This window comes from Mauremys mutica, chromosome 5 (assembly GCF_020497125.1).
Source record: "Mauremys mutica isolate MM-2020 ecotype Southern chromosome 5, ASM2049712v1, whole genome shotgun sequence".
NCBI lineage: Eukaryota > Metazoa > Chordata > Testudines > Geoemydidae > Mauremys > Mauremys mutica.
In genome coordinates, this window is record NC_059076.1 from 131,043,784 (window position 1) to 131,115,872 (window position 72,089).

The following is a 72,089-nucleotide window of genomic DNA, read 5'->3' on the forward strand; positions in this document are numbered from 1 at the left end:
AATCAGAATCATAAGAAGAAATTTTGAAATTTCTTGTGGAACACAATTCTGAATTGTTTTGAAATGATATGTCGCGTTGACCTTGTTGGAACATTTTGTTTTGATAAAATGGAAACATGTTTTGACTTTATTGACTTGACTCTATAATATAATATAAATAAAGGTTTCAGCTATTCTGTCATGTCATTGTTATTCTGATTGGTTTGGTAATTGGTATTTGATCTGCTCAACTGGTATTCTAGTTGGTCATTTGTAAATGTTGTTCTAAGTGGTAACTGGCTTTTGCTTTGGTAACTGGTTTGATAATGGATACTTTCCTTTAGTAATTGGTATAACATATGAACTATAAAAATAAAACAATAAAATAACATAAAATAAATAAATGACATGAAAATAAAATGAAAATCTCACTATAAAATAAAAAAATAAAAACAACATAAAAGTAAGGTCATATAAAATACATCTTAAAAAACAGGAAGCTGGGGAGCTGGCCAACTGGCAAGTCATCTGGTCAGCCTGTCCACTTGGTATGCTACAAGGGGAGCTGCCCCCACCCACTCAGGCAACCAAGGGAGCTGGGAACCCGGCCATCCTGGTTTTGTGCCAGTTTACTGGCAGGCGGGCAGTGAGAAGGAAGGATGGCAGGAAACCAGGCAGGCTGGCCAGATTGTTTGGTTTCCATCAAAAGTTTCAACAGAATTGTTACGTTCCTGCAGAAGATTTCATTTCTGTCAAATCTGCATTTTCGGACAGGAAACTGTTTAATGGGAAACGTTTTCAGCCAGCTGTACTTGTCAGCATAGTAGGTGGATGCCCCACAATCTAGAGGTGTTACTCAACTATGTGATCACTTCTTCGTGGTGCATATAACAAGCTTTGAAAATAATAATGATAAAAGGTTTAGAAAACCTGACCTATGAAGAAAGGTTAAAAAAACTTGGGCATGTTTAGTCTTGAGAAAAGAAGATTGAGGGTGAACCTGATAACAGTCTTCAAATAAGTTAAGAGCTGTTATAAAGAGGATGGTGGTAGGACAAGAAGTAATCAACTTACTCTGCAGTAAGGGAGATTTAAGTTAGATATTAGGAAAAACTTTCTAACTATATCAGTAGTTAAACTCTGGAATAGGCTTCCAAGGGAGATTGTGGAATCACTGGCATTGGAGGGTTTTAAAAAGAGATTAGATAAAAACCTGTCAGGGATGGTTTAGGTTTACTTGGTCCTGCCTCAGATCAGGGGGCTGGACTACATGACCTCTCAAGGTCCCTTCCAGCACTACATTTCTATGATTCTACCTTTAAGTAATGAACATGCAGGCCCGAAGCCCTTTGGGCACCCTGACCAAAATAAACAAAAATGTTATTTACAATAAGTAAGTAATAAGCCCAATTAGATTTCAAAACTGGAACCAGAGCACCTGAATCCCTTCTCATTTATGTTGGGGTGTCAATTCAGAGTGACTAAACTGGGTCTGATTCTGCTCCCTATGAACAGGGCCCATTGACTTCAAAGTCCAAAAAGCTCAGCATAAAATGCAAAACTACACAATGCATAAAGGCAGCAGAAACAAGTAAGCAGCAATCAAAAAGCTGCAGTGCTTTAAAATGTGAATCTATTCGGAAAGAACGTTGTGTGAAAATGACCTGGTGGGATTGATTCCATGTTTATTGTCTCCCAGAACCAATTTGCTCAGTTTACAAATAGAAAGATTTTTTTGTAAACCACCGGCCATTCAAACTGAAACTTGAGCAGAAAGTGACTTGTAGTGTTGGCCCAGAATCATTCTACAGAGCCAAAAAAGGAAGTTGAGTAAAAAGGTACCATTTCTACATGTTCACTTTTCTAGCCATAACAACATTTTAACTGCTATTGTAAGAAGAATCTGAAAATAAAGACTGGGTTTTGCATTGCTTCAAGGAGCTATTCTGGAAAACCAAAAGCCAAAATCAGGAAAGGGTGAAAAGGAGACTTACATGTCATTCATCACTTTGTCCTGGGCTAGAGAAAGGTGTTGAGGACTGTCTCAGCACTGGTGACATCAAGTGCATGTTCACAAAATAAATAAAAAGGAAACTGAGACTTCAAAACAAAACAGTGTGTCATGCTGTCTTCTTTATTTTGGTCATAATAATACTGTCTTCCTCTATAGCATCTTCCATCAGAAGATCTCACAGCACTTTACAAACATAATTTTAGCTTCACAACACTTTTTACTATCCATATTTTATAGATAGAGCTATTATTTAGGAGTCTACATATGGATTTAGGTGCCTAGTTTTAAACTGCAGCTTTTGAACTAAATTACTAGCCGCAAGGAGACACAGAGGTTAGTGGCAGAATCAGGAATGGAATTCAAGAGCTGCTGACTCCCAGCCATGCTGTCATTCCAAGCAATCACACTGCTCCTCATGGATTTTATATCACCCTATGTTATTTTTATTACTTGTGTCACAGTAGTACCTGGCTGCCTTGACCAAGACTGGAAATGAGGGATACATTTTTAATGGTGAGAGTAATTGACGATTGGAACAATTTACCAAGGGCTGTGGTGGATTCTCCATCACTGGCAATTTTAAAATCAGAATTGGATGTTTTTCTAAAATCTCTGCTCTAGGAATTATTTTGGGGAGGTTCTATGGCCTGTGTTATACAGGAGGTCAGACAAATGGTCACAATGGTCCATTCTGGCCTTGAAATACAAGACAGATCATGTAGTCTTTCTGCTGTATTTTGTGAGGGCGCATTTGCTTTATTGTGTACCTAGAAGTGTCCTGATCCCATACCAGTTTCTGAGGTAAAGAATCCTGTGGCACCTTATAGACTAACAGACATTTTGGAGCATGAGCTTTCATGGGTGAATGCCCACTTTCATCGTCACCCACGAAAGCTCATGCTCCAAAACGTCTGTTAGTCTATAAGGTGCCACAGGATTCTTTACTGCTTTTACAGATCCAGACTAACACGGCTAACCCTCTGATACTTGACAGTTTCTGAGGGTGTTGATAATTGCTATATTATTCCTACCCAGACAGAACAAGTTCTTTCCTGTCAGTTTACCAAAGCAGTAAATTTAAGTGGCATGAGTCACAGTGTTCTCTGGTGTGAGCCAGTCTATTGTCTTAAAAACGTGGAATTTTTTCCACCTCCACACATAGAGATCCAATTATATATTTTCTAGCTGGGGATAGCCAGGCCTTAATATTTTCTGATGTAATGATGATTAAAAACCTCCATGAGGAGCCTGAAATGAACTTTCACATCTAGAAACAATGGTCAGGTTTTGAATGGCTAAAGGCCAATTTCAGCTTCTCGGGCTGGGAGTCGAAACTAAACTTTGACCGTGTCTCTTTCCCCAGCAATACTCCAAAATGGAACACTTCTTATTTTTTCATACTACTCTCTTCATGCATGGACGTCCTTTTAATTTTGAAGCCCTGCAAGGTATTCACCGATGACATTCTTTTTGAGACCAAATACCTTAATCTAGGATAAAAGGCACCATTATATAATCTAGAAGTGGACTTGTTCTCTAGATCTGGATACAGCCAAAGTTAGAATTCAGGGATTGGATTCTTATCCAACCCCTAACAATGGGGTAGATTTGAATTTGGCTCCAACACATGAACCAATATGAGGGAAATCTCTTGAGAACAGCTTTTTGTTTATTCTCCCTTTTTGTTTTCTTTATTCTCCTAATTTCATTCTTTCCCCTTCTCCACTCTATTTTCTGTCTTCAGTTTCTCCTTTTGAATGGCTTTCTCATGGCTGAGCAGTTTGTACAGAAATGGCTAACAGGCAAGATCAGTTACATATGCTGATAATAATACAATGGCTTCTCAACTAAAACTGCATAATCATTCCATGAGTCTCAGTAAAAGCCACATATTGAGGAAAATTAGGTTATCAAATGGACCCAGGCATAACTCTCATGGCAGTCAACAGGGCCACCCAGAGGATTCAGGGGGCCTGGGGCAAAGCAATTTTGGGGGCCCCTTCCATAAAAAAAATTTGCAATACTATAGAATACTATATTCTCGTGGGTGCCCCTCTGGGGCCCGGGGCAAATTGCCCCACTTGCCCCCCATCTTCCTCCCTGGGCAGCCCTGGCAGTACTTCCAAAACTAATGTGAGACGGTGGGGTCATGTAACCTCAGGGCAAAATGTAATTTCATCAGAAATTGAGCATCTGAAGGCTTAATTTAGCATTTAAGACTTCATTCTGACAGGGGCGGCTCCAGACCCCAGCACGCCAAGCGCGTGCTTGGGGCAGCATGCCGCGGGGCGCTCTGTCTGTAGCCAGGAGGGCGGCAGGTGGCTCCGGTGGACCTCCCGCAGGTGTGCCTGCGGAGGTTCCGCTGGTCCCGTGGCTCCGGTGGACCTCCCGCAGGTGTCCACCGGAGCCGCGGGACCAGCGACCGGCAGAGTGCCTCCCGCGGCATGCCGCCGTGCTCGGGGCGGCAAAATGTCTAGAGTCGCCCCTGATTCTGATCTTAGTAACACTGGCATTAAGTGAATGGATTAATCTGAGATGTGCTGGTGTAAAATCCATGTTTATTTTTACCTTAAAAAGGGTGCTTACACTCTCTCTCTCTCTCTCTCTTAATTTGCAATGAGGCAGCAGTTGTCAGACCCCTGTGACTGATCATTGTTCTTGCCAGTTTATCAGGTCCACAGTCATCTTGCCATCTGCCTGCCTAAATTATTCTGTCAAACTGGTAAACTTGGAAAATCAGCTGCGGGTAGGTGCAAATTCCTCCAAGTTGTAGTTCAACTGTAATTTTTCAACACAAGAATGTAGTCATCACTGGTGTAAACTTCATCTATATAGTCTGTGGATAGGATTTTCAAAACTGCCTGTGTAATATAGGCATACAAGTCCCATGGAAAACCAATGGGATTTGCACTGCTAAATCATTTAGGTGCCTTTGAAAATCTCATCCTCATACCTAGAAAGATTCTGAACCAGATCCTCATCTGGTATTAATCGGTGTAGATCCATTGACTTCCATTGAACTAAAGTATAATTCCAGTTATCCTAATTCCCTTTATCCGAAAATCCTATTTATATGAATTCAAAGCGTGCCCTCTACATACTCTGATGTTAATCACCCACTATTAACTTCCCAATTAGTCTCTTTCTGCCTGTTAGCCTTAATCTGTGGCTTTGTATTTGTATTGCAGTTTTGACACGTTACCTTAAATTACTGAGACCTAATACCATTTTCAGCTGATTTTTTACTCTTTAATAAAGTAGAAAGCATTAAGCAAACATCAGCCCTACTCTTTTTGTTCCCTGTATTTCTATATCAGGGACACTGCAGCTGAAAATAGCACTTCCATGTATCTGAAAGCCCAGTTGTCCAAAAGTTTTGAATGTCTCTCAGGCCATTTGTATAAATGGACATGCACTGTATGTTGATTTACTCCAGCTGAGAATCTGGGAGGTATGTCAGCAAGTGATGGATGAATGAACATTCAAAGGTTTAGAGTTTTTGAGGAGAACCTAGAAGTTTAGAAGCTCATCCAGACATTACCAAAATGGCTTTAGTGTGCAAAAACTGGGTTGCAAATCTCACAAGAGCAGCCTTTCTTGTGGTTATTTAAGCATTTCCTCTTTCAATACTGGCCACAAGAAGTGCAGGGGAGCATGAAACTTGGGAGAAAAACCTCAACCTTTAAGAATCCTCCCCAAAAATTAAGTTTGAATTTTGGTTGAAGATTCAGGTGATTACTTAATTTATCTAAACATGTTCGCTCACCCCTAAAGTCAGCCAAATCAATAAACATCACGGCATATGAGGAATAGGATTAGAAATTATTTTTCAATTCATTTTGAAATCATTTCATCTCCAACCATTTTGACAATGATTATGCAGTTTGTGTGTTGTGACTGTTGCTCATTATGCTGATCATAATCCTCTCACTGTTGCATCCGTCTGTTGTGTCTCGTTTTATATTTACTTTGTTCTTTGGGGCAGAAACTGTTTTTTGTTGTTGTATGTTTGTATAGTGCCTAGCACACTGGACCCTGGTTCCTCACTGGGGCCATTATACACTACTGCAACACAAATAAATAAATACATAATATTTGCTAGCTAAATGTTGTCAGTAATCAGTATGCCTTTTAATAGGGAACACTGGGTTCTATTGTTTGGCCACTATGTTTTAAATTATTTTTGTTAAGTTCAACCAGGGAAATTGGGAGTTCTGCAGGACAGTTTTCATCATCTTTCCTTTGTTTAGGTTGGTTATTATTGGTTTTTATTTTCATAAAATGATGGATGGCAAAGTCTGGCACAGTATAGGGAAACTCTTAATTAGAAATCAGTCCAAACTAAGGACTCGAGCCAGCAAGATGCCGAGCACTCTGATGTCCAGATCTGATCTTGGGTTGCCAACTCTGACTGAAGCTTTTCCGGAAAATTATTTTCCCCAACGTGATGCAATGTCATTTTCTTAAAATAGCCTATTAAAATCTCCCGAATTGCTTTCAGTAGTCCCCGGGAGATGGATGCCAGTTCCGTGAGACTCCAGGCTAATCCCAGTGGGTTGGCAACCCTAATCTGATCCAGTCAAGCATTTAAACTTGACTTCAATGGGTCTACTCAGGTGCTTACGTTTTGGCAAGTGTTTAAGAGCTTTGCTGGATCAGGGCCAGGCTGTGCCACACCTTGAGTCCTAAATGGGGCCTATAAAACTGCAAGGGTTGGCAACCCTGTTTTTCTGCTGCCTTAAAACAGGGGTGGTAGCAAACCCTGGAAGCTTATAGCCCGGTTTACACCAAGGCTCCATGCTTTGCCACGAGGGGATGGGCTGAACTGATGGTGAAAGGAGCCTTACACCTGATTTGCTCTGAGTCTGAGATGAAAATCCCCCCTCTCTTTTGGCCCTTCCCCCTCACCTCTACCCCTCCCCCTAAGCCCTCAGCCTTCTCTTCCCCCCTCCCCTCCCTCTACCACTGAACTACAACCCCCACAACCCCCTGCGCGGTGGGGGTCCTGCCTCAGCCCGCGAGGACCCCTCCCGGCCGGCTGCGGCGCCGCCGCGCAGGGCCGGATGTGGGATTGGTGGCCGGGCCAGCGCCGGGCCCCATATCCCCGTGGCAGGGCGGGGCTGTCCCGGCCAAGGCGGCTGTAGGGGGTGGGGGTTTGGCCTCCGGCGTTCTCGTTGGCCGCCTGCGCGCGCGCGCCGCTCGGGCCCCGTGTCATTGGCGAAGGAGACGATGTCTCACTGCAGCGGCGCTTCCCGCCTCCTGGGCCGCCTCCTGCTCCGTGAGTATCGGGCCGGGCCGGGGCCTGGCGGCAGCCCCGCGCCCCGCGCTGACAGGGGCCCTCGGCGCCTCGCGGGCGCTAGGCCTGGCCGGGAGCCGGGGCTGGGGGGAGGCCTCGTGGCTCCCCTCCCCCGGCTGGGCCGGATCCTGGGCCGGGGGGCGCCCCTGCCCCACCCCCCCCGGGCGTGGCTTGGTGTCTCCGGGCTGGGCTAGCGCCCGCCCCCCGCTTTGTGCATCGAGGGGGGGGGGGCTGCCAGCAGCTCCTGCTTTTTTGTTGGGACCCTCCCGGGTCTCCCCAGCGCCGGGGATCCTCCGTGGGTAGCTGTCGCCTGGGGTAACGGGGGGGGGAGCGATTAGTCCCGCCTTGACGGGCGGGGGCGGGGGCTGCCAACGGGACGTCCCGGTTCGGAGCCATTCCTGGCTCTCGCACCGGGGTCTTCAGCCCGTGGTCTCCAAGCGCGTTGCAGGTGAAGTTGGGATCGTTCTCTCCCTCTGAGGGGGGCGGGGGGGGGAATTGCACCCAGAGCTGGGAAGTGACTTTCCGTAGGCGGGTGGCAGAGCCAGGAAAAGAGCCCAGTTCTCCTGCGTCCCAGTCCAGTGCTCTAGTCCATTATCTTGCTTTTCAGTATCCTATTAGAGCTGCACGGTGGGGGAGGTAACATCGTGTATTGGACCAACTGCTGTTGGTGAAAGAGGCAAGCTCTTGCGCTACGCTGAGCTCCTTGTCAGGTCCGGAAAGGTATTTAAAGTGCCATGTCAGCGCCTTGTCAGGCAGTCTCCCGTGAGTGGCAACCCTCCGGGGGGGGGGGGGCACTTTAGATGGGACAGGTCAGCTTGTCTTTTAGCAGAACTTTGTAGCTGTTCAAAAAAAAGTTGGGTGCGATTGTTGTGTATACTTTTCCTTCTCCCGCTTAACACCTGTTGCTGACAGCCTGTGTTTTTTAGAGAGAGAGAGAGAGAAATCTGTGAGAGTTATAAAGTTCACTAAACGTGTAATGGAGAAAACTTCCTTTTTAGGACATAATTGTTTTACAGTACTGTAAATGGTGAGCAGAGTGTGAACACGCAGGTCCAATTGTTGGGGGGCTGGGTGGAGATGTGCCAGCCAGCAAAATCAGAGGTGGTCATCTGTTACTCTTTCTTAAAATACTAAAGTCCTTAAAATTAAAGTCCCTTCCTCTGTTAGCTGAGAGTCCTGTATGTCATAAGGCCAGCACTGAATGAACAGGGGAGTTTCTAGAAAGGATAAGAACAAATGGTATTTCTTTAAAGTCTAAGTTCACAGTCCATTTTGGTCAATTTCACGGTCATAAGATTTAAAAAATCATAAATATCATGATTCCAGCTATTTCAATCTGAAATTTCACGGTGTTGTGATTGTAGGGGTCCTGATCCAAAAAGGAGTTGTGAGCGGGTCACAAGGTTAATTTAGGGAACGTTGCAGTACTGCTACCCTTACTTCTGTGCTGCTGCTGCTGCTGATGGTGCTGCCTTTAGAGTTAGGCATCTGGAGAGTGGCGACTGCTGCTGGCCGGGATCCCAGCTTTGAAGGCAGAGGCACTGCCAGCAGCAGTGCAGAAGTAAGGATGGCCTGGCATGGTATTGCCACCCTTATTTCTGCACTGCTGCTGGTGGGGCACTGCCTTCCGAGCTGGGTGCCTGGCTAACTGCCACTGCTCTCCGGCTGCCCAGCTCTGAAGGCAGCGCAGAAGTAAGGACCCCTTAAAATAACCTTACAACACCCCTCCCCCTCCGCACCCCGCAACTCCTCTTTGGGTCAGGACCCCCAATTTGAGAAACACTGATCTCCCCTGTGAAATTTGTATAGTATAGGGTAAAAGCACACACAAGACCAGATGTCTCGGGGAGACCAGATTTCACGGTCCATGATGTGTTTTTCATGGCTACGAATTTGGTATGGTAGGACCCTACTAATACCCCCAAAATTATGAAGTTTATTTAAACTTAAAAATCACAATTCTGCCTGAAAACTTTTTGTGGTTCTAATAGTTACAAGTAACACCTAAGATCACTATAACTGAAAGAGATTTGTGAAAACATTCTCTTTGTCTTTACAGTTTGTTTACTTTGTAGTTGGCACTGCTGTGTGTAACAAGTTTCATTGTATCCCTGTGTAATAAGTTAGACACAGATCCTGCAGTGAGCGCTGAATGGACAGATTGAAGTAACTGCAGATCTGCGCAGGGATCTGCTCTTTTGGAGACCATTGAAGAATTGGTCCCTTAGTTGTCAGGCTTCTATCCTACAACTGATAGCATATGGACAGACTGGAGAGGCCCCCTGAATTCTTTGGAACTCCATGCAGGTGCAGGATTCTGCCTGTGTGCTTTAAATTACAGGATTGGAGCCTAAGTCAGTTTCCACTCTTGCTGAAACAAACATCCCTTTGTGCTCCCTTTACAAAACTTGGACAGGGCATCAGGAAGAGACACTCACATAAGGGTTTTTTTTTTGCTTTTTAAGGGATTTTTGGGAAGATATTTAGTATGTACTGGTTAACAGCTACTCTGTTAGGAAAAACATTTTTAAAAATAATATTTTAAAAAACAAACTGCCAGTTGACAAATTCAAACGCCTAAAGTTCCAAATGGGAAGGTTTGGTGAAACTTTTGTCCAGGAGTCCAAGCCTCTGTATCTGTGTAGCAAACACCATATGTTATTTTGCTCATCATCCAACAACATACTCCATCATACAACTCTACTTAATAACACTTATTCTATAACATCTGTCATACAATTTCACGTTAACCTAGTCCCTTTTCCACAGGGATTTTGAGGCTGAACATATTTTTTTGTATAAAAACCACAGTTAATAAATCTATTCTGCACAGTGATGATTTTGATCGTAAGTTGCTGATTTTGACTGTAAGATGGATACAAACTTATTCTTGTTTGTACTTGATGATCTTGCAACATGCCCTTGATTGTCTTTATTGTAAAGAATCAGCATTTAAATCCTGGTGTTGTGAAATAATTTGTGTAAAATGCTAATGCATGGCAAACTAACTCAAAGGTTAGAAATTATGCACCACTTATATGGAATGTTGAGGCATTAAAGACTGTTCACATATGTATGTAGATAAGCACACACTGTGTTGTAAGTGAAGATATTGCATGATTGAATTGAAATGAATCAGGATTCTAGTGGGGGGAGGAAATCATATGGGAATATTCGGTGTTTTTAAAAAAAACTCAATCTTTAAAAAAAAAAATGGCTAGACATTCCTGGAATAGCTGGGAGTGGATGGGAGATTGATATAATGTATAGCAAAATATGAGAAACATATAAGGTTGCTGTTTCAGCTCCAAAGTTACCTTGAATAACATAGTTGTATCATTATGATATATAGATAAATATATTGAGGCTTTCGTATCTATAGGACAACTGTAAGAGTGGCCATTATTGGGTTTCCTTTTTTTCTTGGCATGAAGGGGAATGATTACGCAAGATGGCTATCTGATATAGGGCTGACCAGCTCAGCCTGTCATAGCTAAAGTACCTACTATTGAGGTGCTTCACTGCAATATCTCAGGGTGGCTGTGGTGGTGGTGGTTTCCCCCTCCCACCCAAATTTGGAGCAGCTTCTCTTTTGGCTGCCATAGTTGGTCCATTTCGATGCAACTGAATCAGCCATATGGTTCATCTGTATGTTGCTGATGACCATCTAATGCTGGACTCCTTGATATAGGAGAAGATGGGGAGGTTGATAGGGACTGAGGTTTTGCTAGTCATTAGTGCAGATTACCAATGAATCCAATACTAATGGGCGAGACCTGCACGGATACAAAATTTTGATCCACATCCATCCATGATTTGCAAACATGGTCTGCAGTTATCCATGGATATAAAGCAGATTTGCAGGGCTCTATTCATTAGGTGTGGTAAGTATAAACACTCTCATAACATTCAAGTTATTCCTTCAAGACTGGCTTATCTAAACTCCTAGACTCTTGTTAAGTTTATCATTGTGAATTTCCATGTCTGTAGGATATTTTTAGTTAAAACTTGAGTTATCTTTACTTCTAATTTCAGTTGAAGATTATGTTCCAAATATAGAGTGAAAGCTGTATAAAGCAGCTCCTCAAAGGATTGACAATTTATTGCTTAATTGAGAGAGCCTTCTAATAAAGGTGTGAGGAGAGGCAAACACTCAAGACAGTTATCCAGTAAATGCTCCTCTTGGACAGGCAGGTCTTGAAAAATGTACCCAGCAAATACTAGCTTGGGAACTAAGCCCAACTACTAAACAAGATGGAAAAATAGCTCTATTGATAGGCTCTTCCGTTGTTGCATTCTGGAATTTGAAGGAATGAAAGTTGAGTACTGTCTGGGCAGAGGGGGGTTGCTAGCTGTGTTAGGCAGTCCTCCTAGGAGAAGAGACTCGGGTTTCATAGACTCATAGATTTTAAGGTCAGAAGGTACCATTATGATCATCTTAGTCTGACCTCCTGCACAATGCAGGGCACAGAATCTCACCCACCTGTCCACATTGGTATCAACCACACTGTTTTACAGATCAGAAAAAAAATCATCAATGTATCTTAGTAGGATGTAAATTTTAAAGCTTAAGCATTGAAGTTGGACTGGTGAAGTGTGGGGTAGGGGCCACTTTTATTTTTATATAGAGTAGTGTATTCCAAACAGTAGGAATTTCCCCCCATAATTACCAGCTTTGCTATATATTACAAAACTTCCAGACAATAACCAAGTCTGCAGTTTATTTTTAGAATTTCAGTGATACTGTTCTGGTAAACATGAACTACACCGTAACATAAGGAAGTATCTTGGAGACCGCCATATTACATTGTTTTGTTTCCCCCGCCCCCTAAAGTCAAATGAAGGAATCAGTTAAAGTACAGCTGTATAAATAAATATACCTATCTGCACTCTGTAATGCATGTAGAGATCCAAGCCAACACACATTTGTACCTCCGCCCCCACCCCAAAAATCTGTATTTCAACACTAACAGAAATTAGCGGTCATGCTCAGGAGGCACCCAAACCCCTTTCCTTAGACCATTTAAAAAAAAAAAAAAAAAAAAAAAAAACCCCAACAACAACCCTGCAGTATGACTATTCCATTTCCTGCAGGACATTAGATTGTATTAGATACACTTACAGTATAAAAACCACAGGGGTATTAGCTGGGATTAAGCCTCTAGAGAAGACTATTAACTAATATCTGTAAAGAGCAAATGGCAAACAGTTGATCGATCAGCTGATTTGTAGAAGCTGTGCCAGTCACATGTGCCCTTTGGATTTTTGTCTTCAGGTAGTTTATCACTATAATGGTAGGTTGTCTGGAAGCGATCTGCAACCACTTTGCGTGACTGCTGTGGAAAGGGCCCGAGAGTACAAGAGTTAGTAGTCCCAGGACAAAAATCTGGAAAAATGTGGTTTGAGATGCTGAAGCAGGACATCAAGAATATATACGCTCCTTCTGAGGTCCAGAAGGAGGTGAGAGGCAGACTAGTTGAAAGTCTCTGCGTAAAGATAAAAGGGAAGAAAATAGGATGACCTTATGGTAGGGGTTTATTATAGACCACCAAATCAGGAAGAGGGAGTGGATCAGGTGTTTCTAGAACAAATAACAGAAATATCCAAAACACAAGACCTGGTAGTAATGGGGGACTTTAATTACCAAGACATCTGTGGAAAAGTAATATGGCAAAACACACTGGACATTTTAAGTTCTTTGAATGTATTGGACAACTATTTGTTCAGAAAGTGGAGGAAGTAGCCAGGGGAATAGCCATTTTAGACTCGATTCTGACCAACAGGGAGGAATTGGGTGCAAATCTGAAGGTGGAGGACAATGAAATGATAAATTTCATGATTCTAAGGAGAGGAAGGAGGTGAGAGCTGTAGAATGGACTTCAAAAAGGCAGACTTTAAGAAACTCCAAGAACTGGTAGGTCAGATCCAATGGGAAGAAAATCTAAGGAAAAAAGTAGTTCTGGAGAGCTAGCAGTTTCTCAAAGGAGATGATATTAAAGGCACGACTGCAAACTATCCTGATGGAAAGGAAAGATAAGGATAATATGAGGCCAGTATGGCTCCATCAGGAGTTCTTTAATGACCGGAAAATCAAAAAGGAATCCTACAAAAAGTGGGAACATGGATGAATTGCTGAGGAGTAGAAGAGAATAGCACAAGCGTATAGGGACAAAAATCAGAAAGGCTAAGGCACAAAATGAGTTATACCTAGCAAGGAACCTAAAGAATCTCTTCTTATTGCCTCAAAATACATTAGGAGTAAGAGAAGGATGAAAAACTGTAGGTCCTCACCCTAGCAGGGAAAGAGCTAATAACTTTTTACTTCAAGAAGGCTGAGGTCTTTAATGTTTGTTTTGCTTCAGTCTTGACTAAAAATGATGATTAGGTACTTAGTACAATTAATATTAAACAAGGGGAAGGGAACACAAGCCAAAATAGCGAAAGGACAGGCTAAATAATATTTAGATAAGTGATGTAGTCAAGTTGGCAGGGCCTAATTAAAGTCATCCTAGGGTACTTAAGGGACTAGCTGAAGGAATCTCAGAACTGTTAGCAGTTACCTTGGAGAACTCATGGAGGACAAGTGAAGATCCCTGAGGATCGGAGAAGGACAACTCTAGCACCTATCTTTAAAAGGAGGAACAAAGAGGGCCTGGGGAATTATAGATGGGTCAGCTTGACTGATACCTGGAAAGATACTGGAACAAATTATTAAATCAGCTTGTAAGTACTTGGAGGGTAATAGGATTGTAAAGAATATCCAACACAGATCTGAACAAATAATGCCAAGCCAACTTAATTTTCTTTTTTTGACAGAGTTACTGGCTTACTCAAGGGGGACAAGCTATAGACGTGATGTATCTTGATATTAGTAAGGCTTTTGGCACAGCCCCACGTAACATTCTCATAAGCAAACTAGAGAAATGTGGTCTAGATGAAATTACTAAAGGGGGTGCACAACTAGTTGAAACTCTGTACTCAGTAGTTATCAATGATTTCTGTCAAACTGGGAGGGCATATCTAGTGGGGTCCTGCAGGGGTCAGTCCTGGGTCCAATGCTAGTTGTTAATTTCGTGAATTACTTGGATAATGGAGTGGAGAGTGTGCATATAAAATTTGCAGATGACACCAAACCTGCAAGCGGCTGCAAATACACCTCTACCTCGATATAATGCTGTCCTCAAGAGCCAAAAAATCTTACCGCGTTATAGGTGAAACTATATTATATTGAACTTGCTTTGATCCACCGGAGTGCACAGTCCCCTCTCCCCCCCGCACTGCTTTACCGTGTTATATCCAAATTCATGTGATATCGGGTTGCCTTATATCTGTAGAAGTGTACTATGTTAGCAAATTAGAGAATTAATCTGAAATCAACAAGATGAAATTCAATGAAGTGCAAAGTGCTTCATTTAGGAAGGCCAAATCAAATGCACAAATACAAAATGGGGAATAACTGGCTAGGCAATAGTACTGCTGAAAAAGATCTTGATTATAGTGGATCACAAATTGAGTATGAGTCAACAATGTGATGCAGTTGCAAAAAAGGCTAATATTCTGGGGTGTATTCACAGGAGTGTTGTATGTAAGATGTGGGAGGTAATTATCCTGCTCTACTCAAAACTGGTGAAGCCTCAGCTGGAATGCTGTGTCCGATTCTGGACACCGTGCATAGGAAAGATGTGGATAAATTGGAGAGAGTCCAGAGGTGAGCAAAAAAAAAAAAAGATAAATGGTTTAGAAAACCTGACCTAGGGAAACCTGACCTTACCTTAAGGAAATCTTAAAAAGAAACTAGTAGTGTTAAATCTTGACAAAACTGAGGGATATCTAATAACATGTGATGACTGTTGAGTGCTGTTATTGGGAGGACTTTGATCAATTGTTTTCTTTGTGCAGTGAAGGTAGGACAAGAAATGATGGGCTTAGTCTGGAGCAAGGGAGATTTAGGTTAGATATTAGTAAAAAGCTTCAAACTATAAGGATAGTTAACCACTGGACAGAACAAGTTGGACAAATATCTGTCAGGGGATGGTCTGCTTTTATGTGGTCTTGCCACAGCCAGGGTGGTTGGACTAGATGACCTCTCGAGGTCCTTTCCAGCTCTACATTTCTATGAGTCTGTGACATGAGGAAGGTTGATGTCAGCCTGGAAGGTGCACTTGACAAGAATGCTTGGAGACGAACAAGAGCTGCTGATCCTGATTGACGAAACAAGCCAAAGGTGAAGAGGAAAACTGGGGTACCGTATGGGCTTGCAACAACAACTTGCTATTCAATAAACTATTAAAAAAAATCTTTATACTTTCTTTCTCTTCATATTGTCACTCCACATTTTTTTTTCTTCACATAAGAGGTCATGGTGTATCTTTTCCAAAGTTGTCGTCTTCATGTTTCCTCTTATCTTAGAGTGGATTGATTTTTAAATCACAAAGCGGAAAGCCTCACCTTTTGAAGTCTCAGTTTTAATCTACTTTTCCATTTGTACCTCCGCTCTTTTCTAAGGAAAGATGCATTATCATTGGTTGATATAATCATTAAAGCATGTTGATTTGCAACTACCTAGAGCCTCTCTACATTAAATCTGATACATCTTTTTGCTACCCAGGAGGGTACGCTATAACTATATAAATTTAAACAATTGCAGAAACTCTCCTTGAAAGGAACGGGGTTGAGCGCTCCAGAGGGACTCTCAGAGGACTTGGTGGTTGATGTGTGCCTATCGTTAATCTACACAGAGTGAGTCAGGCCTGGAAGGCTCAGCAGCTCTACTCATGTTGCCAGAGGCTGGTGGTTTCAGGGAGCTGATCCATGGCAGGCACATACAAGACTTCCTCACGCTAAGGGCAGGTTGTGGTGATAGGATGCCTCACAACTCTGGGTACCCCAGAAAAGTGTTACGGGGGCATCTAGCACTACTGTAATACAAACAAGTAATCAGTTACGATTAGGATTCTTGATACTCTTTGCCAGTATAGATAAGGTCTTAAACAATAAACACGAGGCCGCCTCATGCCATTTTTACAGTCACTTTTTGTACCTGGTTAGGATAAGTAGACCTAAGAACATAAGTATGGACCTACTGTGTCAGAACAAAGGTCCATCTTGCCCAGTAGCCTGTCTTCCGACAGTGGCCAGTGCCAGGTGCCCCAGAGGGAATGAACAGACAGGTAATCATTAAGTGATCCGTCCCCTGTCGCTCATTCCCAGCTTCTGGCAAACGGAGGCTAGGGACACCATCCCTGCCCATCCTGGCTAATAGCCATTGATGGACCTATTCTCCATGAATGTATCTAGTTTGTTTTTGAACCCTGTTATGGTCTTGGCCTTCACAACATCCTCTGGCAAAGAGTTCCACAGGGTGACTGTGCATTATGTGAAGAAATACTATCTTTTATTTGTTTAAAACCTGCTGCCTGTTAATTTCATTTGGTGACCCCCTAGTTCTTGTGTTATGAGAAGTAGTAAACAACATTTCCTTATCTACTTTCTCTACACCAGTCATGATTTTATAGACCTCAATCATATCTTCCCATAGCAGTCTCTTTTCCAATCTGAAAAGTCCCAGTCTTATTAATCTCTCCTCGTCCAGATGTTCCATACCCCTAATCATTTGTCTTGCCCTTTTCTGAACCAATTCCAATATATCTTTTTTGAGATGGGGGCGACCACATCTGCACACAGTATTCAAGATGTGGGCATACCAAGGATTTATATAGAGGCAACATGATATTTTCTGTCTTATTATCTGTCCCTTTCTTAATTATTCCCAGTATTCCGTTCACTTTTTTGACCATCACTGCACATTGACTGGATGGTTTCAGAGAACTACCCACAATGACGTCAAGATCTTTCTTGAGTGGTAACAGCTAATTTAGACCGCATCATTTTGTATCTATAGTTGGGATTATGCTTTCCAATGTGCATAACTTTGCATTTATCAACATTAAATCTCATCTGCATTTTGTTGCCCAGTCACCCAGTTTTGAGAGATCCTTTTGTAGCTCTTCACAGTCTGCCTGGATCTTAACTATCTTTAGTAATTTTGTATCATCTGCAAATTTTGCCACCTCACTGTTTAACCCTTTTTCCAGATCATTTATGAATATGTTGAATAGGACTGGTCAGAACACACCCCTGGGGGACATGACTATTTACCTCTCTCCCTTCTGAAAACTGACCATTTATATCTGCCCTTTGTTTCCTATCTTTTAACCAGTTACCAATCCATGACAGCACCTTCCCTCTTATCCTGTGGTAGCTTAATGTGCATAAGAGCTTTGGTGAGGGACCTTGTCAAAGGCTTTCTGGAAATCTGAGTACACTGGATCCCCTTGGTCCACGTGCTTGTTGACCCCTTAAAGAATTCTGTTAGATTAGTGAGGCGTGATTTCCCTTTACTAAAACCATGTTGACTCTTTCTCAACAAATTATGTTCATCTATATGCCTGACAATATTGTTCTTCATTATAGTTTCAACCAGTTAGCCTGACTTCAGTACCAGGCATATAGGCCTGTAAGTGCCAGGATCACCTCTGGAGCCCTTTTTAAAAATTGGCGTCACGTTAGCTATCCTCCAGTCATCGGGTACAGAAGCTGATTTAAATGATAGGTTACAGACTACAGTTAGTAATTCTGCAATTTCACATTTGAGTTCCTTCAGAACTCTCGGGTGAATACCATCTATCTGGTCGTGGTGACTTATTGCTGTTTAATTTATCAATTTGTTCCAAAACCTCATCTAATGATACCGCAGTCTAGGACAGTTCCTCAGATCTGTCATCTAAAATGAATGGCTCAGGTTTGGGAGTCTCCCTTACATCCTCAGCCATGAAGACCGATTCAAAGAATTCATTTAGTTTCTCCGCAATGGCCTTATCGTCCTTGAGTGCTCCTTTAGCACCTCGATTGTCCAGCGGCCCCACTGGGTGTTTAGCAGATTTCCTGCTTCTGATGCACTTAAAAAAAAATTTTGCTATTACTTTTTTAATCTTTGGCTAACACTAGACCAGTGTTTCTCAAATGTGGCCACGCGCCGCATGCAATCACCAGTAGCTTTTCTTGCGGACAGGACAGCCTCCTGAGTGGTGGAGGGCAAAGCAGCAGCTACTCCCCGCCCCATTGCTACTGTATACAGCTGCCTTGGTGTTCGGTAATGCCACCAGCAGGGGTTGGTGCTCTGCACCGCATCTGGAGACATGTAGGCATGCTGGGGGAACCTTGGACTCCAGATGGCCAGTGAGTTCCCGACCCACCTTCCTGGGGATGGTGGGACTTCGGGCTTCAACTCTGGGACCCCAGGCCCCCCCTTCCCCCAGTGCTTGCTGTGCTGGGGCTTGCACAGACCGAGTAAGCCTGCTGTGAAAGGTGATGTTTGTTTGTTGTGTTAATATCACTTTTTACAGCAAACTTACTAGTGCAGACTTCACAGCAGACTTGCTAGCTAGGTTGGAGGCTGTGAAAAATGATATTAACAAACATAAAAATAATTTTTCACAGCCTCCTGGCCAGCTGTCAAGTCTGCTGTGAAAAGTGATATTCTGTTTAGTCCCAGTAAAGAATAGAGACAACTGTGCATTATTTTTATTATTGAATCACCCCACTCCAAAAAAAAAAAACCCCTACATAAATAAATTAAAGATTTGGATGTGTATAGGTGCATATTTATTTTCCTAAAGTTAGTTAAGTACCGGTATTTTAGGAAGAAGTGTCAGAATGCACACCAGCAAGAGTTGGTGACCGCATGCTGAGGCCACCAAAAACTTGCACTAGACAGTATACAGCTGAGGATAACAATCTGCTCATGCCTATATCCCCTTTTTTTTCCTCCCAACCAACTACATTTTTTCCTGAACCAAATTTCTTCTGCCATATAAAAACCATGTAACATGCTTCAGAACAAATCCATAGAAAGCTTGGAGTTTAAGCCGGTTTTGAGTTATCAGAGTGCATAAAAAATTAATATTTTAAACATTGGAAGATGCATCTCTTTTCACACTTGGCCAGCTTGTGAATGGCTCAGCACGTGCACGTGTTCTTTCTTTTAATTATTATTATTATTTATTATTCTCCATAGGACTGAAACTGACACATCTCAGCCTCCAACATTTTTTGATAAGCAGCCGAAAATAGATATGGAATAGCCAGTTGAACCTTAACAGTAGAACTGGTGGCATGATGCTACAGTATAATATAAATTTAGTCCATCACAGTTTTTTTAATAATGTACAAATTTAATCACTGAGAACACTTAAAATGGACTTTGTGCTGTATTATAAATAGGTACACTGAGAACATCTTTCTACTGTCTAGCTTAGAGTCCTTTTCAATATTGAAATGTTAATTGACATGGAACTTTAACCGTGGATGATTCAGCTATGCCTGTTCACCCTAGAATAGTCAGCATAGTAAGCCCTTTAAAAGGATGTGTTTTTATGAGTGTACTTTTATGAGCCAGTGTGTAGGAGTGATTCTTTAGATACAAATATATGGGAAGTCAAATTTCAAAACTCTTTTTTGGCTCTGGGCATGCTGTCAGCGTTCGGGCACACACATGTCCCAACATACATAGACCTGGTCTAACCACAGAGTTACACTGGTTCAACAAGCTGTGTTTATGTTTTGTTTGTTATTTAAACCAGTGTCCATTTTTGTGTGTCCACACTTAGCTGCACTAGTTTAAAATAACACATTTTTTCCTGACCGAAACTTTGGTCTGCTAAAGATTACCCTAAAATCACATTCAGTGTGTTTATTAGAGCTTCAGACATGGGTTTACTTGATTTATTGGCATAATTGTTTCTCTTAAAACTTAAATTTATTATTGTTTATTTTGATTAATAATTATTTACTTATTGCTTCCAATATTGATCAAGCAGACAAAAGCAAGTGATTAGATTGAACCATTGCAAAGGCTTTTCTGACTTCTTAATAGACTGATGACATGCATATCTAACAGTTCTGTTATATACTGTCAGCCACCGTATCCATTTTCCCTTTAACCTCTAATTTTATTTACTGTTAGAAATGTTCGGTGCTATTTAGAGTCTCGTGTAACATTCTTTTCCACAATGTTTCTTCAAGAAAACAAGACTGATTACCTAATAGGTTGGAATCAGACATAGGCATATGCTATTATAATTCTTCACATTATTTGGCATGACTGAAAAGTAGGGGAAAGACTGCAGCGCCTGCTGGAGAAATCAGACTTGACTTAATAGTGTATAAATGTCTTTTGATGTTGGTTTAGCCTTGCTTCTCATTTAGGTTGAATGGACACTCTCTCTCTCTCTCTCTCTCGTTCTTTGCAAAGAGAAATATCAGTAGGATTACTGTCCCTTTAGCCTCTCTTTGGGGGGGAGGGGGGAAACCTTGTAACTGCTTAGGTTTTAAATATTATGTAAAAGAAACCTGGACTACTAAGCCTTCCATAATTGCAATTTCTATCTGGTGCCTTTTATTTTAAAATGTCAGTAATATGTAGTGGTAAGTAGACAAGCACATGTATTTGGTCGTTAGAATTTGGTGGGGGATAGCTCAGTGATTTGAGCATTGGCTTTCTAAACCCAGGGTTGTAAGTTCAATCCTTGAGGGGGCCATTTAGGGATCTGGGGCAAAAATCTGTCAGGGACAGTAGTTGGTCCTGCTGTGAAAGCAGGGGACTGGACTCAATGACCCTTCAAGGTCCCTTCCAGTTCTGTAAGATAGCTATATCTCCATATAATATGTTTGTAAAATACTTGGAGAGGGTTTTTTTTAATTTTTTTTTCCTCTCCTCCAGCCAGTGAACTCTACATTCTGTGGTCTTGTTTTTTAAATGATGTGGCTCCCCTACAGGCACACTTGAGTATGTGCCTGTTCAAACCAAAGAGAGTCCAGATAGGATCTCTTTATTTTAGCTTCCCCTTCCCCCCTTTTTCTTAAAGTTCATCTCTTAACGTTTTTTCCTCTAAGACTTTAGGTACCTGAACAGCACCACATCTCTTGTAACGTATGCTAATATTGCCTGTGTTGTGTGCTAGGAATGTACAATTTCCTGCTTAGAATAAGTATCATAAAATACATCCTGGTTAGGGAGGATTTCTAAACTATCCAAGGCCCATTATAGGGTTGAAATTCTCTGCTAGAGCTGACCTTTTTGCAAAAGGTTTTGTGAAGAATCTGTCCCTCTTTTCCCTGCTCATCTTATCTTTAATTTACTTGTGTGAAATGTAACTGTGCCTTGCCAGCGAGCCGATGATGAAACAACAGAATGCCTTAACTGTTCAATAGGAAGGCAGTTAGTTCCCTTTCCTTTTAGTACGCATGTTCTGTACTCATTGGTTTTCTTTAGCTGTATATCTTTAGGGTGTTGGAAGCAGTGAGAAGAGGCACATGCAAGCATCCTCTTGCTGAATTAGATGGGAAGTGGTGATGGTGGTATTGATGGAGGGCCTTCCTTTTCCCCATGAGTCCAAGCATGGTTTTAAGTTTGTGGTTTATAAGTCCCAGCAGCTAGGAAACTACTGGAAAAAGTTTCTCTCACTGAATCTTCTCCCTGGAGTGATCCTGCAACATGCTAGATGTTTCAGATTGGCTAAGGTGTAATATATGTATATATTGGAGGCTGTGTGGTACCTCGGCTATTGGGACCGAGGAGCTGGCTCTATTTCCAGTTCTGACAGTGGCCGTGGTTAAGTCTTAGGCCATGTTTTTAAAAGTGTCCTCTATTGTTGGATGTATTTTTTTTTTAAACAGTTAGTTAGTTAGGGCCTGACTCTTGACATGTTGAGCACTCATACTTAGGGCTGTCTAATTGTACAAACCCAAACGCCCTGCCCTGCCCCTCCCCTTCCCTGAGGCCTTATCCTTGCCTACCCCTTCTCCAAAACCCCTCTCACTCCAGCCCCCCTCCCTCCATTGCTCACTCTCCCCTACCCTCACTCACTCTCACCGGGTTGGGATGCAGGAGGGGGTGCAGGCTCTGGGCTGGAGGGTGGGGCCAAGGGGTTCAGAGTGTGGAAGAGGGCTCCAGGCTGAGCCTGCGACAGGGGGTTGGGGTGCAGGAGGGAGTGCAGGGTGCAGGCTCTGGGAGGGAGTTTAGGTACAGGAGGGGGCACAGGGCTGGGGGATGGGGTATGGGAGAGGATGAGGGGTGCAGGCTCCGACTGGACGGTGCTTACCTCGGGCGGCTCCCAGAAGCAACCGACATATCCGGCTCCAAGGTTCAGGGGTGGTCAGGTGGGGGGCAGCACGCAGAGATTCCCTGCACCCAGGAGCCAGAGGGACATGCCGGTTGCTTCCGGGAGCTGCGCAGAGCCAGCACAGGTATGCTTACCTTAGCCCTTCTGCGCCACCAACCGGACTTTTAGCAGTCTATTAAAATCACCCGGACTGATTTCAGTAGCCACTGGGAGATTGATTCTGGGAGACTCCCAGCCAGTCTGGGAGAGTTGGCAACCCTACCCACACTCCAGACAAAGGCAATGGGAGCTACAGGTGCTCAGCACCCCTGGGAATCAAGCCTGAGGTATCTAAGGTAGGGCACCCCAAATTAAAGTTTTCTGAAAATCAGAGTCTCAGACTTTGTCCTTCCCTTACGTAACTGTAGAATGGAGTCATGTCTGATTCATGGGGTGCTGGAAGGCTTAGTCCAGTAACATTTGTAAGGCCCTATAGAAGGGTAAAGTAAGATTCTAGAAACACAAGCGATTATTAACCTTTTTATTTTATTATTTTTAGTGCAGCAGAATGGAGTACGTCACTGTTCCTATTCAGCCACACGGAAAAATCTTAATATCAATAAAAATACAAAGGTTATCTGCCAGGGTTTTACTGGCAAACAGGTGCGTATCTTTGGTATAGATGAAATGCTTAGTATAACCTTCTTTAAATGGGGAAAAAAATGAGTAGCCAAGAGATTTAACAGGTGTTCAATATTTTTTGTTTCATTTGTTGAGCATATATATGTCCTTTTAGCAAACGCAGACTTTTTAAAAGCTGGGTTATCTTCTTATATCACTGTTTGCATTATTTAGCCTTGTCACCACATCCAATATAAGGTATTTCTTCAAGAAGTTCTGTGAGGAAAATTATTCTTTGTAGAAACTGCTTTCCTGTTTTCCCCTTTTGAATTTTTTCTGCTGAATTATCTTCTGGATAAAGGAAAATGTTCTTCATGGATGAAGCAGTTTGCTTCAAGCAATGTGTGTTGCTACGCTGCAAAACCATATCCTGTATATAATTCTGTTACTGTTTGACACCACTGACTTTCATCCTTATTTTGTTTAGAACCAGTTCTCCATGATATGTGTTAATTGAAGCTTTGTGTCCTCTGAATAAGAGGTTGCCTTGTGTAGTCACTTTATTCTTTGTATTTTCAATTTCTGACAGCAACCTGGAATCCCACCGTTTCCAATCCAGTTCATGCTCAAATTGAGCAACTGTGCCCTTTAGCTTCTCTGGTTAGTGTTTGTTCATTCAAATGTTATCATTGAGACAATGCCTTTTGTTTTAAATTAAGAGTTTCTTTTCCACAGGGAATCTGTGTAATTCTTTGTCATCTTAATTCATTTAATCCTTCTTTCACATTCTCTCATTGTTACACATTTGAATGATGAAAAGACTGCATTAGATAGCAGAAGTGCATTGATATGAATTAGCAGCACCTGCCAGTATTGGTTTTTTGCACTTGATTATCATGTTTGTGATCTGTTAAAGCTGATTTGGAATATTAAAATGTGGGCCTCTGCTATGCTGTCTGAAAATGTATTGGTAGAGGAGAACTAACTGACTATTATCTTGTGATTTGGAGCCTAACTGCTCTGATCTAAAAGAAAAAAGGCATGCTGTATTCTGAAGGTCATTTAAAACTTTAATGTGCACTGTAAAATAGCTATTCATTATGTCCACATGTCCCATTATATTACTACTGTGGGAATTCTGCGCCACTGTACGCATGCAGAATTCATGTACCCCCGCAGATTTCTTTGCTTCCCTGTCATTTTCTGAGGGGAAGCAAAGGGAAGCTATGGTGGGGTGGGTGGGTGGGAGCGAGGACAGGACAGGGATGCCCATGGGTGTAATTTTGTGGGGGGCATTGCCCTCCCAAGCAGGCAAGGTGTGTAGGGGCACACAGGGTCATGTGCCACTGCCACCCCATTTCTGCGAGTGGAGAGCTGCCCAGTTCAAGGAGGGTGCCACTTGGATGCTGCCTCCTGGGTACTAGTGCCAGTCATGTTCCTCTTCTGTGTGCTGGGAACCATCCTGTTTTCTGTACAGCAGTGAGTGCCAATGGGGGGTGGGTGGGTGGGGTAGGAGGAGGGGAATGTGAGAGTTAGGGAAGGGGGATAGGGGCAGGGAATAGTGGCAGATTCCCCCTGCTAAGCCCCATCCCCTCACACACACTGCTCTTGCTGAGTCTCTGCCACCTTCCCCTGCACCCCCCCTACATCTGGAAACATCCCCATCCTCCCCCCCCCCAATGAGCCCCTGTGCATCCAGATCCCCCACTGAGCCACTTGCACCCAGATTGTCCCACAGAGACTCCTCTTTCCCCACACTTGGATCCCCCCACACTAAGCCCCTCTACACTTGGGTCCTGCTGGGCTAAACCTCCCTGCCCACAGCTGATGATCCTGGTGCGAGGGGCAGGGCCCTGGGGTGTTTCTGGGGCAGGCCTAGCCCTTGTGCTGGGTCAGGGTCGGGTGCAGCCTCGTGGCCAAGTCCATGTTCAGGGAAGTATGTTCTGGGGGTGCAGAGGGGCTGCAGGGTGACTGCTATGCTGGAGCCTCCACATTTATTTATTGACAAATAAAATTTGCAGAATTTTATTTTTTTGGCGCAGAATTTCCTCAGTTGTAATTATATATTGTGTATCTATAGTGCAAATGACCTCTAATTATAGCCTTTGTTTCCATGTGAATACCCAGAATTCTTGTTTCTGTTCATAACATAAGGCATTTTGTTTGAATTCTCAGCGGAAAGGTTTGTATGCACCGTGCTTGTGCATCAGCTTTTTTGTCTTCATACATTTTCAATAGAAATTTATACCCTGAGTTGGGCCCTTAATCTCAAACCCTTTCTATGTTAATTAAATTTATACCACTTTTTATTTAGATTTTGTGTGTGTGTGTGTGTGACAGTTCATTGTGTAACTCCTTGATAATGAATCCCTTTATTTTAACAATACTAAACTCCAAGGGGTACAGACTGCTGTGGGCAGACTACTACCGTTCTCCAGAAAGTGAGATCATATCTCCCTCATTCTCCACGGCTTTTCCACATACAACAGTTTCCCTCTTGACTTTTTCAGATCTCCAGGAATTTACTCCACTCTTTCCCTGTGTCACCCTCCTTTCCATGGACATGCTCCTCTGTCCTCATTTATTCACTTGTGCTGCCTCCTTTCTCTAGAAACCTTGCACCTCTTTATTTCCCTTCAAGATTGAGATCACTCCCTCTCTCTTCTAAATCCCATTCCAAAACTTTTCTTTTCTTCTCAGTTTACAACCATAAAGTTGCTTTGATTCTACATAGATTATATAAACACAGGAACGTGTTAAGAGTACCAACAGTTTTAGTAGTGAATAGTTGGTTTCCTTTTTTAAACAATATTTTGATTTAGAATATTACACTTCTTTAGAATGTTTGACAAACATGCTGCAATTTGACATACATTGAAATAAGCCTTTTAGAGGGCATACATAAAACTTGTAGTTTATATTTTACTCTGAGTTTGACATATGCTTCTAATTTACTTTCTCTTGTTGGCATATATTTGATCTTAATTACAGTTCCATAACGTGCCTTCTGGTTTTAAATGTTTTATTTGAAGGGGTATAAAAGTGTTCTTTCTGGCTTGCATCTTCTGAAGTTTCCTGTGTATCTTTTATAGGGCACCTTTCATAGCCAACAGGCACTGGAATATGGCACCAAACTAGTAGGTGGAATTTCCCCAGGGAAGGGGGGCAAAACTCATCTGGGCCTACCAGTCTTTAACTCCGTGAAAGAGGTAATCATATAGTAGTGGATGGACTACTAGACAGTCAAGATGGGGGTGGGAAGGTTGTCAAAGCTGAACATGCTAGAACTTGTCAAGCATCCAGAGTTGAAGAGGGACAGAATCTGAGAGTGGAGTCATGGTTACATTTCTGGTTTTAAAATATGTGAGAAATAAAACCAAGATGGTCTGTGGTCAGTGACGGTATAATAGTGGGCACAACCAATTAATCAAGTTGGAGTTCAGTTTCCATTTTAAGTCGCATTTTCATTTGTGCATAGCAATAAAATAAAGGCCTAGATGTCATTTGGTGTCAACTTACCTTTATTTTATATGGAGAACGTTAGATAGCCTTTACGACTTAAGCTCTTGATAAATAGATCATAAAAACTGAATGAATAAATGGACTGAAGAGGACACTTTACTGTATGTGGTGTAAACTCCTTGGAAGATGAACCTATTTTAGGAATCAATTCTGCAGCTGTTCCATTTATATCTCCTGTTAATCTGAATGAAATTGCTATGCACAGAACTGCTGTGACCATAGACTTGGAAACTTCTGATTTATTTTTTGTCATAAATATTTAAATAGAGACATTTAAAGAGTTAGTTGCCCAATGTACTCTTAAGGTTTACTGAATGTTTCATGTGCTTTTTGTTAATACATATTTAGGCTAAAGAACAAACAGGTGCCACTGCCTCTGTTATATATGTGCCTCCTCCATTTGCTGCTGCTGCAATTAACGAAGCTGTTGATGCAGAAATCCCCTTAGTTGTGTGCATTACCGAAGGTATTCCACAGCAGGATATGGTTCGGGTTAAACATAAGCTGATCCGTCAGGATAAGACTCGATTAGTGGGCCCAAATTGTCCTGGAGTCATCAATGTAAGTGTTTGAAACAAACATTTCTTTTCATGTTTTGGAGACTAATCCATCTTTAGTGAATTAAAAAAACGATGAAAATATTTTTGAAAAGTATTTGTTATTTCTGCTCTTTTAGCCTGGAGAATGCAAAATTGGTATCATGCCAGGCCACATTCACAAGAAAGGAAGAATTGGTAAGTCTTGCATATTCATGCTAAAGCTGAAATATGTGGTTTTATCATTTCATGTCATGACATATAACTAAGCAATAGATATACAGTGTAACAAGTTTAGTGAATTTAGCAATGGTCAGCAGAGCCAGATTTAACAATTCTGGAGATTGAAGCCCCTTATTTTGCCACAGACATTGCTTGAGCAGAAGTAATGCAAGCAAGGGGTTAGAAAGTATTCTTGAGGCAATGTGAGCCGTTTTGTTTTCTTAAAAGGAGCTCTAAAAACATCTAAGGATTTTAAAGAACCAGATTCCTAAACACTTGTCTTCTCAGCACTCTAAGGGTTTTAAGAGGGAAGGGAATTTATAAGAGGGAGGAAAATAGGCTTCTCACTTAATGTTGATTTGTCTGCACCTATATGCCATGGTGATGAATATTTGATAAATAGGGTACATATTTCAGATAGCGGGCAGGGAGGACAGACCATATCAGGCTGCAACATGCCCAGCATCACACATTAGGTCAGTGACACAACCAGGAATGGATGTCTGGAGTCTTGATTCCTACTCCCCTTCTTAAAACATTAGAAACTTTTTTTTGTTAAAGCGACAATGTACGATATGCCATGTAAATTAGGCACTATTACACATAGAGCTTTTGGGCTTCTACTTTGGACAGGATACACTTGGTTTGACTTCAGAATTGTGCACCATCTGGTGTCACTCTTCACAAGATTTTTACATGCAAGATCGTGCTTCTTAACTGCCAGTTGGGACATGCTGAGTCAAAACCAGAAGGAGAGGAGTGTGCTAGCTAAGCTTCAAAACTCTTGCGTTTAGTGTCGCTGCAGTGCAAATTCGAAGGTGAAAGCAGAAGCTGGATGCAGTAGTAAGTATTAGCATTCGGGTCACAGTTCTGATTTCAAAAGTAGCCATAAACCTGAAATTGAAAAATCAAAGACGAGTGCAGTTATGTCCTTTGTAGCTACATTCTTTTAATAGTCATAAAGCGTTGGTTTGATGGTATCATCTCAAGTTGTCTTGCATTCCCTTCTGAATCAAACCTCTTCTAAATGTCTGCAAGAGATGTCAGATACTTGTAAAATGTTTGAAAGAGAGAGAATCCAGGGCAAGGCCCATGAAGTACTTAATCTTCTCGCATCTGCATTCTCCACCCCCCAGTGGAAGCATGGCCAGCAGTGTTCTAAGACTCCTGTGAGTGCAAATGTGAGCTTTATGGCACCTTTGCACCCCTCTCCCTGACTTTCTTTTTGTACTATGTGCTCCTTGGGTCTCTTTCATCCTCTTTCTCCCCTCCCGCCGCCATTTCTGAAGGATTTTTGGACCCTTCATAGTAATATATTAATACTCTAAAGAAATATAAACTACAACAACAACAAAAAAGCCCATTTTCTGCTGTTTAATCTCCAGCTGTTTAAAGGATATTTGATCTCAATTAAAAAAAAAAAATTACCTTATTCTGTCCGACTGAGTGTCGGTTGGTGAAGAGGTTCACAGTTAGGCTTGAAAGAATTGGATTTAAATTAGTAAATAGACTCATAGGACTGGAAGGGACCTGGGAAGATCCAGGCCAGTCCCCTGCACTTATGGCAGGACTAAGTATCTATACCAGGGGTTGGCAACCTTTCGGAAGTGGTGTGCCGAGTCTTCATTTATTCACTCTGATTTAAGGTTTCGCGTGCCAGTAATGCATTTTAACATTTTTAGAAGGTCTCTTTCAATAAGTCTATAATATATAACTGAACTATTGTTGAATGTAAAGTAAATAAGGTTTTTAAAATGTTTAAGAAGCTTCATTTAAAACTAAATTAAAATGCAGAGCCCCCCGGGACCTGTGGCCAGGAGTGTGAGTACCACTGAAAATCAGCTCACGTGCCGCCTTCGGCATCTGTGCCATAGGTTGCCTACACTGATCTAGACCATCCCTGACAGATATTTGTCTAATCTGCTCTTAAATCTCCAATGATGCAGATTCCACAACCTCCCTAGGCAACTTATTCCAGTACTTAACCACCCTAACAGTTTTGAAGTTTTTCCTAATGTCCAACCTAAACTGTCCTTGCTGCAATTTAAGCCCATTGCTTCTTGTCCTGTCCTCAGAGGTTCAGAGAACATTTTTTCTTCAAGTGCTTGCTCATATTAGGTGTGTGTGCTCGCCCCATGCACCGTGCCAGAAGTTTTTTCCCTCAGTGGTATCCCTAGGGGACTGGCTCCACCACACTCTGGAGTGGCATGCACATAGTGCGGTATAAGGGGCGCCACCGTCTCCCCCCACCCTCAGTTCCATATTGCCACCAGTGATGGTGCTGGAGCATCAGCTGCTTCAGCTAGCCTTTTCGCTTTGTTCAGTGTTACGAACTTTTTCTTGTCAAATAGTTGTACATAGCCAAGTTATCCCTTAGTGTTAGTGTGTTTGACTTGGTTAGTCCTGAATGGGACCTTGGCCTAGGGACAGGTCATGCTTTAATCCCTGCGATCGCTGCAAAAAACCTATGCCCATCAGCGATCCACATAACAGTTGTGTGAGGGTGTGGGTGAGTCGCATATAAGCAACAAGTGCCATCACTGCAAGTCCTTCAAGCCTCAGACCAAGAAGGAGTGGAGACATGCATGTCAAAGTGCTCCTTACGGAGTTGGCTCCAACGCCAGAACTGGAGCAGTTAAGGTCTGACTCTGCCCTGAGCGCCGCAGCATCAGTGCAGAGCACCCCATGGGTGCCATTGATGGACTATCACTGATCCCCTTCCCTGGCACTGGCCAAGCGACAAAAGACCAGGAGAGGAAGATCTACGTCCCACAAGGGAGAGGAGGGCAGCTTGGCACCTCCAGCTGGGAGTTGGGCCCCAGCTCCGGTTGATTGATCTAGCCCACCCCGACCATGTCTGCCACACTGAACAGTGATACGGGCCTTCCTCAGTTAGAGGTCCCATCAATGCCCGAGGCCCTGCAGGCAATGCAGGATATCCTGGAGCTACCGGTGCTGCCTATTCCAGCTACTGTGGTACCCCAGTCTAAGGGTAAACCCGCCTTGGGTTCTTTTTATAGGTCCCTGTCTCAGTGTCACCGCTCCCTATCGCAGGGGACATCCCGCTAGAGCTCACCTGCATGGCGCCACCAGGCCTCAAAGGCAGAGAGGCAGGCTCGGCAAAGCCTTGGCCATTCTCCGGCCTCAGGGCACTGCCCACAGGGCTTGAGACACACCTCGCTGGTGACCTGGAAAAGACCTGTAGAGGTGCGCCCTTCCTGGCATCAACAGCACCGAGACCAGGCCAGCGCTTCACCCATGGCTTGGCACTGGTTGCGGGCCCGAGACAGTCGATCCCAGGAGCGGAGTCACCCGTCGTCAGCTTGCCAGTATGCGTCACCGTGACACGGATCCCCTATGTTGGGAGGAAGGTCTTCCCAGCGGCTGTCCCGCTCCAGTTCCCAGTCCTGCTCCAGATCCCGGTACTGGTCAAACAGCGTAAGGCGTGGATCGCCGGAACACCATTTCTGATCCACCAAATGCCGCCAGTCGTAGAGGACCCGCAGAAGGGACTAATCCTGAGCAGACTGCTCCCCATCAAGGTGCAGTGATAGGCACCTCAGCAAACAGGGTTGCCAATCCACTCGCTTGTGGTTGCCTGAGAGCAACCACTCAGCCTCGGTCTCCCGCACCGGGCAGAAGTCATTGCTGGCATGCCAAAACCCAGCACGGGAGGTTCCCTCGATGTCAGCAGTACTGCCAGCTACTCCATGACCCTAGGGCCAGTGGCCGGCTGCCTGGTACCTGTGGAACCCATGAGGCTTTACCCAGCTTTCACAAGGGCTCAGGTCAGTGGCGGGGGCCTCGGAGAAACCATCAGCGTCAGTATCCTGCCCTCCCCCCGAGCCAGCCATTCCTGAAGAGAAAACTCCTCAGGCTCACGTGGATCCCAGGGATCAGCCAGTTGGACCACCAATGGACACATCAGACCCCATTGCACCGGATTTTTCCTCCTCATCTTCGGCTGATGAGGTGATTGCGGGCCCCCCTCACCCAGTTCCTCAGGATGATACTAAGGCTCATCAGGAACTGTTGAAAAGAGTTGCCTCTAACCTGGTGCTCTAGGTGGAGAAGCTAGAGGAACCATCAGACTCCTTATTCAATATGGGGGGATGGATAGCTCAGTGGCTTGAGCATTGGCCTGCTAAACCCAGGGTTGTGAGTTCAATCCTTGAGGGGGCCATTTGGGGAACTGGGGTAAAAATCTGGGGATTGATCCTGCTTTGAGCAGGGGGTTGGACTAGATGACCTCCTGAGGTCCCTTCCAATCCTGCTATTTTATGATATCCTCTGCTCAATGGCACCGGGCAGGGTAGCAGATTGTTCATTTTTCCTGAAATGTTGCGCCCAGTATGAGGAGTGCTGTTTGGCCAATGCTACTGGCTTGTTGGACAACTTTAGATAACTCACAACTAAGTGGCAGGAAAGTCGATCAGAAAGCAAGAGGGGAGAGCAAATCTAATCTTAAATACTATATAGTATAGTATAATGTATGCAAGTATATCTGGGAAGTATTGAATATTCCCTATAGTCTTCTAAAGTTATATCCCTGAACATGTGTACTAATGCATATCCAGAAACCAGTTCATTACATACAATACTAACAACCTTGTCTTCTTTTAAGGTATTGTGTCAAGGTCTGGCACCCTGACGTATGAAGCTGTACATCAGACGACGCAAGTTGGATTGGGACAGTCCTTCTGTATTGGTGGGTTTCTTCCACCAAACCTCTTCTGTTAAAGACAGACAGGCCCAGTCAGTGTGTAAGAACCACAACACATTAGATTCTAGAAACTATTGAATGCCTTTTAATTTTGATTAGAAATGTTACACCTTTTTAACCAACCTAACTCAGGCACTTTTCATCAATAACGATTGCAATTCAGCAGAATATAACAAGCCTTTTCTGTTAACTAACTCTTATGTTCAAAGCCTGGCCAAAGCAATCTTGCATGGGAAACTGTCAATATGCAGGAACCTGCTGTGGTTTTAGTTTTATTTTAAGTCACAGAGAAAATATAGCTTCTTATCTTAGTAAACGTCTTGGGCCAAATTTTCTATTGGTGTAAAAAGTTTCACCCATTTAGACTATTGGAGAATGTAGTGCACATTTGTAATTTCTGTTTATAATGCACTGACACCTTCAGTCCCTATCCAGGATTGGGTTCTGCTGTGGTGGGTGCTCTACAAACCTAGGACAATCCCTGCCCCAAAGACATCACATGTGTTCATGAATAAAAATCAAGATATGGCACTTAGCCATAGAAACTGTTTTGAGAGAGCAGAATTGCTGTGTGTATTCTTGTTTTTAAATGATACAACCCTTAGGGTATGTCTACCTTTGAACTTCTACTTGCGATACCTGCACTAGTTCTGCTTGAGCTAATGCCTAAAAATAGCAGTGTGTCCATGGCAGCTCGGGCTAATTGCCAGAGTACATACGCAGGGGCTCAGATGGGTTTGTACTTGGGGTGGCTGGCCCAAGGTGCCACAGCAGCCACATTGCTGTTTTTAGGTGCTAGCTTAAGCAGAGAAAGTGTGGGGATCACACCTGACAGCTCAAATGTAGATATCCACTTAGTTAGCCTTTAGATTAAACTGTCTTTCAGTGTTTAAAATTTGTACATACAATATTTCATGCCTGCTAGTGGCGGATTATCCTGGTCATCTCTGGCTTGGAAGTACAGTGTGGGAGCAAAGGTGGTAAAGACCAGTTTTCTTTGGGCTGGAAACGTCAGATTGCCTGAAATTTTTTTGTTCACGGACTCTGTACAGCACAGACAGTGGCAAGGCAGGCATCCTCACAATGACCGTTCTGAACACGTTCCTTAACCTGACTACGGGTGAACGGGAGTTGTCACGTTCGTTACATTCTTATTTGTTTTGCAAAGACTGGCACACACAGATGTATGTCGACCTGAAATTTAAAAAAAACTCTGACTTATGTGTATTGAGTTTCCAGACTTGGCGAGCTCTTCATTTTAGGCTATGTTTTCACTGCCCAAAAAAGAGAGGTTTTTTTTTACAGTGAGATTATTATTGCAGGTCAGTTATCTTGCCATAAAATCCTACAGGGTAGTTTTTTATGTTGCTAGGTGAGTTAACTATGCCCTCCGCCTAAGGCTCACCTTGCCTAGCTGCATTGAGGCAAAAATTACCTGTGCCTCGTCTCCACTTGGATTGGACAGTGAATTAACTGGCATTAGTCATCCATCGCACTATGAAACATACCTTTCTTGGCAGCGAAGACAGCCTTATTCTAGTGTTTGAAATACCTGCCACTACATGTTTGGTTGTTGGGTTTTTTAACACTGTGTTTTGACTTGTAGAGCTGGGATTTTCTCAGTCCCAATCCACCGGCATCTTGTATGACCGTGGGCAAGTTACTTAATCTGCCTATGCCTCAGTTTCCCATCTGTAAAATAGGATTAATAATCTCTCTGCCCCCAACCCCCTAACTCTATGCGCTTTTTATCTATTCAAATTATAAGAATTTGAGGCAGTGATTGTCTAGTACTGTGTATACAGTGCCTTGCAGAGAGGGGCCCAAATCTTGGGGGGGAGGGGGAAGTGCCAATGTAATACAAATAATAATAGACTGAAATTAAATTTGTTTGTCTTGGTTGTTCATGTTCTCATTTACTCATGTTTGTGTTTTAATTCCTTTCAGGGATTGGAGGAGATCCATTCAATGGAACTAATTTTATTGACTGTCTTGATGTCTTCCTGAAGGATCCCCAAACAGAGGGGATAATATTGATTGGTGAGATTGGAGGCAATGCTGAAGAAGATGCAGCAGCGTTCTTGAAGGAAAATAATTCCGTACGTTTAAGAGAATGTGCCATTTATTCCAAAAGACCCCATTAAATGTGCATCTTGTTTTAAGCAGCAAAGAATCCTGTGGCACCTTATAGACTAACAGACGTTTTGCAGCATGAGCTTTCGTGGGTGAATCCGAAGAAGTGGGTATTCACCCACGAAAGCTCATGCTGCAAAACGTCTGTTAGTCTATAAGGTGCCACAGGATTCTTTGCTGCTTTTACAGAACCAGACTAACACGGCTACCCCTCTGATACTTGTTTTAAGCATTTACCACTGTAGAGAAACTTGTCTAGTTCTCAATTAATAAAAAGCCATTGCTAGCAAGTGTGGAAAATGGAGTTAAAGCCAGTTAAAGATAGGGTTTAAAGACACTCTTGAGAACTTTAGAGACACAGTTCTGCAGTGCTGTCTGCTAGAAGAAGAGCCTTTGGGTAGCTCAAAGCTTCTCTCTCACCAATTGAAGTTGCTCCGATAAAAGATGTTACCTCCTACACCTTGTCTCTTGAATATCTTGGGACCAAGATGGCTACAAGAACCCAGCTTATATTTTAATTGTTTTGTGACCCATATGTGGCTGCTCTGTAGCAGAACTGTTTTATATTTATGACTGCTGTTTACATGCACACTTCTTCAGAGAGAAGCCATTCTAAGTATCCTAGGCCAGTGCTTTCATGTCCCTTACCTGCGGGGTTTCCCGAGTCTAGATGTCTAGTTCTTGCCTTCCCCCCTGCTACCCTCTTGAGCACTTGGCTGGAAGTGGTCCATCTCTTTCATGTTAACAGTGTCTCTTCTTTCACCACAGGGTCCAGATGCCAAGCCTGTAGTGTCATTCATAGCTGGTCTGACTGCTCCTCCTGGCAGAAGAATGGGTCATGCTGGGGCAATCATTGCTGGGGGAAAAGGTGGTGCTAAAGAGAAAATCGCTGCTCTTCAAAATGCTGGCGTTGTTGTCAGTATGTCTCCTGCTCAGCTGGGTAGCACTATACACAAGGTTAGTTACATGGTTGTCATAAGTGCTCTGAAATGATGGCATTTAGCCAGCATAACCAGAAAAACAGACATCTGAAAGCTGTCTTTTGCTTTTTTGTCAGTTTTTGCTTCTTCCCAGTGAACAGTTATAATACACTGTTTCCTCATTTAAGTCTATTTAAAACTGCATCTCGGCATGTAGTGGCTCTACTGAACAAAAAAAGCCATTAAATAACAGTTGCAGCTGAGTTTTTATTCACGCAAGCAGCTTTGTGTCATGTTCTCCTTTGTCAAAGCCATGTGGCAAAATTCAGAGAATTATATTTGGCTCAGTAACAGACTAACACCACTCTTCTTTTACAGCAGCTAAACATCATCTGAACCTAAATTGATTCTTGATCAGAAACCACCTTTTTTTTAATTACAAATACTAAGTAACTTTGTAACAGTGCATGGACTATCTTACTTTTTCCACAGCTATCTATTGATGTCATTTTAAGAATTTTGACTTTAAAAAAAAAGAAAAAGGGCTAATTCATATCCCTGGGCACATGCACACAATTCATAGCAATCGTGTACCTCATACAGAAGTTTAACTCCTTCCTGATCTCTCCCGCATAGATCTACAAAGGGTCTTAGGCATTGCAACACTCAGCAAATTGCAATGCTGAACTTCTAAGCACCTTGTCATCTGGTGGAATCCCCAGCCTTGAGTTAGCGCCTAGGTTCTCTGAACAACTCATGGGGAGAGTTAGGAGCCTACAGATGGGATCCACAAAAGCCAACGCGCTCAACATTGGAGCTGCCTAAGCTAGCCAGTTGGAAATGTTGAGACGGGGGCAGGAATTTCCCTAACCACTGGACTATGGGGTATTCTGGTGTTGGAGACTCATTCTCACCTGTTGAAGTTGTTCCTTTGGGGTATAAATTAAATATTCATTGGGCCAGAGAGAATGAGCGATTCTATTGACCAGTGGTTTGGGCACTCACCTGAGAGATGGGAGACCCAAGCTGGAATGAGACCCATCCGGCAGAGTGGAACGGAACTTAGATCTCCCAGATGAGTACTCTAACCACAAGGCTGAAAGTTACAAGGGAGCATTCCCCCCTCATTTCCTCCCCCATCCCCCAAACTGTGTTAAGTATGCTCAGAACACACCTACTGGTTTGGGCCTTGCAGGTGAGATAGGTGAGGGAATGCCTATTTTGATGACACGCCCCCCCCCAGGGGCTTAAGTATGAAACCGGGCTCTAGACTGATGTGGCTGTGCGCATGCTCACTGGCAGAAAAGTAGGATGCCTACGGAACTTGAATGGTGGAAGTTTAGATGCTTAGGGACTTTAGGTGTCTCCAGCATTAGGTGACAGCTGAGCATGGGTTTTGAGGATCTCTGTGCTGCCCACAGCTGCAGGTAGGCACCTCAGGCCTTTTCATGGATCTAGCCCTGATTTTTTCGAAGTATACACAGTCACTTAACACTTATTTTAACTATCTTTGCTTTTCTTTTGGGATAACTGCCTACATTGCACAGCAAGATATTTAGAAAATTTATACTTTTTCTGCTGTATTTTTGCATACTTTAAAACGGAGGTCTTAACTAAAGCTGCGTGAAACTTCTTCAGCAAATAGGAAATTCACCAAAAACTGCATTTTTTTCAAGTCAGCAAAACTATTCACAAATTCAAATGGGTTTCGGCTTGGAAAAGTTTGTTTTGTTTTCTTCCAAAAAGTTGAAACAGTTCATTTTGACCATTTTGAAATTTAGCTGAAGAGTTCAGTTTTAGTTCCAAACAGAATTTTTTTGGGATGTTTTTTCGTTCAGCCTCTGGACTGAAAAAATCAATTATTAGTCTTAACCATTTCTAGTCAATTCTTTAAAGAGCTGAAATGCAAACGGCTGTTCTTATGCAGCATCGTTATAAGAATTCACTGAAAGAATGTTAGACCACAGCTGGGGGCAACAGGAGTGCCGTGACAACATCATATTTAGAGGAGGCTGATGAGTTAGTGTTACAGGTTCCTCACAGCGGGGTTTTGTTTTTGTTGTTTTTGTTTTGTTTTGTTTTTTTCCCCTCCACTCCTGCATCTGTCATAGACTCTTTTTGGGGTATGAGATGGAGAGAGATATGTTCCTCCTCTCCTCTCCTCTCATCTCCTAATTTTAACTTGGTACTACGACTTCCCTGTTGGTGTTTAAGGTTCTGATTGAAAATTGAGGCATGTTGTCCATCATGCTAGCAGGTGGAGGAGAGGGCGACTAGGAAATCTCAGTTTAATGACTGTGAGAAGTGGATATATAGTTTGCTGTTACCATCTTTTTCCAAAATTTCTCAGCAAAATTCTGCCGTGTCTTTAATTCCAAAAATCAGCTTCACTTGAGATAAAGGCAGGAGCGGAGATTTTTATTTATATATATATATAGATATATATATATATATATCTATATATATATATAATGGCATGGGCAGATGCATTTAATAATAAAAGGAAGATGTAAGACTGTCAATGTTTTCAATGTGCTATATCCTGTTTAAGAACGTGTCAACAAAAACCAGGTTGCAATGTGAAAATGAAGTTATGAGTGAATCTGTATATGGGAAATTTTAAACAGACCCAAACAAGGGTGATTTGGAATAGCATTTCTTCTAAGTGCCCTCATTCTGGTGTAATTTGCCTGTGGTTTTAAAAGGATACTGAAACTGACAGCTTTTTGGAAAACTATCTTGTCACAACTGTAATATGTCTCTCTCTCTTCTCCTCCCTCCCTCCCCCCCCCCTCACGCGCCCCCGAAGGAGTTTGAAAAGAGGAAACTGCTGTAAAACCCCTGGAACATTGTCACAGAAAAGTCAAGACAGCACCTTGCCTCTATATATCTGTCGTCCACTAATCTTCAGCTGCCTGAATGTGACTGATACTTGGTTTCAATTTGACTTTAAAGTCAAACTTTATTTCAATGTTTCCTGCTCAGAAATGGTCACCTGATTGTACGTCATAGCAAATTAATAAATCTACCACTAAATTTGATTTTTGAATTCCTGAAGCTCAGTGATTTTTTTCTCATTGCAAGACTTTTTTTTTTTTTTTTTAATTAAATTTTATTTTTTAAGAGGAGGGAAAAATCAGCACAAACCTATCTGGAAGCATTTGAGAGTATTTTTATAGCTTTAGATTTACATACTCATTGCACTCTGAGTTAATGTAGCTTGTACAAAGATGCATTGAGTGAGGTAAGTTACCCACTTTGCAAGCGCACACATTTTAAAAACCAAGCAGTCTTACTTGCTCATTACTGACTAGTAAATAGTTTAACTGAGCTTTAGGCAAAAGTTGATGCCATCTACTGAATTACTGCTCTTGGATCCACAGGGTGTGTCCTGCTGATCCTTGCAGCTGGATATGTTGATATACGTCCACATGTATTGTTCAGAGCTGCTGAACTATACAGAGCATAGCCCCACATTAGTGAGGGGCTTGTTATTTTGTGTAATTTCTGGGGAAAGCTTCAGAGTGTTTTGTCTTCCTTTTAATGACAAGGATTACACTTGTCCAGAGTGGAGCCAATGCCCCGTAAACGCTTTGATATTTCAGAGTTATATTTATGTTCATAAGAGTTTAAATCATAGTTTCCCATGAAAATGCATATTCATACTGTGTGTAACTTGGAAATCGAATTCTTTCTGCTTATATTACCTTAACTTTTCTTCTTTTAACCTTAGACAGATGGTCCTTTGCTTTGAATGTTTTGAAATACTGATAATGTTAGGACTTGCTGCAGTAAAAAAAAAAAAAAAAAAAAAAAAAAAATTCTGAGAACAAACATGCCGGGGTATATTTCTTGTAAACGATTCACCAGTGCTACATGCGAAGGTCCTATCTTATTATAGGAATAGAGCAAATTGAGTGCCTGTAAATGAGTATTACAAGTCATAATAAGAACTGACTGCATTTAGGATTGCTTTCATTATAAACAAATAAAATCAGCTAGGGAAACCAAAATTAGCTTCTTATGTAACATTTCTTGAAGAAAAAATGCTATGCCATGACAATTCTATTCCAAAAACCTCATGTCCTTATTACTTAAAGCTGTAGTTGTGGTTTTCAGCAGCACACTCTGCAGTTTATCTTGTTGCTCCATGGTCAGCGGTGAACAGGTTTTTTTAATGCCACTGTTTCAGGTCTAGGAAACCTCAGTCCTGAAGCACTGGAAACATACTCTGCCAATATCACCCTGGTTTTTACAAAGTGGGCTGTTAATTAGGTACAAATACAATATCCATCTCAGTTTAGTTTACAAAAGTAACTTGTCCTAAGACTGTCACTGGATGGTTGAAGGTGGTATGAGTCAGATAAATAGCACATTTGCACAAGACTTTCAGAAATACTTTGACAAGGTTTCTCAAGGCTCTTAAGTAAAGTAGGCAGTCATGGGATGAGAGGGAAGGTCCTCTTACGGATCAGTCACTGGTTAGAAGATGAAACAAAAGGTAGGAATAAATAGACAGTTTTCACAGTGGAGAGAGGTAAATAGCAGTGTCCCCCAAGAATCTGTACTGGGACCAGTGCTGTTCAAGATATTCATAAATAATCTGGAAAAACAGTGAGGTGGCATAGTTTACAGACTATACAAAATTACTCAATCGTCAAGTCCAAAGCAGCCTGTGAAGAGTTACTGAGTGACTGGGCAGCAAAATGGCAGATGAATTTAAAGATTGATAAATCCAAAGTAATTTACATTGGAATACACAATCCCGACTATCCATATAAAATGGGATCTAAATTGGCTGTTACCTCTCAAAGAGATCTGAGTCGTGGATAGTTCTCTGAAACCATGTGCTCCAGGTGCAGCAGCAGACAAAAGCTAACAGAATATTAGTAACCATTAGGAAAGAGAGATAAGACAGACAGTATCATAATAACACTCTATAAATCCATGAAATGACCACACCTTCAATACCATATGCAGTTCTGGTCTCCCCAAATCAAATAATAATAATCTTAAAAGTGGAAGTAGTACAGAGAAGGGCAGCAAAAATGATTTGAGGTATAGGAACATCTTCCATATGAGGACAGAGATAAAAAGACTGGGTCTGTTCAGCTTAAGAAAGAGATGAGTAAGGCGGATATAATAGAGGTCTATAAAATCTTGAGCAGTGTAAAGAAAGTGAATAAGGAAGTGTTATTTACCGCATCATGTAACACAAGAACCAGGGATCACCCAATGAAAATAGCAGGTATAATAACTGATTTAATAAAGTACTACTTCACACAACAAACAGTTAACCCGTGGAGCTTGTTGCCATGAGATGTTGTGAAAGTCCAAGGTATAGATAGGTTTAAAAAAAGAACTGGATAATTTCACGGAGGATATGTTCATTAATGGCTCTTAGCTAAGATAGTCAGGGACACAACCCCATGCTCTGGGTGTCCCTAAACCTCTGACTGCCAGAAGCTGGGACTGGACAACAGACAAACTGTCCTGTTTGGTTCATTCCCTCTGACACAGCGGGCACTGGCCACTGTCAGAAGACAGGATATTAGGCTAGATGGACAATTGATCTGATCCAATAGGGCCATTCTTATGTTAAACTTTATAATAATTTCTTAATTATTCTTGCTAATATGCTGAGTTTTCAACCTATGCATGGTTTAATCTGGAACAATTGCTGAATAGGAGAGAAATTAGAGCTATAAAATGTAATTTATGATAATGTATGCCTGCCTCTTAACCCATGATGGCTTTGAGACCACTGTACCAGTGACCTCCTATTAATAGTTGAGTTGCCTTCAGTGGTGTGCTGGTGCTTCCCCAGGGGCAGTTCTCAGCAGGCAACTACCATTCAGCTTGCATGAACTTCCACGCCGTTAGAAATATGACATGCAATGTCACAGCCCACCTTCAATGTAATAAGCTGTCTATTGGAGACTGATTCACTAAAGCCTTTTCGGGGCACAGGCTACCGTAAAAACAATGGCAGTTATGCCATGACGGAATGTCGCCTCTACTTCTGAAAAGTGGTGTTTTGTTTTAGGTTGCATGTGACGCTGCTTTAACCATTACAGCACTTCACCACCTGATGCTCTCTAGCTAGCCAGCCAGGGCCAGCTCCAAGCACCAGCTAAAGAAGCAGGTTCTTGGGGCGGCCAATACAAAGGGGTGGCATGCCCTTAGTCCCTCTCTTACTCTTTGAGCTGCTGCCGAAGAGAGGGAGTGAAGGACTTGCTGCCGAAGAATGGAGCGGTGCCCTTGAGCTGCCTGCTGATCGGCTTCTTTTTTTTTGCCACTTGGGGCGGCAGAAAACCTGGAGCCGGCCCTGCAGCCAGCTAGCTGTTCTATATAGTAGGACAGCCTCTGCTAGCCTAGATCTCTGCAACACTTACAGATGTGGGTGAAGTATATCCTTACCTTGATATAAAGCTTAATTTGTTCAGCTGCCTCTGAAGTGAGAGTATAACTCTTGTTACCAAATGTAAGTTGTCAGCTCCTGCTGCTGTTACATTGCCTATGAAAATGTATTTCCTTTTCAATTGCTTTAAGACCATGGTGTGTTACTGTTTCATGTGCTTGTGAATAAATACTTTAAAAGGCTTGATGGGAAAATTAGTCCTCCCCCTACCCTCATCCTCCCCCCAAAAAAAAGAAAGAAAGAAAAATAAAAGAAAAGGCAAATACCTTTTACCATTAAGTCATCTTACAGTTTTGGTTCACTGAGCTTCTGTTTCCCTGTAACTTAATTCTTGCTGATGGAAAAAGAGAGAGCGCCTGTGTGTAATGACAAGCTAACTCTCAAAACTGACTAAATATAATCATTTTCCAAGAGGCCAATCTCCTAAATTTTAAGGGCCTGATTTTAGTGGTGTCTGCTGCTTATGTTCAGGCTGTATAAGTCACTCATGCCTCCTAAGGAGGAGCAATAGCAGATGCTTCATTTAGGTTAATGTAAGAAAGTTTAGTATAGAACAACATTTGCTATATATTTAAAAAATAGCCATAGGTCTATTCTATGTTCCCTTTCATTTATCGCTGGGTCTGCCCTTGGACACTATGAGCCTGTCTTCTCACTAACACAGGTGTATGTCCATTGACTTCGGTTGACTTATTCCTGATTTATACTGTTGTGAGGAGAGTACGGGGCCCAGTGAGTGACTACTGCGTATATACAAATCGGTGTATTGATGGGCCTGGCAGTCTACACAATAATTCTAAAATTCCTCTTTTTTAGTGTGTATTCCATATGGCTTACATGATTTTGAAGGGTCAGCCATTTGCTTCCTTATGGAACGTTAGGGATATGACTCTTTTTGACTAGTCTCTCTACTTGGAAACTTACCTTCTGTTTTTAAAAGATGTTATGAATTAAAGACTCTATCAAGTTCAATAAAATGAATTCCCGGGAACGTGGGATAATAAACACTAATGCCATCAGCCTCCATAAAATGGGTTCATTTGAAAGTGGAATTTAATGGTGACAGAGCATTTAAAACATAAATCTACAGGACTTTAAAAACACATTTTTCACCTGGAATTCAGGTCATATACATTTACTGTACTGGTGTTGAAAAAGCCCTGGTGGATCGTTGACTAAGGTTACTTGCTTCTGCTGTAATGGCTGCAAGATATCGGTCGGCACCTGATGGCCGCGTCAGAGGCAAAAAAACCTCAAAACTTCTAAGCAGTTTGGAATCATGAAGTTGTGTGTGTAGCTACTGAATATAACCGGGTGCTCTTCTTACTTTTACTCTGGTCCTCCCCTGCCATTCCCGCCTATTGTCATGTCTTGTATTAAACTCAAATGTAAGTTCTTCATGACAGGTCTATGTCTTCCTATGCTTTTGTGCAGCACCTGTGTCAGTGGGGCCCCAATCCTGACTGTGACTTTAGATGCTCCCCTCACATCAATAAATAACACAGGCATGATGACTCCCCATACCAGCTAGTTTGCAGTTGCCCAAAGCAACCGTGTGATGATGCTCATTGCAATTCAGTTTAACATCTTACAAAATGAAAAGTCCTGTCACTTTTGGTTTACTCTCTATCTATTTTGGCCACTGCCCTTCCAGACGGCTTATAAAGGGAGCCCAAACTGTGTTTTAATGTCCATGCTGCCAAATGTCAAACAACATAAAAACCAGACAAATGAACAGACATTTATTTTCTGACTGGCTCGTGACGTTGCAGCTGGGCTGCAGTCTGTACATTTACTGCAGTTTCACTGTAACGAGATGTTTTAAAGGACCCTTAATTAGGTAGCTGCAGCGAACAGAGGTCATTGTGAGAGACTCTGGCAGTTCTCATCAAGAATGAGCAATACAGTTGGTTCAGCAATGCCATAGGGAGTATCCTTTCCGTCCTGTTAATTTGGGTATTTTGGAGGGGTTTTCTAACAGAGGCTTATTCCCTTTGCCCTTTCTAATCACACAGCTAGTGCATGAGCACAGGCCAGTGTTTTCAAAAGTGGCTTCTGATTTGGGGTTCTCAGCTTATAACATTTCATAGATTTCAAAGCCAAAAAGGACCATTGTGATAATCTATTCAAATCTGTGTAACTCAGCCCAGAGAACTTCTCCAGAATAATTCCTAGAGCAGATTTTTTTAGAAAAAATCATCCAATCTTGATTTAAAAATTGCCAGTGATGGCGCATCCACCACTGTCCTTGGGAAATTGTTCCAATGGTTAATTATTCTCACTGTTAAAAATTTGCACCTTCCCAGTTTTATCTCGGGCTGAGTATCCCACTGTTGCTGTTGATTTCATACAAAGCTGCAGGTGCGCAGCACCTCTGAAAGACAGGCCAACGGTTTTGCAAGTTGCAGACCAAAACTGAGGGTACCCCAAATCAGAGCACTTTTGAGAATTTTGGCCTGTCTTTCTACTATGAGACCTTCAAGGGTCAGCTTCACAGATGGCCTGATTCAACTGATGCCATTCCACACATTTCAATGGGCTTTTGGTCAAGCCTATGAGCCTCCTTGGACTCGCCTTTACCCTTCCAGGAACCCTCAACTTTTGGATGTGTGTTACCTCCTGTAAATTAGCCATCACTAGAGCTAACTGACAAGTTGCAGCAAAACTTTTTAATAGAAAATTGGATTTTTAACTAAACACGTTCACAGAAAGTGTCTGCTTTCTGTGGGAAATGTTTGTTGTAAAAAAAAAAACAGGAATGCGTGAAATTGAAATATTTCAATCTGAAAACGCTACTGCACTGTCTCATGGGATTTCTAGTTTCATTGCCTCAGAACCTCATTCACCTCTATGGTCCTGTTTCCCCTCCCAAACTACATCTCCATGCCTGCATCACGGCTAGGTACTCCTATACTGCTCTGCACACATCATGAGTTGTCTGTTTCTGTCTGACTTCCCATGTGACGCACTTCTGAGAGGCATGCCCATACCTACTTTACAAGTGACAAGGTGCTCAAACTTGACAGGTACCCAGGATGTTCAGGGAAGTTCAGTGGTGGTGGGCGGGGGGTGTAGCTTGTTTTTAATTTTCTACTTCCAAAACAATCCTTGCCAAGTTCACTGCTATAGGCGTGTGTGAGGCAGTGAGCCACTGGGCATTAGTAAATGCAGCCTAGTCCTTTTCACATTGTATTCATTAGTATTGGAGACAAGACCACAGTCCCTGAGGGGAGGGATAGTTCAGTGGCTTGAGTATTGGCCTGTTAAACCCAGGCTTGTGAATTCAATCCTTGAGGAGGCGATCTGGGGCAAAAATCTGTCAGGGGATTGGACTAGAATCACTAGATAACCGCTTAAGGTCCCTTTCATCCCTGATATTCTATGTTTCTATTGCCTAGCACTGGTTGAAAAAATGGGGGGGTTTCGGGGGGGTGGTTTTGGTTTTTTTCTTGTGGAAAATTTCAATGAAAACAACAACTGAAAAAAACCGTAATCCATTTTTTCTGTGGAAAAGACTTCAGCTTTTCTGTGAAAATTCAAATACCAAAAATTATCAGCTGAAAATCTACAAACTTGGTCTGAAATCCCAAATATTTTGATGTGGAAATATAGCTGTGCTGCCGCATGCTGCCAATATCCTCTATGGACAGCCTCTATCCGTGGCATGAAAATATCTCCCAGGACGCAGCGCAGTCCTCAGAGAGGCGTCAGGGCAAGGGCTCAGAGAAGCACCTTCCTCACTTTGAAATTGGCTGAGTTTTAAATTTAATTTCTATAGGCGCCGAGATCCTCTGATACCTTCTTTGTGTTTGCTCTTCTGCCCACTAACAGAATAGAGCAGGGGTGGCCAACCTGTGGCTCCGGAGCCACATGCGGCTCTTCAGAAGTGAATCTGCAGCTCCTTGTTTAGGCACCAACTCTGGGGCTGGAGCTACAGACACCAACTTTCCAATGTGCCGGGGTGGGGGGGGCGGTGCTCACTGCTCAACCCCTGGCTCTACCACAGGCCCTGCCTCCACTCCACCCCTTTCCGTCTCCTCCCCTGAGCCTGCCGTGCCCTCGCTCCTCCCCCTCCAAGCCTCCTGCACGCCACGAAACAGCTGATCAGGGAGGGAGGGGGAGGCGCTGATCAGCGGGGCTGCCGGTGGGTGGGAAGCCCTGGGAGTGAGGTGGGATGGGGGGAGCAACTGATGTGGGGCTGCTGACGTATTACTGTGGCTCTTTGGCAATGTACATCAGTAAATTCTAGCTCCTGCTCAGGCTCAGGTTGGCCACCCCTGGAATAGAGCATTGTCAGGCTCAAACAGAATTTTTTTTAAGCAACATCATTGTGATGGGTTGGATCACAGAAACCCTCTTAGGAGCTGCCACCCGATGTGCCAAGACTACTTCTACCCCTGCCTTCCCTGCCAGCATAAAGCGGGAATCCTTTGTCCCTCTCTGGGTTCCCAGCCACCCTCCCCTTCTCAATGGAAAACACCAGGTTAAAGATGGATTCCAGTTCAGGTGACATGATCACATGTCATTACAAGACTTCATTGCCCACTTGCCAGCACACAAGTATACAGGACGACTTACAGGTAAAACACACCCATCTGCAGACAATCGTCCTGGTTAATGGGAGTCATCAAGATTCCAAACCACCATTAAGGTCCCACACTTTGCACAATTACAATAGGCCCTCAGAATTATATTTCATATTTCTAGTTTCAGATACACGAGTGGTACAGTTATACAAATAGGATGAGCACAGTAGCTTATAAGCTTTGTAACGCTAGCTTACAAAAGACCTTTTACATGAAGCATATTCCAGTTACATTATATTCACTGATTAGCATATTTTTTTATAAAATTATATAGACTGCGATGTCACAATCATATTAAAATAAAAGAACCAAAGACTTCTGCAAGGCTCCAGCCATTTGGTCCTCCTCTGAGTTATGGATGGAGAAAATTAAACTGGGAAGAAAAGAGTCTTCTCAATTATTTAGCTATATGAGCATGAGGCATTGCGCTATAGAGCAGGTGAACCGTGACAGCACTGCCACTTAGACGTGATTGAAGTGTCACCGCAAGCAAGCCTGGGGTGGACCTGATGCGCCCTCTTGGGCCTGTTTCTGAAATTGTTCTGCACACTTAACTCTCATTGACTTCCGGCAACCAACAACAAGGTTGCTGGGTGTTCAAATGTTGTACACAGGGCACTCAAGCACTCCCAAAGGAGTCCAGGGCTTTGTGCCCTACGAGCAATGTTTGAGAAGATCTGTCATATTTGAAGTAAGGCAACAAGAACAACAACAATAATGAAAATTGCTCCTCCAAAGTAGTTTTGTCACAGCTAAATTGTGCTGTGCCCCTGGGCTTCGCTTCTGGAGGGTTTGTGCCATAGGCAGGAAATGCAGAAGTCTCAGGCATGTGCGCCAAACCGCTGTCTGCCCCCATCCCTCTCCTTTCGGCCTAGAACAGCAGGGCCGCCCAGAGGATTCCGGGGGCCCGGGGTCTTCGGCGGCGGGGGGCCCTTCCGTTCCGGGACCCGCTGCCGAAGTGCCCCAAAGACCCACGGCGGGGACCCCCCCCCCGCCGAATTACCGCCGAAGACCCGGCTGCACTCTGGCGGCGGGTCCCGCTTTGGCGGTAATTCGTCGGCGGGGGGGGGGTCCTTCTGTCCTGGAGAGGAAGGACCCCCACCGGCCAGCGAAGACCGGGAGCGAAGAAGCTCCGGGGGCCCGGGCCCCACGAGAGTTTTCCGGGGCCCCCGGAGCGAGTGAAGGACCCCGCTCCAGGGGCCCCGAAAAACTCTCGTGGGGGCCCCTGCTGGGCCTGGGGCAAATTGCCCCACTTGCCCCCCCCCCCGGGTGGCCCTGTAGAACAGTCAGGCTACTGGGGATCATCAAACTCTGGGAGGAGAGGTAGGTGGAAGCCCTCTTTCTCCAACAGGGCCCCTAAACATGGTGTGTCCCGGGGTCTCCTGCACCTGCAAGCCTATCGGCGTGCTATAGTGCCACTGGCTTGCGCCCTCTTCCCCACCATGTAAGTGAATCATGATTAACTTCACCAAGCGTTACACCACCGTGCAATTAGGGTTGGGGTCTGCAAATCAAGGTGTGGCTTCAGCAAAGCACTGATGTACTTGGCTAATTTGGAGCAGGGCCCAGATTCAGCCCTGGTAGCTCAATGGAATTGCGCCCCAGATGAGTTTTAAAGCACTGAGCCAGACTCTCAGCTCGTGAGGCTGTATTGCCATCAATGGACCAGTTTACACCAGTTGGGAACCTGCCCCACCCTCTCTGTATGTCTATCCTGCAGTCAGAGGTGTGATTGCAGCTCATGTAAGCTTATTCCTGCTGCCAGCACAAGGGGCTTCGTCAGCAGACTCCCAGCGTGGATAACCAGCACATCCCCTCTCCACCCGCAGTAGAGGGTCTGTTGGGGACATGATCAGGATATTTGTATGTCATCCTTGCTCTTCTGCAGTGACCCACAGCAGCTGTGGCTATAGTGGAGCAAGTTAGTGCAACAGTCAAGGTTTTGCGTCCCCAGGCTAAGGGATTTGCTGCGTCTCCCCCTTGGACCATGTGCTTGGCTCTGTTCTAGTGAAGAGATGGATTCAGGCTTGACTACCTGTAAGTCAGCAAAGGCGCAGCAGCGTTCCTGGCTTGACGAGATTACAGGCTAAATAGACAAGCCTGCAAAGAAACATTATTATCCTCATTTCACGTGTTGGGAACCGAGGAACAGAAGGATTAAATGACATGCCCAAGGTCACAAAAGAAATCTGTAGCAGAGCCAGAAATCAACCACAGCTCTTGGGAATCCCAGGTCAGCACTTCAACCATGCCCCAGCCCCTCCTCTCTGCTTATAGTGTAGATAAATAGTAATAGACAATGAACTATCTTTATTATGTTATTTCATGTATATGCAAGGGAAGCAATAACCCACTATTTTTCAGTTGGTCCTGTTTACTCAGTGGCTTATTTCTATTGCAAAACCGCTACTAACGATTTAATACGTCTTTTATAAATGATCCTGCAACACTGGGATCTGAGTCTGTAACAAAGCAAGCTAAACCACACACCATTAATCCATGCTTTTTTGCAGCAATGGGAAACAATATCATGAGAAACCAGTCTTTCAGGCTGCAAGTAATCGGACTGTAAATTTTATGGCAGCAGCTTCAAAAAAGATAAGCAAGAATTAGTGAACTAAAGAACCGTGCTCTGCTAATTTCCAGTTGGGCTTTGTTTTATGCTGTCCAGCCTGACAAATAGTATCTTTTACCTGCCTGGCCTGTCTTGCTGATATCAGTGATGCCTAGGGGCAGCAGGGGTAAGCAATTATTGTTTGTCAAGGTCCAAATTTCTTGGTCAAGTTATAGTCACGGTCCAGATCCCCTCCACTAACACTCCAGTTGCCCCCTACTGCCCCCGGAGCTCTCTGATCGCCTGCCAGCTCCCTGCCTAGCAGGGCCGGCTCCAGACACCAGTATTCCAAGCTGGTGCGTGGGATGGCATTCTGCAAGGGGCGGCAGTCCCTGTGTTTTCACCCCAAGGCAGTGCGCTGAATTGCTGCCGCGGGGGCAGTCCGTGTGCCCTTAGGGTGGCAGGCGCGTTTCCGTGGTAAGGGCAATTCGGCGGCAGCTTCTATGTTTAGCTGTCCAGGGCGGCTTCAGCTAAACATAGAAGCTGCTGCCGAATTGCCGCCGCCGCAGAAACGCGCCTGCCGCCCTAAGGGCACACGGACTGCCCCCGCAGCCCAGGGCGGCAATTCGGCGCGCTGCTTGGGGCGGCGAAAACTGTAGAGCCGGCCCTGCTGCCTAGAAAGTTAGGTGATGTTATTTCCCTAAACTGGAAACAGGACACAGGCCTGAGCCACTTGGTGGTGCTGCTCCGTGCCCCCCCCCCAAAAAATCCTCCATGCCCCCAGTTGAGCCAAGCAGCAGAGAGGGGGAGGGGGGGGCGAGGAATGGGTATGGGCAGCAAAGCAACATGTGAATGTGTGTGAGGACTTTTGTGCTCAGAGCCAGGATGTGAAGCTACTGGACTAGGATCCAGCTAGGAGTATGATGCCCCTTTGGGGGCTGGGATAGCAGAGGGAGAAGAAGGAGGCTCCGGGTACCGGGAGAGACTGAGGAGATTCCAGATAGGAGCCCTGGAGAGATGGGAGGAGGCCAGGATGTGGGAGAGAAGCAGGTGACTGGAGGCGGACTGGGGAGGGAAGAGGCTGGTTCGGGGAGATGGGTTGGCTGGAGAGGGCTCCAGGAACTGGCCCCGAAGGTTGGTGGGATGGGGAGGATATCAGGCCAGGCTGGAGGGCTCTGGGAACTGCTCGCAGCGGGGAGCAGGAGACTGGGGTGGGTGGGCTCCCGGGATCACTCGGAGGTGGGGGCCTTGAAGCCAGGGTGAGGATCACAGGCTGTGGTGAGCTACCGGCTGGGGACATGAGGCTGGGATTGTGGGGGGAGGGTGGTCACGAGGCCAGCGGGTGAGCTCAGGGGACTGATCCTGGGTAAGGAGGCTGCGGGGGTGGGGCAATGGGCTCTGAGGACTGTTTGGAGCACAAACGCAGCTCCACATGGCTCCAGCCCAAGCTCACTGCCGCCTGCACACAGGGACAATACGTCGCTGTGGCTAGTTGGGGCAGGGGCACAGATGAAAGGTTCCGGGGGGGGTCACATCCCCTCTGGATTTCGCGGGATGCCCAGAAGCAAGGCGGCAGCACTTCCCCTCCCATCGGCACTATCCATGTGTCCATGCAGCGGGGGGAGGGAACAGGGCGGCTGGCTGAGCTCCTCCCCCCACACATGGGGCAGCTTCACCTTCCCGGCTGTTGGAATCCCACACATTGCCTCTGCTTCCACCCCCTGAGACACCTCGGTGGATGGTCTGCAAAGCAGGCAGCAGCGCTGGGACTCCACCAGCAGGGAAGGCAAAGCAGCCCCATGTGGGGTGAGGGGCCACCCTGCTGCTTCCTCCGTCCCCGCACTGCAAGGACACATGGTGAGTGCCATCACTGGGGGGGAGCTGCTGCCACCTCGCTTCTGGGCTCACCCTCCAGAGGCATCTGGAGAAATGGGGGCACGTGACATCCGATGCCCCACCCACGCATTGCCTCTGCCCCCGCGATCCACTGAACGGCATCTGGCAGTCTACAGTCGGACCACAGTCCACCGATTGACTATCCCTGGCTTAGGGTTTTACACAGCCAATCCGTTACCTGCTTGAACAGGCCACACAGCCAGGCCCTCCTCGGGTCGAAAAGCACCTTCAGGCTCTGAGAATACTGCCACCTCTCATTTCAGGGCAGGCATTGCTCTGAAGAGACAGAGGAGCTGTTCTCCATCATCGGCACTGAGGAAGAGGTCTCATAAGACCAATCGGGACAGCTCCAGGTCATGGGGCGACTCCTCCGCCTACCCCAGGAAAAGTGTGGACCGGCACGGGACTGGACCTGGTGAGTGGGATGGCATGGCTACCGCTGACCTTTCCCTGGTAACCAGCGGGATGCGCTGAAGCCCCGTACAGTTGACTGTTTCCTGCCTCTAGACGTCTGTTAAGTCTGGTACTGACTGTGACCGCTGCGTATGGCAGACCTGCTCTGCCTTTCCGTTCTCTCCTCACTGTTGGCCGAGGACTTTCTCAGGCTTGTGCTTTCAGCAACGTCCTCCAATGGAGTCTTTGTGCTCTTGGCACTACACGCAGACACTCCCCTCCCCATGGTGGGCATGGACCTGGTACCGCAATCAGTGGAGACCTTGGCACTAGGACCCTCTTTGCACTGCCCCTCCCATTCAACGCTGCAAGTGGTCCCGTCCATCCACATCGACGCATTCGCACCGCTCTTTGCGTTAGGACCTTTGCGTTCAGTACCAACGATACTATCTTCATTGGGGGCACCAAGTCCCACTTTATTCTGGGCAATGGTTGAAACGCATTGCCTATTGACTCCCTCAAGCATCACTCTGCCCATGTTGCTGAGATCTCAGGGCTCTGATTACAAGCTGGAGTCATCATCCTTCTGCTCTGCATCACCCGATTAGCTCCGGGGATTATCAATGCACCAGTATGGTTCCCAGGGTTGGTCTGCATCCTATGGCCAGGACGGAGGTTGCTGTCCTGCCCCTCTACAGGCCCTACCTATATCAGTGGCTGTGGACTCAGTGGGATGCTCCTCGTTCACAGATGCTCCTGCACTTCATCCTGTTTGAAGCCAAAGTCACCTGCCAGGTCAATGGTGGCAGCTTTGGATTTGCCCCAGGCCTAGGCATCAATGGTTTTCCTCTCCTCAGAGCCACATCTTCCTGGAGTGAGAGCCGGTTTTGGCTCAGCTAAGACCTTCGTCCTCGTCTCTGGATGATGCTGTGCATCTGGGTTTGTCCCCCCCACTTCTAACCCCGAGGACTTGAAGGCATACCAGGACTGTTTGTGCCACCAGCTGGCAAGAGCCCTGTAGAGTACATCAGCTTCGGTAACACCAGTGGCTAAGTGAACAGAAAAGTGCTATTTTGTTCCCATGCAGGAATTTGAGGGGTTCTATTCCTAACCGGCCCCAAGTTCCGTGGTGTAATGATGTATTGGTGTAATGGTTGTAATGATGGGGCCCGGCAGGGTAAGTTCAAATCTACCCCCTAAGAACAGAAACTCCAGGCAGTTGGATCTTCTGGGCAGGCAGATCTACACCTCGTCATCCCTACAGATGAGGATCACAAATCAACAGGCATTGCTGGCCAAGTACGATTTCCTTAACTGGTTAGTTATAGCTAAATTCGAGTACCAATTGCCCAAAACCTAGAGTGAAGAGTTCTAGGTTGGATGACCAGACAGCAAATGTGAAAAATCGGGATGGGGGTGGGGGGGTAATAGGAGCCTATATAAGAAAAAGACCCAAAAATCAGGACTGTCCCTATAAAAGCAGGACATCTGGTCACCCTAGTTCCAGGTGTTCATTGTAGAAAGATGCTTGGTGGCCAAAACATCCCTACAGTCCTCCCTTGATGTTGCAGTCACTTCAGTCAGGGTGGTAACTGTGAGGAGGGTTTCCTGGTTGCAGAACCCTGCGATCACTCTGGACGTCCAGCAATCTAACGAGGACTTGCCTTTGGGCAAGACTGATGACACTTTGTGCTCCTTCAAGTATTCCAGGGCTACCTTGAGGTACTTGGGATTGTGCATATGCCATACGTGTAAAGATGCCACTATGGCGTGCAGCAACAACAACAATATCACCCTCAGCATTCCTCTGCACAACCTTTTCCCCACAAACAGCAGGACTACACGAGGAAGAGAAATAGATCTCACAAGAAGCAGCGGTTGGGCTCAGGCTTTGGGCAGTCCACACACCCTCCCTCGGCACCGGCTAAGCCTCTATTTTGACTCCTTAGTCCAGAACACTGGTCCAGTAGTTACCCTGCCATCTCCATTCCCCCATCTCTTTGGGGACACGTTGGCCTGCTTTTACAATGCTTGGGACTCAATTGCGGTGGTCAGGAGGAGGGGAATCCACATCTCCCTATACCTCAATGACTGGTTGCTGAAGGGCAATGCCAGAGAGGAGGTTCTCACCCACGTCAACACCGTGTTGCATTTGCTGGACCATCTCAGACTCATTTTAAACATCGCAAAGTCAATTTTGGCTCCACTCAAAAAATCAAGTTTATTGGGGCCGTGTTAGATTCCACGATGTTGAGGGCATTCCTGCCAACCAACCACTTCCAGGCACTACAAGAGGTCTGCATCAGTCCACAGTCTCAGCCTGCCACAAGAGTCTGCATGTGTCTGAGCCTGCTGGGCCAAATGTCCACTTGCACACAGGTGAGCTAGTTGGCCAGGCTGCACCTCTGCCCTCTTTAGATGTGGCTCAGGATGGTCGACCACCCTGCCCTGCATTCTCTGGCCAGGTTGGTTCGCTTTCCTCCACAGTCCTAGATTCCTTGCACTGCTGGATGTCCCTGCACAATGTGTGCCAAGGACCTTTGTTTGGCCCTCTCCGACCAAGTCAGTGGTCACCGATGCTTTCCTTCTGGGTTGGTGGGGGGCACCTGGGGGCTCGTGAAGGGTACAGGACCCGTGGTCGGAACAGGAAACTTTGCTCCATATCAACATGTTGGAACTTCTGGCCTCTGCAATGCATGTCATGCTTTCTGCGACCGCATCAGACACTCAGTGGTTCACATACTCACTGACAATATCACCATGATGTACCATGTGAACAAGCAAGGGAAAGTTATTCTGCCAGGAGGTGATCAACCTGTGATGACATCACTCTGGTAGCCGTCCGTTTACCGGGGTGCAAAATCATCGTGATTCATCTCAGGAGGGTTTTCTCCCTGAGCCATGAGTGGTCCCTGAAGGAGTGAGTTCTCCAGGTCATCTTTGCAATATGAGGTATCCCTGTGATCGACCTGCTTGCGATGGAATACAGATAGACGATCCCCTGCACAGCTGTCCTGAGGGTGAACATTCAGGTCGCCTGCGGGATTACATTGCCAATGAACATAGCAAGTCATCTATTGGACTCTTGCTTGCTACAGAGGAAAATGAGGTGTAGTAAACACAGAGCTATTCTATGCAGGGTTTATTACCTTTAGTTTATGGTTAATATAAAACTGGTAACAACACAGCCTCTGTAAAATCCTTGTATTCATAAATTTGAAATCCACATAAAAATGTGGTTTGTTTCCCCGTGTACCTTTCCAATGCCTTTTGCTAGAACATTGTCTGACCCTTGCTCTGGAAAGTCCTCTATTGGCGGCTTTATGTACGATGGTTGAAAAATGAACTGTGGCCCCTTGCAATTGTGTTTTTTTGGGTTTTTTTAGATTAGAGCAAAGAAATCCAGCATCATGGTCTTCAAATGGCAACTTTATTAAACCTAATGAGATATTTAGAATGGCTTATAATTATAAATTGTTGTTATGGAAGTAGAAACTGACCTGATAATAAGATGCTTAATAATTACAACTAGTTTTATACAATTAAAAATACTCCCTCTTGTAAAACAATTTTTAATATCTTTCTAATTCATTAGCACCCTGCCTAGGTAAAACTTTGAAAAGCCAGAATCACATCATCTTAGAGCTCTGCACTGTCACCCTAATGATGCATCTATACGATTCAGATGGAGGTTGTTAAAAAGTGGAATTGTTTTATCATGATAAAAAGAAGAATGGAAACTGCTCAAGTGAAAAGGTTACTTTGTCAGTTCTGATTTAATATCTGAGTAATATTAGCAATAGCATTATAGACAATGTGCTCTCTTGGACGTATTGTTTTTTACATTGCTACATACTGGGCCGTCTGATTTATGGCTTGAAACTTTACTTTTAACTGGATGACTCCATTATAAACTCATCTTCTTTTAAATACCAGTATCACTCAGACACTGGTCAAGTGTCACATACTTTCAGAGATGTGAAAGTCTTTGTGCGAAAGAGATTTGCTAACGATTGCTTGTGAGTCGTTCTTAGTTTTGAACTGAAAGCAGCATTGTTAAAACCTGCAATTTCATCATGAGTCGTGTGATACTGAGTTTGTCATTTAAAGCCCCAGCTTCTGGACTCAAGTGATTTCATAAGACCCACCAGTTTTTTGTTGGTTTGTTTGTTTTTCTTACTGTCTAGCCCTAGTTATAAAGAAAAGCTTGAGAATTTGACCTGAGTGTACCCAGAGAAGATAGAAGGCAAATAGAAAGAACCTCAAATTTATTGTGTTGTTAAAATCTCATGATTTTTAAGCCAACCATGATTTTTCCTTTGAGGCCTGACTCATATATTTGAATGCGTGGTGTTAACAATGCTGCACAAGCTTCAGATTCAACACTAGCCCTTCTGTGGAAATGATACAACACAAGATGTGTTGGAAATTGACGCAGGCAGCTTGAAATTACATGAATGTGGAATATGCTATTGCAACCCGATCAAGTGTGTGTTCCAGGTCCCCCTCTGTGCCTAACGCACAGGGGATGAGAGCCTCTTACAGTCCCACTCAGAGACCGTTAGCTTAAGCTGTAGCACCTTGCAAATATAGCTTTGGAGAGCCTCACTTCAATCCCTCATGTGCTGACCAAGATGGTGGCTGTTACACTACCACAAACCAGCCAGTCCTTGACTGGGCCTCCCAGGCAGGAGGAAGGCTCAAAGAATTGTCCTCACCCCAAAAATTTGCACTTCTACTCAAGAGTTGGCCAGAACCCCTTTGGAAAGTGCAATCTTTGCTCCTTCCTAGATGCACTTCAAGTGCCTGAAAGGGGTTGAGGGAAGGGGAAGAGCCATGATTTGTTCTCCCTCTCCTGCACTGGCCAGCACTGCTCAAGGCTGGTGTAGCTGCCATGACATTATGAACTGCCTGGAAGTGGGAGCCCTCAGAGGAATTCTGCCCAAGTCAGCTAGATTTGCTCCTGGGAACTCTGGCTGCCGCATGGCCTCTCTACCACCCCCCCTACCATAACTGGTGGTGCCCAGGGTAAGATTTAGGCCTCGTTAATTATGAAGAATAACCATGTGAGAAAGCTCAGGTAAGGCCCCTTGCTGGCACTCAGCACAGAAGGCAAGGCCTGGATCGGTGAACAAGCTGTCACCCTCAGAGATGGGGTATATGGGTAGAGCAGCACAGGGATGCCTGCACACTTTGCTGTATCTCTTCTGAGGATGTATACTAGTGTAGCTAGGAGAGAGGAACTGGAAAAGGAGAGTTAGATTTCAGGAGGGACCTGGTTTGGTGTGACAAGGGGTTTAGGAATGCAAGGCAAGGTTGGGCTGCTACCACACAAACTAGCCTCTGTATGGCCTTTCAACATCCTCAATAAAGATCTCTTCCCCTTAACTCTGTCCCCCGGTGTATCATTTACTGCTAAAGAACCAAGCACAGGTCTCAGCCAAGTGCCCTTCACCAGCGCTAAACTCCCTTCCTTGAAGTCAATGGCGCTACACTGATTTCACCAGCTGAGGATCTGGCCAAACCCTCTCAGAACGTTTCCCTTTGACACAAGAATAAATGAGGGGACAATTGGGATAGGGTTAATTACTGGGAAACTCTGAAGCTCATTCTTTCTTATGCTGATTTTTCAACTCTTCAATGGCCACAGTGTGAAAACTTGACAATGGTTTTCAAAGAGGATCTAAAACCAGAACGGAAAATAAGTGTTTGCCTGATCAAATCCTTTCAATCAATAGGAGCTAGAACTGAGCAAAGGGTCAGAAGTTAAGACTAATAGAAAAAGCCCATTTCGAAGTGTACAATCTGAAGGGGCTTAAGAGAGACACAGCTGTATTTCTATCCTCCCTCAGAGCCTGCATTGCAGCGAGGCAAACCGAATAACCCAGAAACAGCTTTGCACACAAAGCTATGTTTAGATTAGAAACTGTAACAGCTTCTCTCCTCCTTTTATACTGGTAAGAAGCAAGGTCTCAGTGCATAAATGGGGCTGGTCAGAAAATGTTCATTGAAACATTTGTCCCTCAGCAAATGGCATTTTCATGAAACCAAAATTTGTCACAAAATTGTATCGTTTCATATGACATTTTGTTAATAAAACATTTTGAAAGTGTCAAAACATCCTGGTTCACTGTTGTTAGAATGAAAAGTTTAGATTTTTCATTCCAAAATGGCTTTTCATTTAGACAATATATATATAAAAGGGTCAAAAATAGAAACAAAACATTTCGATTGACTACAAACTTTTTTTTTAAGAATTTTACTTTGTGAAAGATTTAGAAATTTCAGTGATTTAGGATGATTTGTTTTCGAAATCTCAACATTTTCCATGGGCTGGAATTTCCATCCAGCTCTACACAGCATAAGGACTCCTATTACCTGCTGGAAATGACAAGGAATTAGCGTGAGATGTAAGATGACATATTGGGTGTGGTTCAGCCCAATGTCTATGTCTGGTTTGGCCAGGTGGGTGAAAATTACTCAGAACTTCCTTTGGCTTCAACACCAGAAATGATGGACGTCACTAGACTGTGATTTGGGCTACGCAGGGGTAGGGGAGAGTCAGTCCCTCCCCCTTCCCCTAAACCACCATGTGAGCTATCTGGACCTTGGGTCTGCGTGTGCAAAGGGTAAGTAGATGCTCACTCTCCCCTGGATCAGGTCGGTAACAAGTGAATCTTTGGCTCTGCATCCTCCCCAATGTATTGGGGAGCAAATTATTATTTCCCCAGGGCAAAAGTGCATCATGGGAGGAATTGTGTCTGGAGCTTGTCTCCCTGAGGCACAATGACACCTCTTGGGGAGCACTTCTGGAGTGGTACAGTTTCTGCGTCAGCCCTTGCTCAGGGCTGAGCCTAAAGGCATAATCCAGCGCTGAGGTTGCACCCTGTCAAATACAAAACTTAACGGTGGGCGTGTGGCATTATCACCTTGGTTTGTCCTGGGTGCATCCCCCTGGGGTGCAGTGGGCTAGGCTGGACAGGGAGATGCAACTGGCAAGTGAGAATCTGATCCTAGTGGTACCAGCTTCATTATCCTTCTTTAATGATCTCTCATTCTCATGTCTCTCTGATGCTGAATTCCTCCCTCCCCCTGAATAACTTTCATTTCCCTCAAATCAACAGCAACATGCCAGAGAATTAATGGTGAGGATTACCACTAATTACCTGGAAATTTACAGGAAAAGGAATGTGATGTGGGTGGCAGTGGTTTAGCCTTGGGCGTGAGTTAAAGTGTAAAGCTCGCTCAATCCGTCTGTCCCTAGTAGGCCTGTAAAGTAAGTTGCCACCCCCATAGCCCCATGTAGAAACACAACGGGCACAACACACGCTGAACAGCCTCAAGCCTGGGAGGATTTACAGATTTTAAACCCTGATGCTCCTTAGTTAAAAAGCATTTGGTGTCATTAAATGAACCGATTAGAAAGACAGTGAGGGAGATTAGCTCCTTGCTGGCATTTTATTTGTGAGCATTTTATTTTTGATACTGTTTTTTCCAGTTAAGGAAACAAATTCGAGCCTTGTAGTCAGAATATGATGTTCTTTACAGACACAGCTCTGGGGAGCAGCTAATAAGCTCCAGGTGGCAGAAGCTCCCTGAAGGGCTGAAAGCTACAATGCTGCGGTGACTCATTTGAATGGAAAGAAACCTCGGGATTGAAGATCGTTTGTTAGTGAGCATGAAATGGCACTTGCTCTTGTTTTCTTCTTAAACCTCTCACACTGAAGAGTTTAAAAGACAGGGCCAAATTCTGGTCTGCTTATTTGCATTGATGTCAGTGGGAACGACGTGAGAAGTAAGATGCTATTTATCATGAATAAAGGTATCAGAAGCTGGCCCATAATGATTATTAATGACTTACATTGAAAAGGTATCTTTCCCCCTGAAGGATCTCAAAGCCCTTCACAAACATGAACCGATACACTTCAACAGAGAGGATCAAATCCACCATTAAAAGGCAGCCATCTCGGGAGGTAACTGCAGCTGCTGTTTAACAGTGCAAAATGCTTAGCACGGAAAGTAAAGAATAAAGTTGGCTAGAACTGGTCTCTAGTAGTTGCTGAATAAAATACTCTGAATTTTGGCGTGAGGAAGAATTCTCAGATCAGTCCCATCCTTTGTGAATCTATTAAAAATATGACAAGTGAACAAAGCCTATGTATTATTCAAGGAGTGTTCTGCAGTGGTGTTCAGTCCTGAGCTTCCAAACTGGTCAACTTGTCAGTAGAGTACTGAATACAAGTGCTCAGCCTGGAATATGTTTACTCCATTCACTTCTGGAGGCAAAAAATTCCAAATGCATTTATATGTTAAAACTCTACCTTGGCTTGAACTACAAAATTTGGTTCAGATCTAGATTTCAGCCCTCTCCGCCACTCCCCATTCACAGAGTTCAACAGCATTAGATAAAGAAAGGCCAGTCATAAGATCTAGATCCAAATCCATAAGATCTAGATCCAGCGTTGTACTGGAAACTCTTTTAAAATGATATGCTTTCACTTTAAATTCGATGGAGGTCTTTAAAATATATTAGGAACAAAAAGAATCCTGACAGCGGTATTAATCCATTACTAGATCAAAATAGTAGAATGGTCAATAATAATGCAGAAAAGGCAGAAGTGTTCAATAAATATTTCTGTTCTGTATTTGAAAAAAAACCCAGATAGTGCCGTTGCATCATATGGTCATGATAACACTCCTTCCATTCTACTACTATCTCTGGAGGGTGTTAATGTGACACATTGCACCTCAATATGGCACCCTGTAACCCTCATATTCATCATTCACATATGGTTGTGATATTTCATATAAGATGTAAGATATCACACAAAAGGTCATGACCTGCTGAAACCCCTTATTCCGTCAAAATATGTATATCATTAGTGTGTATGAAGTTATAAGATTTTACTGGATGGTTGGTACTGAAATATGCTGTAAGTTTGCTAGTGACATACAAAGGACCCCCAGCCCCAGGAGGGTGTTCAACAACCATTAATCAGCCGGGGAGTTGTAATGAAGGGATTTACAATTCAGTGACTGTTGCACAAGACCACAGCAGTGGGATTGCCCAACCCAGTGACTCAGCAAAGCCCACCAGGACGTGTCTGGGCATGTGTCTTCTAGGCACATGGACTAAAGCAGGGGTAGGAAACCTATGGCATACGTGCCAAAGGCGGCACACGAGCTGATTTTCAATGGCACTCACACTGCCTGGGTCCCGGCCACCGGTCCAGGGGGCTTTGCATTTTAATTTAATTTTAAATGAAGCTTCTTAAACATTTTAAAAACCTTATTTACTTTACATACAACAATAGTTAGTTATATATTATAGACTTATAGAAAGAGACCTAAAAACATTAAAATGTATTACTGGCACGCAAAATTAAATTAGAGTGAATAAATGAAGACTTGGCACAGCACTTCTGAAAGGTTGCCGACCCCTGGACTAAAGATATAAAATAGGGAACAGTGGCAGCATGCCCATGCCTTTCTCCTTCCCCACCTACACTGGAAGGAACAAGAACAATGAAAAGATAAAAACTTCAACTGAGGAGCCTGGTCCAGTTTTAAGAAGGAAACCTGTGTATTATGAACTGTAACATCCGGGGTGTGAGAAAATTGCTTGCTCTAAATAATGCCTAGAGAATTAAGATTTAAGTTGTGTGTTTATCTTTTATTTTCTTTGGTAACTCTCTCTGACCTTTTATGCCTACCACTTGTAATGACTTAACACACATCTATCTTTCTGTAGTTAATAAATCTGCTTTATGCATTACCTAAAGCAATGTATTTTGGTTGAAGTGCTTAGGAAACCTCAGCTCAGTTTACAAAGGCTGGTACATCTCCTCTCCATATTAAGAGAGGGGCAGACCGGGTAATAAACTTACTCTGGGATGCAAGACTCGGGACCTGGGGCGAATTGGCTGGTGCCTTTCTCTATAGGATTTGTGAGTTGCTTTTGGAGCATTCATACAAACTAGCTGGGTGTGGGACTCCGCATGCTGTTGTGCTGAGTGATAGCAGCCCCTGGAGGGGTTTGCTGCTTTTCACTAGCAAAGCATTGTGAGAAACAGGACAGGCTGGAGAGTTAAGGGGTCACAGTGGTACACCAGTTCCAGGTTGTCTCCTGGGGATCCCATCACAGTTAAACAGAAGCTACTAAAGTTAGATATTTTTAAACCAGCAGGTTCAGATAACTTGCATGCAAGAATTTTAAAAGAGCTGGCACAGGAGCTTGCTGAACTGTCAATGTTCATTTTCAATAAGTCTTGGAGCACTGAGGAAGTTTCAGAAGACTGGAAGAAAGCTAATGGCATGTCAATTTTTCAAAAGTGTAAATGAGATGATCCTAGTAATTAGAGGTCTGTCAGTCTGACATCGATCCCTGGACTTCTGCAAGACTTGATTAATAATGAACTTAAGCAGGGTAATGTAATTAATGCAAAACAACATGGGTTTATGGAAAATAGATCCCATCAAACTGACTTGATATCTCTTTTTGAAAAGATTACAAATTTGGGAGATTAAGGTAATAGTGCTGATGTAATATACTTAGATTTCTGCAAGGCATTTGACATGGATCTACATGATATTTTGATTAAAAAACCCAGAAAGATATAAAATTAACATGGCCCACATTAAATAGATTAAAAACAGGCGGTTAGGTCTCAAAATGTAATGTAAATGGGGAATCGTCATCAAGCAGGTCTGTTTCCAGTGAGGTTCTGCGGAGATCAGTTCTCAGCCCTATGTTATTTAATATCTTTATCAGTGATCGGGAAGAAAACATAAAATCGTCACTGATAAAGTTTGCAGATGACACAGAAATTGGTGTGTGGGTGGGGAGTAAATAATGATGAGGACAGGTCACTGATTTGGGGCAATATAGATCATTTAGTAAACCGGTCTCAAGCAAACAATATACATTTTAATATGGCTAAATGTAAATGTGTACATCTCGGAACAAAGAATGTAGGCCATACTTATTGGATGGGGGGATGCTATCCCGGGAAGCAGTGACTCTGAAATAGATTTGGAAGTCATGGAGGATAAGCAGCTGGCCATGAGTTCTCAGTTTGAAGGAGTGGCCTAAAGAGCTAAACTAATGCGATCCTAGGAAGCATAAACAGGGGAACTCAAGTAGGAGAAGAGATGTTATTTTACCTCAGTATTTGGCACTGGTATTACCGCTGCTGGAATTCTCTATGCAGTTCTGGTGCCCACAATTCAAGACAAATACTGATAAATTGGAGAGGGTTCAGGGAAGAGCAACAAGAATGATTAAAGGATCAGAGAACACACGTTATAATGATAGACTCAGGGAGCTCAATCTATTTAGCTTAACAAATAGAAGGTTAAGAGGTGACTTGATTATAGTCTATAAGTATTTACATGGAGAAAAATATTGAAAAATGGGCTCTTCAATCTAGCAGAGAAAGGTATAACATAATCCAATGGTTGGAAACTGAAGTTAGACAAATTCAGACTGCGAATAAGGTGTCAAATTTTAAGGGTGAGAGTAATTAACCATTGGATCAACTTAATAAGGGTCATGGTGGATTCTCCATCACTGGCAATTTTTAAATCAAGATTTGATATTGTTCTAAAAGCTCTGCTTTAGGAATTATTTCGGGAAAAGTCCTATGGTTTGGATGTGCTATACAGGAGGTCAGACTAGATAATCACAATGATACCGTCTGGCCTTAGAATCTATAAATATATAAATCAGACACCTACTGAAATTATGGGAGTGCTGCAAAAATTATTGGCTGAGTGTTTTTGGCCTGTGCCAGGCAGAGGTCAGACTAGCTGGTCAGAATGGTTCCTTCCAGCCTCACAGCTAGAAAATCAATGGGAGTCTTTCCATTGACTTCAGTAGGATTCGGATCAAGCCTGTAATCTTGTTTCAAGACTTTAGTCCTCATGTGTTATTGGCCATTCCAGCCTCTCCTGAGGCTGCTAACCATGCTAAATTGTGCCCTGCTGAGGGTTTGATGGGCAGGCTAGAAAGCTTATTCCATAGGCAACCTAAGAAGAATGCCGACTTATGTATCAGGAGGTGAGTGACTGGGATGTTAACTCACTGCACCAATCCCAGGCTTGCAACAGAGTTTTAAAAACAAACTTGTTACTCTAGGCTCACTCACTTTTCTCTACCTTTCACCCCCCCATAACCCCGAACTTGAATTTCATTTCTGCAGTAGCCCCCATGGATTTAGGGAATGTAGGTGGGAGAGTCCCAGAGCTTGGGCTGAAGCACAAGCCCGAACATCTACACCACCATTAAACAGCCCCTTAACCCAAGTCAGCTGGCCTGGGTGAGCCACAGGTGTCTAATTGCGGACATACCTTATAGGGCTCACTGTGAAGGCTATGTGGAAGTCCCTGCTGCTCCAATGCTTCAGTTTGTCTCGACTGTGATAGACTGGTGAGAGCATATTACACGCTGCCGTGGAGCCACATCCACTTGTGAAGACATTTTAATGTCTTGGTCATCCCCTTCTAAACGCTCAGATAAATAGCTGGCCTTTTTGAACCATATTTTTAATTCCAAGAGGAAGAAGGGAGGGATGGGAAATGCATAATACCCACAGCTAGGCAGCAGTTAAATCGTTTCCATTTAATTTTCTCTTTCCTTGCTTCCTTTTTCTTTTTCTTCTTTAATGTTTCCTCATGTTTCTTTGCACTAGATTAATTGCAGTTCGAGTGACAGAGGTGTCACTTCCATGTAATTATGAAGGATTGCATCAATGATCTTTGCAAAGAACTGAGACTTTAAAATAAAAATAGTTGCATTCACAGAGCCAGGTTCTGATCTATAAGGCTAGACACGTTGCAAAGACCAATTTGAACGACTCATACACATTGATGTGTTCTAAAGTAACAGGGGCCACTCAGGGAATAGACTTTGTCATCGCTGTTGACAGCTCAGTGAAAATCTCTGTTCAATATGCAACGGTGGGCCAGAAAGCAAACAAGTTGTTAGACTCCATTAAGAAATGGTTAGAGAACAATAGCGTAAGTATAATAATAGCCTGATCTAAACTAAAGGTACATCCTCACCTTGAATACAGTCCTGGTCCGATCACCCCAGCTGAAAAAGGTTATAGCAGAAATAGATAAAGACCAAAAAGGGCCATGAAAATGATTAGAGGCATGGAAAAGCTTCCATATGAGCAGATGAAGAACACGAAAAGAAATACTTTTGACTCCACACTGAATTACTAAAATAACTGCATGAGGCAGCTGAGCTATTGCTTGCAGATGGCAAGAAATCCTTCTCTATGTGTGCCAACATTGATCGCACACTTACAATTGCCAATCTTTTAAACTATAAACCACCACCGTATTTCTTTACTATATGCGTAATTGTTAACGTATGCGCCTCAATGTTAGGGTGCACTGCTGTCACCCCATTTCTTACCCTATTTCGTTTCAGTTTTCCCTCTATTTCAGTTAATGGTGGCAAAGCAGTGTTTTTCAGTGCTGTGTTTGAAAACAAAATAGAGCAACTACAAATTCTCCTGTATCACTACGATCTCAATACTCTGGTGTAAATCTGGGGTGACTCCACTGACTTCAGCGTACTATTACTTTGGATTAGTAGTGGGGTAACAGATCAGAATTTAAAGCCACTTTACAATCCACACATACTATTTAACTGAATTACGGCCTATCCTAACAACAGCTCATTCCTGGTGCCAGCATGCTAAGTAGTTTAAGGAAGGCTGATATCACCCATAGCTTGGAAGTTCGTTATGTTCCTTTATTATATTTTTAGTGGGTGAAGACTCTCAGCATGCTTGGCTCAGTATAAAATAGAGAAAAATCCTGTCCTTTCACCTAAGAGATTACATTAAACTAGACTGGCTTAACTGCTAAACTACACCCTACTAGGTAAATTGCCTTCTGAATTACTGCACATAAGGCCAGTTTACCTTCTAAAAAAATCACTAATAGGCAAGTTTACTTTATACATGATTAGTCTGTATTAGGCAGACCCTTTAAATTAGTCCCTATGAGTTCAACTTTACCCTCTAAATTTACTAGTTCAATCTTCCCAGTTAGTTGTGTCATGTTAGGTGATGCCCACTGCACAGTAGCTGTGTAAAATGAGATGACATCCACTCACCCATAAACTCTGATGTACGTTAAGGACAATGTCTTACAGGCAATTCCTCTTGTTATTTCCATTTTCCACTCTTTCATCTCTTCCGTTTTGCCCTTTCCACCACTCTGTAAATTTCATAAATTTTAACCTTGCATTTAGAGCCTCATAATCCTGTTGCAACCTTCTCTCTGTGCTCCCGTCATGCTGACATTGTAGGTTTTTTTCATTTTCCACATATAAATGACTCATTTATTACAGTAGGGGACCCAGGCGCTCGACAACAGCTTACAAACGTCCTCTGAACTGAGCGCTGAATGGGCTTCATGAATAATAATACGAAAAAAAGGGTGATGTGCTTTGACTTTGGCTTTTTGGAATCCATACATCACCCTATGCACCATCAGTTAAACAGCATTTGCAGGGAGCAATATGCATTCACCCAGGCAGAAATATGCTTTACGAACCCTGCTTACAAAACTTTAAAAGTTTAAAACACAAAAGTTTTGCCAGTATATGGGTGTGATTTCCCCCCTCAACCCCTCACTGACGTAATGCAGTAGTCCCAATGCAGATGCAGTTATAAAAAAGTCCTTTTGCCATTATAGCTGTTCCGGAAACTGGTTTAAGCTATACCAGCAAAGGAGTTCTAAGGTGTATCGCCACTGGGGGAGTTTGCCAGTATAGCGCCAGTGGTATATCAATACCAGCAAACACTTTCAAGGGCAGACAAGGTCCCCAGTTCTATCTGTCCTTTTGCCCCTCTATGACTTTTTCCAAAGTTGAGGACATTTTGAAAAGCTAGAAGGGTAAAAGGCACATTGCAAAGAATTAAAAGACTATGGAGGGAAATACCTAGATATGATTTGTTCTCTTGCATTCCGTGGGAAAAAGGAACGAGAAAGGAGAAAACAAAACCCACAGCATTTCAAAGTGTTTGACTTTGGCAAAAACATTTGGGACAAATGAAATTTGGGAAAATGGAAGTTTTCAGTCCTGAAAGAAAGCCATTTTTCTGCAAATAGAAGTTTCAAAGGGAAAATGTCAATCAGCCCTTCTCAAAAGATTTTACACTTCCTGGATATCAGCCAAAAATAGAGGAAATTTTTAACAATGCATTTCCCGTTTCAAGCTGGGTGGGTCATTTAGTGGAGGTGGCGTAGTTAAAGCCACTTTGTATTTCTTCTGCTTCTCTGAGTGGCTGAGCCTCTCCCACGTGGCTCGCAAGGTCAGAAATAAAAAGTGTCTGCTCTCTTTCTCAGAGGAAGAGTCTGCACTAAGTATGCTCTGTGCCTCTGTGTGAGCCCTGTTATAAAAATTGTACTCCTCTGCTCTTTAAGCACCCCAAATCTTCTGTATCTTTTCCATTCTTACAATCCCCCTGATCCAGCAGTGGGAATGGCATTGTCATAATCACTGGACAATCCTGCCATAATTTTTTGACCAGTTAAAAAGGCATCACCAAAAAAGTCAGGCATTGTTTTACTTTTGCAGGGGTTGAAATTGATCCATTTTTTATTGTTTGCAAAATTTGTCATTTATTGGAAACCAAATGGGTTTCCGATAAATTCCAAGTTCCAGCAAGAAGTTCAATAACCAGTTTGATTTTAAAAGATTACTAGAATTGCCAAGAGTTTTTTCTTAAAAGTCGATATGGCTGATAATCTTGCATTAACAATTTTGAAAAAAAAAGAAGCAGCTATTTTTATTGATAGATTCTAAGGCCGGAATGGACCACTGAGTGGATCATTGAGTCTGTGCTCCTGCATAATACAAGACATAGAATGTCCCCGAAATAATGACCATTTTAAATGAAAATCTTTGTTTCAGTAGTTTCAATCAGCTGTACCTATGATACCTTCTTGCTTATGCTATTGCAGGGATATTGCCAGCACTTCCACAGGGAGGTAGGGGACTGGGAACTAGCGGTGGTGCCAATGGCTCCAACTCCACAGTGATAGGTATCAAGTCACCCTTTGTGCCCCCTAAGGACCTGATCCAAAGCCCACTGAAGTCAATGCAGGTCTTTTTTTATTGACTCCAGTGGATGCTGGATCAAGCCTTGAGGGCCGGCTGGAGTGTTGCATAAGGATGCAACTAGTGCAATTCTCTGTGAACAGGCAGACGAGTAGGAAAGTCAGTGATTGCATCTGTATGAGTGGTCACTGAAGCCAGCTACAGCAGCAATGGAATCAGACCACATGCCTTGCTGTGTGCTTGTAGCTTGGATGCCTCACACACTGTCCCTAATCTTTTGTACAATCCTAGGGGTTATCACCGCAGACTGTGCTTTGCAGATGAGGGGTTTTTTTTAATGGATTTAGGAGCTGTAGTTCTCAGCAGCTGCCGTGATGCGCTGATGCCTCAGTGGCTACTGTGCCTCTTTCAGGAGTCTGAAACCCAAGTCCCGTCACCCGTCACTGAAGCATGTAACTTAGCTTTGCGGGGCCCCGTCTGCCATGGGGCCCTGGGAAATTGCCCTGCTTGCCGTCCCTTAATGCCAGCCCTGCAATGCTCCTAAACCTGTCCTGTGACCCCCAGGTTGAGAAACACTGACCTAGATGAGTTGATGTACCTCCTGGAAGACCTGCGCATACCCATGGTTGAGAACCACCTTGTTTGCAGACAATTGTGAAGAATGGAGTTAGAGGACACAGATATGCATTTTTGCACTTGGTGTAGGCCAAATCAGGGTTAGCTTTTTAATTTTTCGAGAAATCCTAGTAAATATAATGGTGATGAAACTGTCAGGCTTCGACCAAACCTGAACCTCAGGGTTTAATCATGCTCAGCTGGCGTAGTACTGTACGTGTGTGGTCCTGGTTTATACTTACCACGCACCTTGTTTCAGCGTAGTATCAGCGGTCAAGAGAGAATGAGCTGAGCGTAGTGAAGGGCAATGTGGCCCACTGAGTAGGACACTGAGCTGGAAGTCTGGAGTCTTGGCTAGAGTCTATTTCCCGCTCTGCCATTGAGCTGCTACGTGAGCTCAGACAATTCACTTAACCTTTCTGTGGATCTGTTGAGTCTACTTAAGGTGCTAGCTCTTTAGGGCAGAGACTGAGACTGTACAGTGCCTAGTCCCAGGAGGTTCTGGTCTTGTTCAGGGTCTCTGGCTGCTACAAACAACAATTCAGTTCTTCACAAGAGTGTTCCAAACCTGGTAACCTTGTGAGGTGTTGAAGTGACAGAAAGAAGTGATAGGTAAGTGGGGGTGGGGGTTACTGAAGTGAGTGAAAGAGATTAGGGACATTTGAAGAGTGACTGGAAAGAAATGTGAGTTATCAGAAGGCCCACTAACATGGCTGAGGAGGAAAAAGCCAACTGAGGCATCAAGAAGAGAAAACAAATGGTGGGGGAGCTAACAAGAAATGTAATAGAGTTGGGTAAATCCAAGTTGTCACAACGAGATTGGAGATTTAGAATTGTTTACCCTACTCTTGATAACTGAGGACTCATCAAAAAACCGCTCATGTCTTTGCTATCTAAGATTGCCTCTATTTAATATTATTGTCTCATCACTGAGATATTTACAGATGCCCCCCAAAGGTTGACAGACAGCAGGGCTGTGGTAGCTTTAGTTGTGCACTGGAATGGCTATGTTTTGTCTTCCCTTGTACTGTGTAAATCAGCCTGTTGTTCAGAGAGACAGGCAGTCATTTTGTGTTAAGCTCAGGGCAAACTGTTGGAGAAGACACTCCCCCATACTCCTCCTTCTGGAGACATGACTTATGTTCTTTCTTCTTTTCGGTGTTCTCTTAATATTATTGCCCCTTTGCCCTGAGCGATTAGCCAATCTTTGGGGCCTTGCAGGATTGTTTCCAACAGGAGGATAAACTGGTAATATGAGTAAGGTATATTCTTGTTGTCTTATTTATGCTCCTACAGTGTTAGTATCCTAAGAAGGGCCCCACGCCCCAACCGACATAGCTATGCCAGCTGAAGTCTGTAGTGTAGACATGGCCTCAGGACCATGCTCGCAATTCCTTCTCATATCTTTCTGTGTCCAACATACAGGCTGCAACCCCATCCCCTAGCCCCTGTGCTTACAAACCCCAGAAGCTTAGCTCCGACCTGCCTGTCATTTGGCCTGGTGACTTGAGCAGTCACCTCCATTGTTTGCAGGTGTCTTTACTACACAAAGGGGCTTGATTGCACTTTCTGTTGATCTTGAAGGAGGATGCTTGGCATAGCCATTCGCTTTAAAGAGGTTTGTGATTGTCTCTGGAGCAAGGATCCCCTTGATGACAGCTGTTAACGATACCGTATAAATAAGGGTCGTTCTGTCTGAAAGCATTTGTTTTGTTCCTGTGCATGGAACACTATAACGGGGGTGAAGATGGAAGATTGCTGGACTACTGTGCACTACCTTGTTTTCTCCACATTAATTACTTGTACTAAGTGTGGAGTATTAAAGATACCAGCATCATCTAATTAACAGTAAGTGGAAGTGTAAAGAAATCATGTAATTAGACACCAGATTTGAGTTGGCTGGAAAAGTTTACAGACACATATTGCAAAGTGCCAAAGGAAAGGAGAACGTGAATCAGTTTAACTAGATTCTTTCAATTATTTCTTTACAATCCCCCTTAAACTACTAATTAACAGATATTGCACTTTAAATACCTGAAACTCAGTACAAGTAAATAACATGGAGGACATGATAGTATACAGGCAGCACAGAGCTGATAAAGGACAGCAGTAATGATTTCCTGTTCAAGGCACTGTTTTGGAGGCAGAAATATCAACTGGGAACTTTCATGCTCTCACCCTGTCCCATTGTACTGTATGTGAAGATCCGAGTCGCAATGAAGTCTATAGAAAAGACGACCGCCTCCAACAGGAGTTGGATCAGAGGATTTTAGGGGGAGAAGATCCAAGATAATTTCTCCTTAGTCAGAAAACCATGTGAGTTCATAGATCATAATGCCAAAAATGTCCATAGGACATGGGACTTCCCTGAATTAACTCTTGTTTGAAAAATTACCAGTAATGGATAATCTACCCCAACTCGGGGCAGATTGTCCCAATGGTTAATTACCCTCACTGATACAAATTTGTGCCTTATTTGCAGTCTGAATTTGTCTAGCTTCAACTTCCAGTCATTGGATCTTGTTATAACTTGTCCATTAGACTGACGAGCCCCTTATCAAATTTCTGTTCTCTTGTAGACTGATCCAGTCCGTCTTAGTCTTCTCTTTGTTCAACTAAATAGATTAAGCTCCTTGTGTCTACCACTATAATTATAAGGCATGTTTTCCAAACCTATTCAAGATGTGGGTGTCTGGCTCTGCACGTGTGCTTTGGGGAGAATGGTATATTATAGGGTGTAGTTGTGGGCTCACCCAGCAACCCTCTGCATTTATACCAAGCTCATGCATAGGGGCTAACTCAGTTAGGGTTCCTCCACAGGATCCGGGGGAGTGCACACCAGAGTAGAAGACCTGCCCCTCCACCCTTTCTATGGTGCAGTGTGTGTTTCCCCCTGCACTGGTCCAGCTTTGCTGGCTTGTGTAGAACAGGTGGGGAGGAGGGGGAGATAGGGAGGACACACCCTTTTCACTTTCTATGTGGAATCTAGAGCTGGTGGCAGTATCTGTGACACCCATTCCTTGAGCTCAGGGAGAACTAAGACTCCAAGAACATAAGAACAGCCATACTGGGTCACACCAATGATCCATTTAACCCAGTATCCCCTGTCTTCTGACAATGGCCAGTACCAGAGCTTCAGAGGGAGTGTACAGAACAGAGCAATTTCAGAGAGATCCACCTCAGTCATCCCCTCCTGGCTTCTGACAGTCAGAGCCTTAGGCTGAACCCAAGCATGGGGTTGCATCACTGACTATCTTGGCTAATAGCCATTGATGGACCTATCCTCCCTGAACTTATCTAGTTGTTTTTTTAACCTGCTTATACTTTTGGCCTTCACAGCATCCTCTGGCAACAATGATATCTTTGTGCAGGGACGCTAGGCAGGGTTGAGGGAAGACTCCTTGTATTCACTCTTCTGCCCACAAGGGGCCAACCACACTCTGACTTGTGCTAGTCACAGGGGCGGCTCTAGGAATTGCGCCGCCCCAAGCAGGGCGGCATGCCGCGGGGGGGCACTCTGGCGGTAGCCGGTCCTGCGGCTCCGGTGGACCTCCTGCAGACGTGCCTGTGGAGGGTCCTCTGGTCCCGCGGCTCCAGTGGAGCATCCGCAGGCACGCCTGCAGGAGGTCCACCCAAGCCGCGGGACCAGCGGACCATCCGCAGGCATGCCTCTGGCAGGTCCACCGGAGCCGCCTGCCGCCCTCCCGGCAGCATGCCGCCCCAAGCGTGCGCTTGGCGCGCTGGGGTCTAGAGCTGGCCCTGGCTAGTCAGTCTGGGAGCTAGAGAGCCAGGGGGAACCACAGCTTTTATCTGAATCCAACAGTCTCAGGAAAAATTCATTATGACTAAGGCTTATCTCTTCTCTATGGCAGCATTTTTTTATAGGTTGTCCAAAGGGAAAAAGGCAGGCTCTCTCTATAGGTGCTGTTTAAAAAGGATACCATTTCCTAATTTAAAAGTAATCTTATTTTATCAACTGAGTGCTCAGTGGAATACCACTAAATGTGTCAGAGATGTATTTTAGCCAAAGGAAGTCTTAAAAGATAGACATTAGCGAGGGTATGTGACTGTTCAAGTGTTTGCTAAAAACCTTTATTTTTGTTCTTAGTCTGTCTGTCTTTTGGCTCTTTTAATTTTTTCATTTTCTAGAAACAAAATCATTTAATGGATACTTAATAAAACCAAGACCTCCAACCACTGAAATAAGACCACGACCAAATCCAAATAAATCAAATCAATGCAAAGTTAGATAGATGATGAATCCATAAAGTAATTTCCTTCAATATTTTTATCACTATATCTCCTGGCGCAACCCAAGAAAATAGCCTCTTACACTAAAGCAATATTTATTAATCTATGCAGCAAGGCTTCGGTTTCTCATCTCATGCTATAGGTTTTACACTGTCAGTAATG

General features: G+C 43.8%; 1 protein-coding gene across 1 annotated transcript; it reads left to right on the forward strand.

Annotated features, from left to right (window-relative positions):
• The first annotated feature begins 7,118 nt into the window (after nucleotides 1-7,118).
• Nucleotides 7,119-38,951, forward strand: SUCLG1 (succinate-CoA ligase GDP/ADP-forming subunit alpha). The gene is made up of 9 exons (XM_045018656.1): nucleotides 7,119-7,271; nucleotides 23,010-23,113; nucleotides 26,164-26,280; nucleotides 26,942-27,154; nucleotides 27,270-27,327; nucleotides 31,976-32,059; nucleotides 34,022-34,173; nucleotides 34,976-35,164; nucleotides 37,937-38,951. The coding sequence occupies exons 1-9, from the start codon at nucleotides 7,223-7,225 to the stop codon at nucleotides 37,961-37,963; spliced, it is 993 nt and encodes a 330-aa protein (XP_044874591.1). The 5' UTR covers nucleotides 7,119-7,222; the 3' UTR covers nucleotides 37,964-38,951.
• The last annotated feature ends 33,138 nt before the right edge of the window (nucleotides 38,952-72,089 follow it).

Excerpts from the sequence above, each read along its gene's own strand:
- SUCLG1 (XM_045018656.1), top strand. The coding sequence starts at position 7,223 with ATGTCTCACTGCAGCGGCGCTTCCCGCCTCCTGGGCCGCCTCCTGCTC. Across the intron at positions 27,328-31,975 it reads TCACAAGAAAGGAAGAATTG|GTATTGTGTCAAGGTCTGGC; the intron begins GTAAGTCTTGCA and ends TCTTCTTTTAAG. Across the intron at positions 35,165-37,936 it reads TGGGTAGCACTATACACAAG|GAGTTTGAAAAGAGGAAACT; the intron begins GTTAGTTACATG and ends GCGCCCCCGAAG.